Source organism: Salmo salar, chromosome 02 (assembly GCF_965601325.2).
Source record: "Salmo salar chromosome 02, fSalSal1, whole genome shotgun sequence".
NCBI classification, from domain to species: Eukaryota; Metazoa; Chordata; class Actinopteri; order Salmoniformes; family Salmonidae; genus Salmo; species Salmo salar.
The window spans coordinates 71,345,030-71,417,118 of record NC_138292.1 but is presented as its reverse complement, the minus strand read 5'-3'; the positions used below and the strand labels follow the sequence as shown (position 1 = coordinate 71,417,118).

The 72,089-nt window shown below is 44.1% G+C and overlaps 3 protein-coding genes across 4 annotated transcripts; all 3 read left to right on the top strand.

Moving 5' to 3' along the window:
* Nucleotides 1–21,033: 21,033 nt before the first annotated feature.
* On the top strand, nt 21,034–26,744 carry LOC106601699 (uncharacterized). The gene is made up of 4 exons (XM_082969412.1): nt 21,034–21,371; nt 21,535–21,744; nt 25,061–25,387; nt 26,491–26,744. The coding sequence occupies exons 1-4, from the start codon at nt 21,221–21,223 to the stop codon at nt 26,742–26,744; spliced, it is 942 nt and encodes a 313-aa protein (XP_082825538.1). The 5' UTR covers nt 21,034–21,220.
* Nucleotides 26,745–26,803: 59 nt separating this feature from the next.
* Nucleotides 26,804–42,631, top strand: LOC123725441 (B-cell receptor CD22-like). Its single transcript, XM_082966529.1, has 8 exons — nt 26,804–27,204; nt 37,601–37,852; nt 38,084–38,347; nt 40,051–40,314; nt 40,817–40,913; nt 41,008–41,047; nt 41,175–41,255; nt 41,358–42,631. The coding sequence occupies exons 1-8, from the start codon at nt 26,937–26,939 to the stop codon at nt 41,424–41,426; spliced, it is 1,335 nt and encodes a 444-aa protein (XP_082822655.1). The 5' UTR covers nt 26,804–26,936; the 3' UTR covers nt 41,427–42,631.
* Nucleotides 42,632–52,423: 9,792 nt separating this feature from the next.
* LOC145862429 (uncharacterized) lies at nt 52,424–56,942 on the top strand. 2 transcript variants are annotated; one of them, XR_014381888.1, is made up of 3 exons: nt 52,424–52,751; nt 53,808–54,050; nt 54,856–56,942. XR_014381888.1 is itself a non-coding variant. In XM_082966535.1 (2 exons), the coding sequence occupies exons 1-2, from the start codon at nt 52,552–52,554 to the stop codon at nt 53,989–53,991; spliced, it is 384 nt and encodes a 127-aa protein (XP_082822661.1). In that variant the 5' UTR covers nt 52,425–52,551; the 3' UTR covers nt 53,992–56,942. The 2 variants fall into 2 exon arrangements, 1 of the variants encoding a protein (XP_082822661.1); XM_082966535.1 differs by having other exon boundaries at nt 52,425–52,751; nt 53,808–56,942.
* Nucleotides 56,943–72,089: the final 15,147 nt, after the last annotated feature.

The following is a 72,089-nucleotide window of genomic DNA, read 5'->3' as shown; positions in this document are numbered from 1 at the left end:
AACTCTTCAATGGTGACCACTCCGTCATTGTTCTTGTCCATTTTCTGACAGAGTGAGACACAGAGTAAAGGATTAAAGGTACTTTAACTTTAAGGCTGAGTCCCAAATGGCAACCTATTCCCTGTAAAGTGCACTACTTTGGCATTTTTAATTGTGAGAGATAGTCATCGGGCCTACTCCTTACTAAATAGCTTGGTGAAGAATTTGTTTAGAAATCTGATCCTAGATCTGTAGTTATGTGTTACTTAGAAGAAGTTGTTGACATGCTCCTTGGTGGTGTCGTAATGCATACAGGGGTACGTACACGTTCCCATCTTATCATGGAGCGCATGATATCAGTCATCTCCTGGAATGCACACACACACCACAGGAAGTTGGGGAGAACAGACATGTGGTACTGACTGGAGCTTAATCAGTGGAATGGTATCAAATACATCAAACACATGGTCTCTAGGTGTTTGATGCCATTCCATTTCCTCCGTTCCGGCCATTATGATGAGCATGCACATGAACACACAGTCATACACATGCACACACATAGACACGCATGTTTATATGTGCCTTTGCTGATCATTTGTTAGCATGACCTGGCTAGCCTGCTAAATGTTTGTAGCTCACCGCTAATGATAATGCTAAGGCTACATGGGGGCTGTTCAGTCTGATGTTTGCTGAGTATTTGTTAACATGACCTAGCTAGCTTGCTAAATGTTTGTAGCCCACCACTAATGATAATGCTAAGGCTACATGGGGGCTGTTCAGTCTGATGTCTAGCCATAAATGTTCATTGATATGTGATTCAGGCACTGCAATATTATATTATGTTTAGCTTTTTAAATGTTTAGCTTTATAATGTTCAATTGAGAACATTATGTATTGTATTTGTGATGCAGTAGTGTGAATATCTTTCGGCCTAATTGTCTTGTATAGCATTGTGTGTGTAATTTTACATGGTTAATTCTATTTCCATGTATCTCTTTCCTCCTAGAAACCCTGTTGTATAAGAACCCAAAGTGAACCGGAGGGCCTTGTTGTGGTCACAATAAAACCCTTTGTCAGACGTCCCTGTGGTTCTTCACACATTCCTGAATCAGTACCTAGGGATTAGTAGAGGTCATCCAGAGGTCTTTCAGATCCTTGCAGTTTTTTACATGTATTAACAGCTGGAGCTCGTCTGAGCGCTTAGCTGACAATGCCGAGACCCGCTACGTACTTAATGCTGATTGGTTTAGGTTCTGTCCACTATAGTGCTGTCTGGTCAGAACATGGTGTTGAGGCCCGTCACTCTACTCTTGATGGTCACCACCACCACACATGCAGACACAGCTGTTACCATTTGAAGATGTTTTATATTATTGTGTGGTTATATTCTCTGGTCTCACACTTCAGTAAGGAACTGCACGTCAAAAGTCTGTCAGCAACACAACACTTCTTCTCAAGACTGAAGATGCCGTGCACTAACAAAAGGTGAGGGGAGGCGGTGTCCTGCAGCGCATCCAAGCACCCTGATTGGTTGGCTGAACAGCAGTGTGAAGGGTGATTGACAGCGCTGCAGGCCAATCAAGCACACGCACACAGTCATACCATGCCCATAGGGCTCTGGTCAAAGGTAGTGCACAATATATGGATTAGGGTGTCAGTGTAACAGAATGATAGTGGTATGTTGTACTACTACAGACATCAGTGTTTGTGTGATTAAATGTGACATTGTCAAGTAGCCAGTGTTGTGTTTCACAATTCTATCTGATGTATTGTCAGTTTGTTATGTTGTTATTAGTCCAACATTATTGAGGACATTATTATTAGGATGGTGCAGTAATGTTGAGATGCCAGTAGGGAGAGCTCTAGTCTAGAACACTGGAACCTTCAGTACCACTTTGATGCAGCTGATGAGGAGTGTACATTGAATGTGTTTGTAGAATAGAATGAATGACATCGTGGAACTGACCAAATGTCAGCAGCATAGCCCCCTGTGTCCCACTGCTGGCTTGTCTCTGAAGCTAAGTAGGGTTGGTCCTGGATGGGAGACCAGATGTTGCTGGAAGTGGTGTTGATGGGCCAGTAAGAGGCACTCTATCCTCTAGTTGTAAAAAATATATATTCCCAAAGGGTTGTGTTTGAGGATGTTCAGGGTGCTGTCATTCAGATGGGACATTAAATGGGCGTCCTGACTCTCTGTGGTCACTAAAGATCCCTTCGGCATTTATTGTAGGGTTATTAACCCTGGTGTCCTAGCATAATATGCCCCTCATGCCACCTAATCATTCCCAGCTTCTAATTGTCACTTTTAACTATTCCCCAGGTTATTGCTGTAAATAAGAATGTGTTCTCAGTCAACTTACCTGGGAAAATAATATATATATATATATATATATATATATATATATATATATATATATATATATATATATAGACCTTTGACCTGTTCCATGTAGACCTCAGAGGGTCAAGGCAACACATTCTAAGATATTATAAACATTCTAAATAGCAGGCTATAGTAAACACATTCTAAGATATTAGAAACATTCCAAATAGTAGACTATAGTAAACACATTCTAAGATATTATAAACATTCCAAATAGTAGGCTATAGTAAACACATTCTAAAATATTATGAACATTCCAAAAAGTAGGCTATAGTAAACACATTCTAAGATATTATAAACATTCTAAATAGTAGGCTATAGTAAACACACTGTTTCCATGATTTGAATTTGATTTAATAGGATCCCTAGAAGCAGACACCAATGGCGACAGCTAGTCTTACTTGGTTCAGACACCTAATATGATTATGTATGTAGTCAATGGAATAAAATAAAAATTGTCAAAGTCTTGGCCATTTAAAAATGTGTAGCACACTCAAATTAAGAAAGGCAACTAGATATGCAGTCTGTTGTACATTTTCTATTGAAATACAGTAACACCCCTTTCTGACTTGCTGTTCTGGTCCTCATGCATGTTAATGTCTTAAAGAGGAAGGAAAGGACAGTTCTGTATCAGCTACTTGTGTTCTGACTACTATACAGGGGCGAAAATCTGATATCAACTTTGGAGGGGACAATTACATGAAATTTTCTCAAGAGCAATTCCTGAGGGGGACACCAAAAGTAATGCTGTAACACATAGCCTACGTTGTAATATGGTAAATGTATATTGAGGAACCAAAGAAATAAGGTGTTTGCCTTACTCCTAACTACCGGTACCCAAAACTACACAACTAATCACAACAGCAATACCATTGCCTTTAACAAATCTTAGTTCAGTCACCAGTTTAAGTTGAGAGTGGGGGTATCCATGGCATTGCCAATTATGTTCCTATTTTACAAGTCAAAAAAATTTAGAACCTTTCATAATGTTGCCAAACAAAGACTCAACAAACTTACCTGAGACTCCCTGTCTCTGCATATCTGTCCCCAGCTCTGCTGTCTGTGTGCCATCTGTTGCCTGCTCTGCCTAATGACATCATTGTGAAACATTTCCATTAGTATTTCACTTCTTTCTCATGAACATTTTATCAACTAGTCTTTGAGATATTAGGCTACTAGGGTTCTTACTTTGCATTTTGGTATACTGAAAAATACTCTGATGTCCGTCTTTTTTCTGCCATTTTTCTACCTAGCTGGCTACACACACACACACTTTGTAACAGTGTAGGTTCCATCCCTCTCTTCGCCCCAACCCGGGCTCGAACCAGGGACCCTTGCACACATCAACAACTGACACCCCACGAAGCATCGTTACCCATCGCGCCACAAAAGCCGCGGCCCTTGCAACGCAAGGGGAAACCCTACTTCAAGTCTCAGAGCTAGTGACGTCACTGATTGAAATGCTATTAGCGCGCACCACCGCTAACTAACTAGCCATTTCACATCGGTTACACTCACCCCCCTTTTGACCTCCTCCTTTTCCGCTGCAACCAATGATCCGGGTCAACAGCATCAATGTAACAGTGAAGGTTCCGTCCCTCTCTTCGCCCCAACCCGGGCTCGAACTAGGGACCCTTGCACACATCAACAACTGACACCCCACGAAGCATCGTTACCCATCTTGCAACGCAAGGGGAAACCCTACTTCAAGTCTCAGAGCGTGTGACGTCACTGATTGAAATGCTATTAGCGCGCACCACCGCTAACTAACTAGCCATTTCACATCGGATACACACACACACACACACACACACACACACACACACACACACACACACACACAGTGTGCAGGTTATTTACAGTAGGAGATGGGCTTCTACCATCTTATCTTCTATCATTCTATATGGGCTTCGATCTAAAAGGTAGCTAGCAAATGTGAAACGGATTGCAGTGACAAGAGTTGACAGCTGTATGAGTTCACCATTTACACAACATATGCTGCAACCTTTTGTAATTTTAATCGTTTGTTTCATATTGGCTAGCTTCCAACAATAGCTGAATTTGCAAAGCTAGCGAGCACCAATTCCGTTTCAGTGGTGTTTGCTATAATCTTTGCTACCCGGGTTAAATAAAAGTGAAATAAAATAAATCAATAAAAGTTCCCTTGCGACAATTTAGCTTTTGCAACGAGACCATTAAATATATCTAAGACAATGGTAGAACAGAGTGTAGTTCTGTTCAGTTTGGACTTTGAAGCACTAATTTACAGTAGATACGAACCCTCTGTTACCTTGCCAACTAAGGAACTGGCAGTGGATCAAACCATTGTGAGGCAAAGGGTGGGGGGGTGCAATCTTTTGAAACTTAAAAACGAGCTATTAAGTGTCTATAATCAGCACAATTGCTTTCATTGCATATTAGTAATATTAATTAAATTACATAGTTATGTTTACAGTGATATATTGGGGGGGACAAATCATATTTTTCCCAGGATGGGGGGGTCGTGTCCCCCCCGTCCCCCCTGGGATTTCCGCCCCTGCTACTATAAATATGTATCAACCACAGAACTGACACTTACTAGCAGGTCCCACTCACTACCAGTCAGTTGACTCACTGTACAATACCTCTCCCCTTCAGTCTGTAAGTACTCTTGATATCTTGAAATAGGGTTTTTAGTTTTTAGCCGCAAGTCATGTACTGAAGGGTCCCAGACTTGGAGTGCTGATCTAGGATCAGGTCCTCCTGGTCCATATAATTATGATCTAAAAGGGGAAAACGAATCCTAGATCCTACTCTGAGACACTTTGTGAATATGGACACTGTCATATAATGATGATACAAAAGTAGTGTGTGACTTGCTGTTTAGCATCACAACTTGGGGATAGGAGCTATCATTCAAGCTGGTGGTAACTGCCTTGCTGAAGTTGGCACATTTTTCCACCTTGCCAGGTCGGGGATTTAAACCAGCAGTGTTTTTGTTCCCGGCCCAACATTCTTAACCTCTAGGCTACCTGCCGATACCGCTGACACATTCCATATTACCAAACTATTATGATGATGTTATTTACACACCATCCACTCAAGGCTGTGATGATGATGTGTTGTTATATCTGCATCCCAAATGACACCATATTCCCTATAGAGTGCACTACTTTTGACTAGAGCCCAACCTGCTGCCCCTGATGGTATGTACAGTTGAAGTCGGAAGTTTACATACACCTTAGCCAAATACATTTAAACTCAGTTTTTCTACAAAAAGCATAACAATTATTTTAAGAATTATAGATACATTACTCCTCTATGCACTCGATATGTCCGATTTTAAAATAGCTTTTCGGATGAAGCACATTTTGCAATATTCTAAGTACATAGCCCAGCCATCACGGCTAGCTATTTAGACACCCGGCAAGATTAGCCTTCACCATAATAACATTTCCTATAAGAAAAAATGTTCTTACCTTTCTTGTTCTTCGTCAGAATGCAGTCCCAGGACTTCTACTTCAATAACAAATGTAGGTTTGGTCCAAAATAATCCATCGTTATATCCGAATAGCGGCGTTTTGTTCGTGCGTTCTAGACACTATCAGAATGGTAATCCACGGTCGCGCGCATGGCGTGACAAAAAATGTCTAAATATTCCATTACCGTACTTCGAAGCATGTCAACCGCTGTTTAAAACCAATTTTTATGCCATTTATCTCGTAGAAAAGCGATAATATTCCGACCGGGAATCTGCAATAAACTAAACAGCCGAATTAAAATACTCCATGGGGGCTAATCGCGCACGCGCCTCATTCCATTGTCACCTAATGGGACACTTGAATAAGGCGATAATCTGTTTCAGCCTGAGGCTGCCTCGTCAACCTTCAGGATTTTCCCGCCTTCTGAGAGCCTATTGGAGCCCTGGGAATTGTCACGTTACAGCTAAGATCCTTACTCTTCAATAAACAGATGCAAGACGCACGACTCCTTGTCAAACAGGCCACTTCCTGCATGAAACCTTGTCAGGTTTTTGCCTGCCATAGGAGTTCTGTTATACTCACAGACACCATTCAAACAGTTTTAGAAACTTTAGGGTGTTTTCTATACAAACCTGAACAATAATATGCATATTCTAGCTTCTGAGTTGGTGTAGGAGGCAGTTAAAAATGGGCACATATTTTTTCCAAAATTCTCAATACTGCCCCCTAGCCCAAACAGGTTAAATTGTTTAACTTGGGTCAAACATTTTGGGTAGCCTTCCACAAGTTTCCCACAATAAGTTGGGTGAATTTTGGCCCATTCCTCCTGACAGAGCTGGTGTAACTGAGTCAGGTTTGTAGGCCTCCTTGCTTGCTCATGCTTTTTCAGTTCTGCCCACAAATGTTCTATGGGATTGAGGTCAGGACTTTGTGATGGCCACTCCAATACCTTGACTTTGTTGTCCTTAAGCCATTTTGCCACAACTTTGGAAGTATGCTTGGGGTCATTGTCCATTTGGAAGACCCATTTGCGACCAAGATTTAACTTCCTGACTGATGTCTTGAGATGTTGATTCAATATATCCACATAATTTTCCTCCCTAATGATGCCATCTATTTTGTGAAGTGCACCAGTCCCTCCTGCAGCAAAGCACCCCCACAACATGATGCTGCCACCCCCGTGTTTCAAAGTTGGGAAGGTGTTCTTCGGCTTGCAAGCTTCCCCCTTTTTCCTCCAAACATAACGATGGTCATTATGGCCAAACAGTTATATTTTTGTTTCATCAGACCAGAAGACATTTCTCCAAAAACTATGATCTTTGTCCCCATGTGCAGTTGCAAACTGTAGTCTGGCTTTTTTTATGGCGGTTTTGGAGCAGTGGCTTCTTCCTTGCTGAGCGGCCTTTCAGGTTATGTCGATATAGGACTCGTTTGTCTGTGGATATAGATACTTTTGTACCTGTTTCCTCCAGTATCTTCTCATGGTCCTTTGCTGTTGTTCTGGGATTGATTTGCACTTTTCGCACCAGAGTACGTTCATCGCTAGGAGACAGAATTGTGATACAGTGAAATAATCTGTCTGTAAACAATTGTTGGAAAAATTACTTGTGTCATGCACAAAGTAGATGTCCTAACCGACTTGCCGACTAGCTTTTGGTTCTGTTGTCCGATTGGAAATACGTTTGGTTCCAATGTACTTTTAGGACTATGCTTTTGGTTCCAATGTACTTTTGGGACTATGCTTTTGTTTCCGTTGTACTTTTGGGACTATGCTTTTGCTTCTGTTGTACTTTTGGGACTATGCTTTTGGTTCCATTGTACTTTTGGGACTATGCTTTTGGATCCATTGTACTTTTGGGACTATGCTATTGGTTCCATTGTACATTTGGGACTATGCATTTGGTTCCATTGTACTTTTGGGACTATGCTTTTGGTTCCATTGTACTTTTGGGACTGTTCTTTTGGACTATGCCATTGTACTTTTGGGACAATGTTTATTTAACCTTTATTTAACCAGGCAAGTCAATTATTAATAACAAAATATTATTTACAACGACGGCGAGGCTAAAGGCCTCCTGTGAGTATGGATACCCCTCCAAATAACAGTTTCAATCTAATTAACATAATAATCCAAATCGCCTAAAAATCTGTCCGTTCAAGATAGCGATATCAGTCCACCGCATCCGCCGATGTCGCACTTGCGCATCAGCGATGAAAGGTGGCAGAGCGAGAGCGATGTTTGTCAGACCATGAGACATCCCGAAAAACGAAAACATATGTACAAAAACATAATTAAAAATACATTTGACTAAAAGGACAACACAGACAGAAGACACTGGCAACAGCTCAAATACACCAGCAAACAAACAGGAGGTGTGTATAGTGTAAAACAACAGGCTTCCTTACATAAGGCAATGCAAACTAGTGTCATGTGGTGACAACTAGAAACAGCTACATGTCTCAACAACCTGTTCATCTATTTGTCCTTTGAACTCCTCCAGACACCAGGTCCTGGTGTTTTAGGTCGGCTTGGAGGGAATTCAAGATCAGGGGCTGAGTAATGAAAGGGACTATTACTATAAAACAAGATTTGAGATCTGAGCTTGTATTATGTGTTCTCATTTTGAGCTAGACGACTAGGTGTTCTTAAATGAATAAAAATGTACCAGTGTTTGAGCCTGTGTGTTGCTACTGATGTCCACCTGACAGCATTGTAGAGATCACAATGGTGAGTTAGACGTCTCTGCATGACACACAGAGTCAAGAGCCTTCAGTGGAGAGCTTGAGACTTGCACATAAATAGTAACACCATTGTCCAACACAGAGAGAAAAGTACAACGATTCAACTCCTTTCTGGCTGCAAAGGAAAAACAATCTTTATGCCGGTAATAAAACCCAATACGTTGTTATTGGTTCCATTGTACTTTTGGGACTATGCTATTGGTCCTATTGCATGTATTTTGAATGTGGCACACAACCATACGTGGCACACAACCATGAGTCAGCCTGGAACGTCACCAGTGTCCATGGGGTGTTCTAACATCCACACTAGACCACCTTAAATGAAAAAAGTAGTGTGCTGCTGTGGATATTGGAACAAGACCCATAACACCTTCCTAATATTGAGGAGTACAGAATGATTGTTTGAGAGCATCAATGTAAAAAGACAATCTGTCTGTATCCTCTCAGCATGTGGAGGACCTGCTTACTGTTTTATTATGTCAATCAGTTGTACTAATTAATAATAAAATACAGTTTTATCAAATCAGATGAAGTTTCATTATTAAATGTCATTTTTATCTGTATCTTTATCCGGTGCCACATGGCGTATATTTACGTTTCCCTCTGATTGGATTGTCTGAATTCTCTTGACATTGATGAAAGATGTGAATCCCTCTACCCTGGCAAAGACATAGACCATATCTAGGAAAATGATTTAGGCTTTGCTTGTTCCTCTCTGCCCCTGGCCCCTGTTCCTCTCTGCCCCTGTTCCTCTCTGCCCCTGGCCCCTGTTCCTCTCTGCCCCTGGCCCCTGTTCCTCTCTGCCCCTGTTCCTCTCTGCCCCTGGCCCCTGTTCCTCTCTGCCCCTGGCCCCTGTTCCTCTCTGCCCCTGTTCCTCTCTGCCCCTGGCCCCTGTTCCTCTCTGTCTGCGTCCCTTTTCTCCACCTTCCCGAAGTGTGCACTAACAATTAATCACCAATCACACACACAACACACACACACACACACACACACACACACACACACACACACACACACACACACACACACACACACACACACACACACACACACACACACACACACACACACACACACACACACACACATACATAGGCAGTGTTAACTGAGTTGTCTCATTTCAGGTGGAGAGTTCAGACCCTGTGAAGAGGAAGGGAGTCTCACTAACAGGTGACATTAACACACTTGTCTCAGAATGATTATTTCTATTCACTGAAATGACCCCAGTTTAGCACTGTATGTGTGTGTTTTCCTCCAGAGAAGGGTATTCAGTTGTTTACGCAGGGCCAGTATTCTCAGGCTGTGGACATGTTCTCTGAGGCTATCCACTGTAACCCCAAAGACCACAGGAACACAACACCTTAAAGCTTGACCTCTAACCTGTGACCCCAAACACCACAGGTACACAACACAAAATACCACTATACTCCCACCTGAAATTAGATTTGTGTAATCTTGTCCAAACTCTGTCTATCTCTCTGTATCGCTCTTTCTCTCTCTCTCTCTCTCTCTGGTTCTTTGGGAATAATTGATACAGCTATGCGTGTTTGGAGATCTACTCCTCTGACTTATCAGATGCTCAGAAGTCCATCCAGCTTACTCCTGATTGGCCAAAGTGATGATTCCACAAAGGGAGGGCACTAACAGGGTTGGAGGTCACTCTGAGCTATCTACTGTGAACATGCACAATGCTTTGTGTGTGTGTGTCTGTCTGTCAGAATTCTGACTCTCTCGCCATCTCTCTTCCTCCCCCCTCCCCTCTTATCTACAGCAGTATGGTGAGGCAGAGAGGGCCATGTAACAAAGTGGAGTCTCCTCAAAGGAGGAAGGGGAGGGCCATCCTCCTTAGTGAATTTCATTTAAAAAGTTATACTCTTTAGATAAAACTATGTAATCAAATCAATGATTAAAACACACTATTTTGCAATGAAGGTCTATAGTAGCATCAACAGCACTCTGTAGGGTAGCACCATGGTGTAGCTGGAGGACAGCTAGCTTCCGTCCTCTGGGTACATTGATTTCAATACAAAACCTAGGAGGCTCATGGTTCTCAACTCCTTCCACAGACTTACACATTAATTATGACAAGTTCCAGAGGATATCCTCCAACCTATCAGAGCTCTTGCAGAATGAACTGACATGTCCACCCAAACAAAGGATCAGAGAATTAATCTAGTACTGGAAGCATAAGCTACAGCTAGATAGCACTGCAGTGCATACAATGTGGTGAGTAGTTGACTCAAAGAAAGAGAAAAACAATAGTGGAACAGTTTTGAACAAACACATTTCTTCCAAAATGAAGGAGAAGCAAGATAGAGAGATTTCGTATTTTTTTTTTCACTTTCACTTACTTAGCCAGCAAATGCAGCTATCTAGTTTAGCCTACTCAAACACTCTGCTCAAACAGAGGGATGCTATGTTAGCTAGCTGGCTATGACTATCCCAAAAACACTGGAACTCTTCTAAGACAAGGTAAGCGTTTGGTTTTACAAATGTATTGCCATCGGGGCTCGCCTGTGTAAGTGCTAAACTGCTTACTGACTGTACACAGTAACGTTACTGCATGATTTTAGCGGGATTACTAAATCATTAGTTCTATTAGCTATTGTAGCGACCCGCACAGACAGCTGTGTGTTATGTGTTAGGCTATTAGTTGGTTGTGTTGTACTTACCAGTACCCAGTGTTCGCGGGGTCCGACATGCCAATCAACCTGCCAATCACGGGAATGCCTGGAATGTTCTGATGCCGGGCATACTGGTGGTTGGTGGAATGGCGTGGAGGGGGGTGTAGCATGGAAGTTAAGACCAGGTTTAGCCGCTGTTCTCTCTCTTACGTCTGGCCTTCACAAGAGAAGTTCATGGTTGTTTTATAGGGTATCCTTCGTTTATTTGGCGTGGGCTACGCCCAAGCAGTAATCTGTGTGAAGTTGGATTAATAAAACGTAAATTCGTTAACTCAATCCTCTGTCTGTACAATTGTTCCTTTATGATCTAGCCAGGTTATTACACTATGTTGACTATGATGTTACTTTAGCTAATATGGTGACAACGATATAGGGTGTGTGTAGTGGTTTGGCTTGGAAAGGTTTTCTCACCTCGTCACATACAGCTGATGTGTTGTGCATTGCTTCTATAACAATCTCCAATCTTCTGGGAAAGCGTTCCACTAGATGTTGGAACATTGCTACAAGCATTTCGCTACAGCATTTGGCTAACACCCGCAATAACATCTGCTAAACACGTGTATTTGACAAATACAATTTCATTTGATTTGATTGCTGTAGGGACTTACTTCCATTCAGCCACAAGAGCATTGGTGAGGTTGGGCACTGATGTTCAGCGATTAGGCCTTGCTTGCAGTCGGCGTTCCAATTCATTCCCAAAGGTTTTCGATGGGGTTGAGGTCTGGGCTCTGTGCAGGCCATTCAAGATCTTCCACACCGATCTCGACAAACCATTTCTGTATGGATCTTGCTTTGTACACGTGGGCATTGTCATGCTGAAACAGGAAAGTGTCTTTCCCAAACTGTTGCCACAAAGTTGGAAGCACAGAATCGTATAGAATATCATTGTATGCTGCAGTTAAGGTCTCCCTTCACTGCATTTACATTACATTTACGTCATTTAGCAGATGCTCTTATCCAGAGCGACTTACAAATTGGTGCATTCACCTTATGATATATCCAGTGGAACAACCACTTTACAATAGTACATCTATATCTTATTTTTTTTGTTTTGGGGGGGGGGGGGGGGGTTAGAAGGATTACTTTATCCTATCTCAGGTATTCCTTAAAGAGGTGGGGTTTCAGGTGTCTCCAGAAGGTGGTGATTGACTCCGCTGTCCTGGCATCGTGAGGGAGCTTGTTCCACCATTGGGGTGCCAGAGCAGCAAACAGTTTTGACTGGGCTGAGTGGAAACTGTGCTTCCGCAGAGGTAGGGAGGCGAGCAGGCCAGAGGTGGATGAACGCAGTGCCCTTCTTTGGGTGTAGGGACTGATCAGAGCCTGAAGGTACGGAGGTGCCGTTTCCCTCACAGCTCCGTAGGCAAGCACCATGGTCTTGTAGCAGATGCGAGCTTCAACTGGAAGCCAGTGGAGTGTGCGGAGGAGCGGGGTGACGTGAGAACTTGGGAAGGTTGAACACCAGACGGGCTTCGGCGTTCTGGATGAGTTGTAAGGGTTTAATGGCACAGGCAGGGAACTAAGGGATCTAGCCTAAACCATGAAAACCCAGACCATTATTTCTCCTCCACCAAACTTTACAGTTGGCACTGTGCATTAGGGCAGGTAGCGTTCTCCTGGCAACCGCCGAACCCAGATTCGTCCGTCTGACTGCCAGATGGTGAAGCGTGATTCATCACTCCAGAGAACGCGTTTCCACTGCTCCAGAGTCCAATAGCGGCGAGCTTTACACTTCTCCAGCCGAAGCTTGGCATTGCGCACATTGATCTTAAGAAATGAAAACCCATTTCATAAAGCTCCCGACGAACAGTTATTGTGCTGAAGTTGGTCTAGCCGCAGTTCGGAACTCGGTAGTGAGTGTTGCAGCCGAGGACAGACGATTTCTACACGCTACGCGATTCAGCGGAGCCCGTTCTGTGAGCTTGTGTGGTCTACCACTTCACGGCTAAGCCGTTGTTGTTCCTAGACGTTACCACTTCATAATAACAGCACTTACAGTTGACCAGGGCAGCTCTAGCAGGGCAGAAATTTGACGAACTGACTTGATAAACTGCTGTAAAGTTGGCCACGTTGTAAAGGTGCCACGTTGAAAGTCACTGAGCTCTTCAGTAAGGCCATTCTACTGCCAATGTTTATGGAGATTGCATGGATGTGTGCTCAATTTTATACATCTGTCAGCAACGGGTGTGGCTGAAATAACCTAATCCACTAATTTGAAGGTGTGTTCACTGTCTTTTGTATATATAGTGTATGTGTCCAAAAAAACAAAACATTTCCTGAGCTTTGTTATATCCCCTAGATATAGGACAGTCACTTCAAAACATTAGTCCTTATGATACATTTTTTCACTGTCTTTTTTTAACCCCTGGTCGGGCTCTGTCCCGTATGCGGGACGGACATCCAGCGAAAAATCCTATCGCCATTAGCATAACATGTTTGTTTTTTTTTAAATATAGGACTATGTTATATCGTTTTATAGATACAACTCTCCTGAATCGAACCACGTTGTCCGATTTCAAAAAGGCTTTACAGCAAAAAGCAAAACATTAGATTATGTTAGAGAAGTATATCGTAAAAGTAGCCACATAGCCATTTTCCGACCAACCACATGCATCACAAATAACCAAAAAACAGCTAAATGCAGCACTAACCTTTGACAATCTTCATCAGATGACACTCCTAGGACATCATGTTACACAATACATGCATTCTTTTGTTCGATAAAGTTCATATTTATATATAAAAACAGCATTTTACATCGGCACGTGACGTTGACTAACTATTTTCCCTCAAATGCATCCGGTGAAACAGCGCTACAATTTACTAAATTACTATTCGAAAACATTTTTAAAATGTAATATTGTCATTCTAAGATTTATAGATGAATATCTCTTGAAAGCACCTGTAATGCCAGATTTAAAAATAACTTTACTGGGTAATCACACTTTACGATAAAAGGGGATGCGATACTCAGAAAAATAGGCTTCCGTTACAGGTCAGCGCCATCTTGGAACAATCGCATATCAAATCTACTCTTGTATACTATTGTCAATAATCCCTTACCTTTGATTATCTTCATCAGAAAGCACTTCCAGGTATCCCAGGTCCACAACAAATGTATTTTCGTTCGAAAAAGTTAATCCTTTACGTCCCAATAGCTTGTTCTTGTTAACGCGTTGTGAAGGCTGCTCCAAAACTTCCGTCGGCTGCGGGACTCCTCTTTCAATAAAATGCATTTTTTTTAAATTTAGGTTCGTTCAAACATGTCAAACGTATAACATAAATCTTTAGGGCCTTTTTCAACCAGAGCTCCAATAAGATTCAAGGGGGACGATTGCATTGTCTTTCAAAACGTTTCGAAAGGGGAGGGTAGCCAGGGGCGCCGACGTCATAATGGTGATGGCCCTCCTCATGTGACCACTTTCCACAGTGTCTCATTCAGTCAGTTTTCACAGTAGGAGACTCAAACCACTTTGTAAAGACTGGGGACATCTAGTGGAAGCAATAGGAAGTTCTCAATGAACCATTGCTCACGGTATGATTTATAGGCAAAGTAATGAAGTTGAGTCCGCAATTCAGAATTCCACATCCTGTTACGATCGGTCTCGGGGTTTTGACTGCCATATGAGTTCTGTTATACTCAGAGACACCATTCAAACAGTTTTAGAAACTTTAGGGTGTTTTCTATCCACAAGTATTAATTATATGCATATCCTAGCTTCTGAGTTTGAGTAGGAGGCCGTTTAAAATGGGCACGAATTTCAAAAATCGCTGTAGCGCCCCCTATCCTAGGCGACCGTCAAGAGGTTAACCATTTATGAATGTGTTGTTCAATGCGTTTGTATTGTCTATAGCAGTAAAGGCCAAATTCAATATTTTATCAAATCATTTTTAAGTATACTATTTTAAAGGGGTACTATCATTCAAAATCAAATAGCTAAATGATACATGGTACGACCACCTTAAAACAATTCCATATGTCAGCTAGTAGAACCCTGTCACTGGTGTCGTAGGGTAGAGACCAAGATGCAGCGGGAAAATGTACACTCATCTTCTTTTTATTAGGTGAAGGAGGAAAACACATAACACGTATACAAAACAAAAACGAACTTGACAGTCTTGTCAGGCAAACAGCTAAACAAGAACAATCTCCCACAAAATCCCATGAAAAACAAACTCCTAATTATAGGACCCTCAGAGGAAACAATAACCAGCTGCCTCCAATTGAAGGTCCAACCCCAATAAACTAAACATAGAAATACAAAAGACTAGAGAGAACATAGAAATATACTAAACATAGAACAAAGACTAACAAACCCCGGACTAATAAATCAAATACCCCTCTACCTAAACACATACACAAAACACACCCTGAACCACATAAAACAAACACCCCCTGCCACGCCCTGACCAAAATACAATAACAAATAACCCCTATACTGGTCAGGACGTGACACTTAGCTATATGCATTAGTGAGCTGAAGACACCTCTTTCACACAAGCACACACTGGAAACTCAGAGCAGCTTGCCTTGGCCTTGGCATAATCTCAGATCACTGTTGTCTGTTGTTTCTAGCTAGCTAGCTAACTTTGAAAGCTAAAAGTTAGCTAACTAGCTAGCTCACTAGCTAACTATGGAGTCTTGCTGTAATTCAGCGGCAGCTTATCGTATTGTTCACAATCCAGTCCATTCAGAATAGCTGTGTGATGCACAAAAATGCTTCTTTATCACTGAATAACAGCAGCTTCATGTAGCTAACAAGCTAGCTGAGCTCACTAATTTACTCAATTCAAACGCCAGTTCAACATAAGTCCCAATAACACAGTATTGTTACATGCCTGCCTGGTTTATTCTATATTTTTTGCATTTTCAAGTGTTATTTTACCTTCTATTTTGTATATTTACATCGGACTAGTAGGGACATATGAAGCCAAAAATACCAAATATACCTTCAGTACCACTTTGTTGCAGCTGATGAGGAGTGATGGGAATGGGTCACATTTTGTCTCTCGTAAAACATGTAGGCCCACTCCTCAAATAAAGAAATGTAACTACAGTATTCTGACTTTAGCACATTTTCCATTTAGATACAGTAACATCCCTTATGTGACATGCTGTTTCTGCATGTTAATGCCCTGACTAGGCTACTTTTAAAATGTGTCAACCACAGAACTCACACTTAGGCTACGCCTGTTTCTACTAATACTTACAGTAGACTACTTGTTTCCACGCAGTGACAGTAAGTTGACTAACTGTTCAAGACCTCTCCTCTTCACGTCACTCTGTAAGTACACTTGACGAGATCTAGAAATATAGTTTTAGCTATGATGTATTTAGCCAAACATCAAATTACTTCCTGTATCTTTGTACTTGTTGATTTATATTGAACTGTGTTTTGGTTGTTACATCAGGGCCTGTATTCATAAAGTGTCTCAGACGGTCCATATCATTATGATCTAAAAGGCTAAACTGATCCCAGATCAGCTCTGCTACTCTGATACACTTTGTGAATACTGACCCTGGACTGTGGTTTCATGTGTTTAGTTTAGTTCAGTTTATTCAATTGCATGTTTAAAACATGATCAGTATAGTATGCCAGTAATACCCAGATCTCCATTCAATAGGGTCATGTTCACTGTCAAAGTATAACAGGGTCAAGTATAACTGTGTGTGTGTGTGTGTGTGTGAGTGTAAATGTATTTTTACATATTAATCTAATAGTGGTATGTACAGTCACGACCAAAATTATTGGGCCCCTGACAAATACTGAGCTATATTGTGTGCTACAAAAGATGGGATGTACGTTGTACATGTGGTTTCATATAAAGACTTGTGCTTGCTATTTTAAGAGCTCTGAGAGCAATAGATTGTGGAGACATTTTGAAAATGGCCCTAAAGTGTGTTTAGGAGTAGTATTAACATGAGACACAGTGATGGTCGGTTGTGTTTAGGAATAGTATTAACATGAGACACAGTGATGGTAGGTTGTGTTTAGGAGTAGTATTAACATGAGACACAGTGATGGTGGGTTGTGTTTAGGAGTAGTATAAACATGAGACAGAGTGATGGTAGGATGTGTTTAGGAGTAGTATTAATATGAGACACGGTGACTGTGGGTTGTGTTTAGGAGTAGTGTTAAATCAAATCAAATTTTATTTGTCACATGCACTGAATACAACAGGTGTAGTAGACCTTACAGTGAAAGGCTTACTTAAAAGCCCATAACCAACAACGCAGTTTAAGAAAATACTCCCCAAAAAGGAAGAGATAAGAATAACAAATAATCAAACCCACAAATGCTGAGGCTCCAGATACTCAACTAGTCTAAAGAAGGTGTGGTGGTTAATTTCTTTACTATCAAATAAGGAGAGACAAACTTATCACACCAGTCAGAGTTATACTTGAACTAAATCTTTTATAATAAGACCTTTGCAATAGCAATGACTTTCAATGATTCACCATTTCTCATGAACCGGAGAGTGACAACACAATGGTTACTGAGATCTTTTATAGCAAAGATCCACCCCCTAGTGGACATAACAAACCACAGATATTAGGAACAGTTCACAAAGTGAGACTTTATAAATGAGAAAGGAGTATCCCGTAGCCAGATAGCATTCACTATGAATTATCGTTCAGTTTGGCCCCTAAGACGAGGTTCTAATCTCGTTCCTGGTACTTTATACACCAACACATCCAATGGAATAACTCAATTGTCAACTCTAGATACTCCCATCTCAAGTTAAACCCCTTCTTGACCCAACTCCTGGACAAGCTCACTGAGGGGAGTGAGCCTCTAGGTCATACACTATCCCAGGATAAGTGCAACATCAGAGAGGACATCCAATGGTTCCAGACACTGCCATACACCTCCCCCCAATATGCCAAAGGAGGGAGTGACTTGCGAACAGACATTGTGGAGACAAGTAATTGGTTCCCAATTAATCACGCCATCCCTTCACATTGTTTAAGAACAGGTAAAGACACATTCACATATGAAGACAATGTTCCATCCTGTCCTCTTCCCTGTCTGATATTCTGCATAGCACCAGGGATATGTGAAAGACAAGCCTGACATCTCCCCTCTCTGGGCCCCAAGTGACTGAGCCCCAGCTGAGGGAAGAAGTGCAACTGTCAACACCAGAGTCCAAAGGGATACATTCTAATAACAAGTATATCACATAAGCATATTATGCAGATAAGACATCTTAATTATCTATGTTACCCAACTAATTCTGATTCATCTGCCACAAAGGCCAGTTTTATTGCTTCTTTAATCAGACAACAATTTTCAGCTGTGCTAACAAAGTTGCAAAAGGGTTTTCTAATGATCAATTAGCCTTTCAAAATGATAAACTTGGATTAGCTAACACAACGTGCCACTGGAACACAGGAGTGATGGTTGCTGATAATGGGCCTCTGTACGCCTATGTAGATATTCCATTAAAAATCAGCTGTTTCCAGCTACAATAGTCATTTACAACATTAACAATGTCTACACTGTATTTCTGATCAATTTGATGTTATTTTAATGGACAAAAAGGAGCTTTTCTTTAAAAACAAGGACATTTTAAGTGATCCAAAACTTTTGAACTGTAGTGTATATATGGAAGCAACTGTAGTGTATATATGGAAGCAAGCTACATTATACTATATACAGTTGAAGTCGGAAGTTTACATACACTTAGGTTGGAGTCATTAAAACTTGTTTTTCAACCAATCCACACATTTCTTCTTAACAAACTATAGTTTTGGCAAGTCGGTTAGGACATCTCCTTTGTGCATAACACAAGTAATTTTTCCAACAATTGTTTACAGACAGATTATTTCACTTATAATTCACTGTATCACAATTCCAGTGGGTCAGAGGTTTACATACACTAAGTTGACTGTGCCTTTAAACAGCTTGGAAAATTCCAGAAAATGCATCATGGCTTTAGAAGCTTCTGATAGGCTAATTGACATAATTTGAGTCAATTTGAGGTGTATCTGTGGACCTATTTCAAGACCTACCTTCAAACTCAGTGCCTCTTCGCTTGACATTATGGGAAAATCAAAAGAAATCAGCCAATACCTCAGGAAAAAATGGTAGACCTCCACAAGTCTGATTCATCCTTGGGAGCAATTTCCAAGCGCCAGAAGGTACCACGTTCATCTGTACAAACAATAGTACGCAAGTATAAACACCATGGGGATTTGTACATTGCTAGACATGACCACCTTGTTGACCTGATAGCCAGCGAGGTGAGACAAGTAGTCTCACCAACAGCAGACATGCATAAACATTCTTGTGTATGGGGAAGCTGGTTTAATGTTGATACAGCAGATATTGTTGTTGGGGGGGGACTGCTTAAATACCAGCCCCTCGTGGAGCTTGGACAGCCTGGGTGGAGGTGCTAGCTGGTGGTGCTGATATTTGGCAGTCTGAGCCACTCTCACAGGCTTGCAGTTTGTGGCCTCCAGATTGAGGACCTTACAAAATCTAGGACAAAGCAACTGGCTAGGTACTGCTCTGTTTCAGTTGTCGTGGGCAGTCTAGCTGTTTGGAGAAGGAGGTGCGTTCTGTACCCTTTAGTGCCATGCATACAGGGGCCTTCGAAATGTTTGGATGCTTTTTCTTTAAAATTAGATTTTTGTGGATTCAAATAAAGTATTTAAAATGTGTGTGTCACAGTGGATTAGCTGAGGGCCCTTCAGGACCAGACTGATAGGGAGTAGTGTTGACATCTATACTGTGTAGGATGTGTGTTTTAACTTTTCTACATCCATAACAACCAGCTCTCTAGACTTTGATACAGACTCCATGGGCCTTATGGGCCTTCACTACAGATGCTCTCTCTCTGTGTGTCTGTGTGTCTGTGTGTCTGTGTGTCTGTGTGTCTGTGTGTGTGTGTGTGTGTGTCATTGCTGTTTATCCTCACAGCTTGGGGATAGGAGATATCATTGAACCTGGTGGTCAGTCTTTAGGCTGCTGTACAGCTTGACGGACCGTAGAGGATTGAACATTTATCCTCCTATATTTGGGGTTCTGAGAATAAAACTGCTTCAGAACAATCAATGTAGAAATATGTGTTTACAGTAATACACTTCTGTTCAATAAGTTGTTGTTGTTGATGATGGGGATGATGATGATGATGATGATGATGGTGATGATCATGACTTTATTGAATTCATGAGGATATTATTTTTGCATCATACATCATGTCAGCCTAAACAGACAGACGTAGACAGAATTGCAACACGTGACACACATTACATACATAGTGCAATAGACTTACAAACAGACAGTCTTCACATAGACAACCATATAACACAACACAATATGAGCCTGGTTCATTTTCAGTAATGAGGCCCTGTACCCCATTTACAGTTTCTACTTCAATGTATCAGGTGGAGTTATTCACCAGCTATAGAGTGAGTTGTTGTTTATGTTTCTAAGACTGCAGGGTGGGAGATGCAACAATGGCCTTGAGAACAGCAGGAAGTGTGTTGGTGGTCTGTCTCTGGTCTGTGACAGGTATGTTATCATTCGTAATTGTATTATGGTAACCTTAGACATTTCTAAAAGCATACAGATCTTAATGGTATTCTGGTGGGTTCAGTGGTGTCGTCTGTTAGGAATCTCCAATTCACTTTCATAGCTGCATTTCACACCTCAATAAGTGTAGCTGTGGTTACCATTTACAGTTAACTCAGCAACTACAGATACAAAGTGTGGACAAACCCTACTGTTAGTGTAAGCCAATAGGTAATTCCCTTGTGTTGTGTGAATCTTTCAGTGGTACTGGGTCAGAATGGCTGGAGTGTGACTTACACCACTCAGAGTATCTGTACCTTGGAGGGGTCAACAGTGGAGCTGTCCTGCTCTTACACATATCCCAGTAGTTATACAGTCACAACAACCTTCTGGTTCACAAAAAATGATGCTGCGGGTCCTGTTAGTCTGAGTGATGACCCAGACTACAAAGGACGTATGACATACCGTAAGGATAAAGAGAATGGTCACACCCTGTCAATCACAGACCTGAGAGAGAGTGACTCAGCTACGTACAAATTCAGATTTACAGATAAGACTGGAAAATTGAGATATACTGGCAAACCTGGAGTCACTCTGTCTGTCACAGGTACAGTTACATTCAATATAGTTAAACTGTTGAATTCCATTTAGATCGGGAAAATTGTCTTGGTTTATATTTATGTCGGTATAACATAGTATTTCTTCCATCTTTGTATTAGAGTGATAAGTCAGTGATAAAGGGATTTACAGTGATATTGTTTTTTCTCCAGGTCTTCAGGTGAAGGTGACTGGATATCGGTATAAGACACTGACCTGTAGCACCACCTGTACTCTGACTGGTAACCCCACCTACATCTGGTACAAGAACGGACACAAAGTGAAGGAGGACTCTTCCAGCCTGTACTCAGACTACTTTAGTGATGCAGACAGTTACTCCTGTGCTGTAAAAGGCCATGAGGATCGCCGCACTCCTGCAGTGTGTAAGTGTGGACTTTTTTATCCAAAATGTATTTTAAGTTGTCAGATGATCATTATTTAATTTTCTGTGAATGTGATGTTCACTTCTGCTTTAGGTCCGTATGCTTTGCAACGTAGTGTTGAATGGGCTTCAAGATATATAACCAAATTCATGAAAATGCAGTCAATGAATGAATTTCCTTCTACAATATACTTTTCATTATGTTTTTGCACTTGTATACCATTGCACTACTTTTTTAATGAATGAAAAAAAGGAAAAATGAAAAAAACTACAAAGCTGAGGGAGTAGTCACATCCTTGTTACTTTCACAGCATATGATTTTGTCAGGTGTCAGTGTGCAGCGGTAGGACGGAGTCAGGCGCAGGACACAGAACTGAGTAAAAGACGTGCTTTACTCTAATAGAAACAACAATAATTTCCACGCAGGGAAAAACACACCAGCGCACAGAAGTCTAGAACACTAAACAAAGAACAAACACGCACAAAACCATGTGGGAACCAGAGGGTTAAATAGGGAATAAATTATAATGTAATGGAAACCAGGTGTGTACAATCAAGACAAAACAAATGGAAAAAGAAACGTAGATCGGTGGTAGCTAGAAAGCCGGTGACGTCGACCGCCGAAGGCCGCCCGAACAAGGAGAGGCACCAACTTCGGCGGAAGTCGTGATAGTACCCCTCCCTTGACGCGCGGCTCCAGCAGCGCGCCGATACAGGCCTCGGGGACGACCTGGAAGATAAGGCGCAGGGCGATCCGGGTGGAGACGGTGAAATTCCTGCAGTAAGGAAGGGTCCCGGATGTCCTCCACCGGCACCCAGCATCTCTCCTCCGGACTGTACCCCTCCCACTCCACGAGGTACTGAAGGTCCCTCGCCCGACGCCTTGAGTCCATGATGGCTTGTACAGTATACGCCGGGGCCCCCTCGGAGGAACCTCCCGCACCTCATACTGCTGGAGCGGACCAGCCACCACCGGACTGAGGAGAGACACATGGAACGAGGGGTTAATAGGGTAATCAGGGGGAAGCTATAACCTATAACATACCTCGTTCAGTCTCCTCAGGACTTTAAATGGCCCCACAAACAGCTTCCGGCAGGGCAGGTGAAGGGGCAGGTTTCGGGTCGAGAGCCAGACCCGGTACCCCAGTGCATACACCGGGGCCTCACTGCGGTGGTGGTCGGCGCTCGCCTTCTGTCTCCTGATGGCCCGTTGCAGGCGCACATGGGCAGCGTCCCCGGTCTCCTCCGAGCGCCGAAACCATTCATCCACTGCACGTGCCTCGATCTGGCTCTGATGCCACAGTGCCAGGACCGGCTGATAACCTAGTACACACTGAAACAGAGACAGGTTAGTGGAGGAGTGGCGGAGGGAGTTTTGGGCCATCTCTGCCCAGGGGATGAAAGCCGCCCAGTCCCCAGGGCCGGTCCTGGCAATAGAACCGCAGAAACCTGGTTAACTCTCTCCACCTGCCCATTACTCTCGGGGTGAAACCCTGAGGTCAGGCTGACCGAGACCCCCAGACGTTCCATGAATGCCCTCCAGACCCTCGATGTAAACTGGGGACCCCGATCAGACACTATATCCTCAGGCACCCCGTAGTGCCGGAAGACGTGTGTAAACAGGGCCTCCGCAGTCTGTAGAGCCGTAGGGCAAAGGAAGGAGATGGCAAGACTTAGAAAACCGATCCACAACGACCAGGATCGTGGTGTTTCCTTGTGACGGAGGGAGATCTGTCACGAAATCCACCGATAGGTGTGACCTCGGCCGTTGTGGAACAGGTAGGGGTTGTAATTTCCCTCTGGGTAGGTGTCTAGTTGCCTTGCACTGGGCGCACACCGAGCAGGAGGAAACATAAACCCTCACATCCTTAGCTAAAGTGGGCCACCAGTACTTTCCACTAATACATCGCACTGTCCGACCGATGCCAGGATGACCAGAGGAGGGTGACGTGTGGGCCCAACAGATCAATTGATCGCGGACATCAGACGGAACATACAGACGCCCAACTGGACACTGGGTGGGAGTGGGCTCCGTACATAACGCCCGCTCGATGTCCGCGTCAACCTCCCATACCACCGGCACCACCAGGCTTCGCCGGAAGTATGGGAGTGGGATCCGTGGACCGCTCCTCTGTGTCATACATCCGGGACAGTGCATCTGCCTTAGCGTTCTGGGAACCTGGTCTGTAGGATAGGGTGAAAACAAAACGGGTGAAAAACATAGCCCACCTTGCCTGGCAAGGGTTCAGTCTCCTCGCCGCCCGGATGTACTCCAGATTGCGGTGGTCAGTCCAAATGAGGAAAGGGTGTTTAGCCCCCTCAAGCCAATGCCTCCAGGCCTTCAGAGTCTTGACAACAGCCAACAGCTCCCGGTCCCCCACATCATAGTTTCGCTCCGCCGGGCTGAGCTTCTTCGAAAAGAAAGCACAGGGACAGAGCTTTGGTGGCGTACCCGAACGCTGAGACAGCACAGCTCCTATCCCAGCCTCGGACACGTCCACCTCTACCATGAATGCCAAGGAGGGATCAGGATGAGCCAGCACGGGAGCCGAGTTAAACAGAGCCTTCAGGTGACCAAAAGCCCTGTCCGCCCCAGCTGACCACTGCAGTCGCACCGGTGCCCCCTTCAGCAAGATCGGTGGTAGCTAGAAAGCCAGTGACGTTGATCGCCGAACACCGCCCGAAAAAGGAGAGGCACCAACTTCGGCGGAAGTCGTGACAGATTTTAACTGGTGAAAACTAGTTTTCCTACTTAATTAACAGTGTTGACTTCTTTTAGTTTATTTTTTGAGATGGGATCACCTCGTTAGTCAGTATGTGTTACACATGTGCTCACTTGTCCATCTGGTTAGTGGGAAGGTGTTTCACCTGTGCTGGCCCAGGTGATATTTAAGAGTGGCTGGGCCGATGATGAAGTTTGTTTAAGAAATGTGGAGAGTCAACACCTTTACTTGATTCTCCCTTACTGATTTCTGGAAAAACAATTCTTTATCTTCCCTGCTTTTGTTTTGCTCCACTTTTTGGTTTGCTTCCTGTCTTCACGTTTGGTGTAGGTTTTTACTTTTTTCTTATCGGGCAAATATTGTGGGCGCTCATGTCTCTGGTTCCAGTTGTTGTTGCTAGTCAACTTTCAATGGACACCCTTATGAGTTTCTTTCACAACCTTTCCTAGAAACCGGTCTCATTTTGGTCTTTGTTAGTGACTCTTTGGTATTTCCCCGTTCTGTTTGAGTGACATTTGGTTTTCTTGCAGGTGAACATAACAACATAAGTGTATTGGTAATATAAAGGTCTTCTATTGTCTTTTTGTCTTTCAGGTCAGAACTGTTGGAGTGTGACTTACACCCATCAGAGTATCTGTGCCTTGAAGGGGTCAACAGTGGACATATCCTGCTCTTACACATGTCCCAGTTATCATGAGATCAAACAAGCTTTCTGGTTTACTAAATGGTCTGGAATGGATCCTGAAGATCTGAACTCAGTGCCAGGGTATGAGGGTCATATAGAGTACCTTGGGGATAAGGAGAGTGACTGTACCCTGAGAATCACAGACCTGAGATTGAGTGACTCTGCTGGGTACAGGTTCAGATTGATAACATCCGTAGAAAAGTTTCATGGCTCACCTGTCTCCCTGACTGTCACAGGTAATCTGTCACTAATCTCGCATCTATTACTGTAATTACCTTATTAAGGGCAGTCATACAGACACAGTAGTGGTATGTGATACCAAATATACTGTTTCACATAAGAGGACATACTGGACACTGAACAAAAATATAAATGCAACATGTAATGTTTGTTTCATGAAATGATATAAAAGATCCCAGAAATGTTCGATATGTACAAAAAATGTACATCTCTCAAATGATGTGCACTAATTTGTTTACATCCCTGTTTGTGAGAATTTCTCCTTTGCCAAGATAACCCATCCACTTGACAGGTGTGGCATATTATGAATCTGATTAAACAGCATTATTATTACACAGGTGTACCTTGTGCTGGGGACAATAAAAGGCCACTATAAATTGTGCAGTTCTGTCACACAAGACAATGCCACAGATGTCTCAAGTTTTGAGGGAGTGTGCAATTGGCATGCTGACTGCAGTAATGTCAACCAGAGCTGTTACCAGATAAATTAATGTTCATTTATCTACCGTAAGCCGCATTTTAGAGAATTTGGCAGTACGTCCAACTGGCCTCACAACCGCAGACCACGTGTATGGCCACAATCAACAGCCTGATCAACTCTATGTGAATGAGATGTATCATGCTGCATGAGGCACATACGCTTTTTGTTCATATGGATCATTTCTGGGATTTATTTCAGCTCATGAAACATGGAACCAACACTTTACATGTTGTGTTTATATATTTTTTTCGGTGTAGTTGAAACAGAGACCCGACAGAGAGAATGACTGTCATTATTGTCTCTATAATAGTTTATTCAGATCCAGGAGGGCAGTATAACACGGAGTTACTCTGTCACAGGTAATACCGTGTTAAATACTAGATCAAGATTCGATACAAATGTGCCTCATCAATCTACGGACTAACGTAATTTGAATTCAAACAAAATGAATAGTCTAGTTATTGTAGGCTAGTTCAACACATCTTGATTTGTGTTTATTCAGTATTAGGGTCAGGGTGATAATCTGTACAGACTGTAATAGGAATGGCTTGCATCATTTCTTCAGAAGAGAACTCAGTAAATTCATACAGTATTTTCATGTGATGTATTTCTCTCCAGATCTTCTGGTAAAGATTACAACTTCACTGTTTTCAAGATGGGTGACCCTGAACTGTGGCACGTGTACTCTGACTGACAACCCCACCTACATCTGGTATAGGAACGGATACAAAGTAAAGGAGGACACATCCAGCCTGTACTCAGACTACATTAGTGATGCAGACAGTTACTCCTGTGCTGTAAAAGGGCATGAGAATCTCACCTCTCCAGCAGTGTGTGAGTGCAGATTCAACTACAGTATTCCTCCTCATTAGGCTATATTCATTCATGTTGGTGAATTACACATCTGAAACACTCATCACACAAAGATCTGAAAAGAATACAGAAAACACTATATTGTCATGTTATTGTTAAAGGTGTTCGTGGTCAGAACTGTTGGAGTGTGACTTACCCCCATCAGGGAGTCTGTGCCTTGAAGGGGTCATCAGTGGATATATCCTCCACGTATGACAGTGGTTATGATACGATCACATCATCATCACTGGTTTAGTCCTAAAAGGAGTGACAGCTGGAAAGATGAGTTGATCCCTGAGGACCTAAACACAGACCCAGGGTATGCAGGTCGTGTGGAGTATGCTGGAGAGGAGAGAGGTCACGCCACCCTGAGAATCACAGATCTGAGAGAGGAGGACTCTGCTGAGTACAAGTTCATTTTCAACACAGAATCCTCAGGATGGGGATACAGCTTCCCTGGAACAACTCTGACTGTCACAGGTAACAGTGAACTCACAACCTACAGGTGAATGTGACTCCTGTCTGGTGTCGTGTCTTTGGCATCATTAAAACTGAAGACCTATTTATCAAATAACTCTCTGTAATTATTATTACGCAATTAAACTGATTAATCATGTAACTGTAATTAATTTGGAAGTCGGGGCACCAAGGAAAATATTCAGATTACAAAGTTATAATTTTCCTCAAATAACTTTCAGATATTTTAATATCTGATCAATTAGTCTTCAAATTAATGAATTATTATTTACGTCACGTTAGTCTCATTCCAAACGTCGTAAATTGTTGGTTATCTGCAGGAACCCAGTCTTCACTGAGTCATCCATACATCAATTGTCTTAAAATCTTTTATTTACTAACTAGGTAATTCACAGAAATGCATAACAAACAGTAGATATGTTTACAAGGAAATGATAGGAGAATGTGCCCTAGTGGGCTAAACCGGCATGGTGGCTTGTTAGATGAAAGGGGAGTGGGGGGGTCAACTGAGGAGACACTACAGAGTTGAATATTAAAACAATTCAAATGCTAATCCTTTCCACATGAACGCTCACTCATTCGGGAACAATTGCAATCAATATATATATTTACGCTCAGTGTGTCGTCGGGATCTCTGTTGAAAAGTTTATTTCTGTTGGAGAGTCTGTCCGCCCTCTCTCTCTCTCTCTCTCTCTCTCTCTCTCTCTCTGTCGTGGTTAGAATGGATAGTTCAGAGTAACATTCATTCATGTCGTTATAGAATAGCTGTTTCGGCGGTTGTCGGTCTTCGTGTTCAATGATACAGAATTCCTAGCTGCAGACTAGTAATTAATATCAAAGACTTGTTCTTATTCTGTCAGTATCATTAGTCTAAGAGTTTAACCACGTGGTATGGTTAAAAGTTCATCGAGAAATGCATGGTCTCAAACCTTGGCCCTCTCGTTATCAAGGTAAGCTGGTCTCCTCTCAAACCTTGGCCCTCTCGTTATCGAGGTAAGCTGGTCTGGAGATAGAAAACCTCGGTGGGGGTTTTATTCGGAACATCAAAAAGGCTGTCTCATGACGCCAGGTCCTGTCTGTGCCCCTGGGGGCGGGCCAAGGACTTAGTGAAACTTTAAACAGAAATCCAATTCTCTCACATTAACCTCTCTAGGCTTGGCGGGACGAATTCGTCCCACCTACGTAACAGCCACTGCTATCCTGTGGCGCGATTTTCAAAACCTTAAAAATCCTATTACTTCAATTTCTCAAACATATGACTATTTTACAGCCATTTAACCTGTTAGGGCTAGGGGGCAGCATTGACACGGCTGGATAAAAAACATACCCGATTTAATCTGGTTACCACTCCTACTCAGTAACTAGAATATGCATATACTTATTACATATGGATAGAAAACACCCTAAATTTTCTAAAACTGTTTGAATGGTGTCTGTGAGTATAACAGAACTCAAATGGCAGGTCAAAACCTGAGAGATTCCTTTACAGGAAGTGGCCTGTCTGACCATTTCTGGAACTTCTTTGCCATCTCTATCATTTACTAAGGATCTCTGCTCTAACGTGACACTTCCCACGTCGTCCATAGGCTCTCATAGCCCGGGAAAAAAGAGAATGTCGTCATTCCAGCCCCAGGCTGAAACACATTATCGCCTTTCTCAAGTGGCCCATCAAGAGACACTAGCTTATGCGCGTGACCCCGACCGCCCCCGCCTTTGGGATTTTTTCCTCTGTTTGCCGAAAAGGAGATTCCCTGTCGGAATTTTATCGCTTTTCTACGAGAAAAATGACGTAAAAATTGATTTTAAACAGCGGTTGACATGCTTCGACGTACGGCAATGGAATACTTTGAATTTTATTGTCAGGAATTGCGCCAAGCGCGCGACACTTCTTTACTATTTCGGATAGTGTCTGGAACGCACGAACAAAACGCCGCTATTCGGATATAACGATGGATTATTTTGGACCAAACCAACATTTGTTATTGAAGTAGACGTCCTGGGTGTGCATTCTGACGAAGACAACAAAAGGTAATGACATTTTTATAATAGTAAATATGATTATGGTGAGTGCTAAACTTGCCGGGTGTCTAAATAGCAAGCCCGTGATGCCTGGGCTATGTACTTAGAATATTGCAAAATGTGCTTTCACCAAAAAGCTATTTTAAAATCGGACATATCGAGTGCATAGAGGAGGTCTGTATCTATAATTCTTAAAATAATTGTTATGCTTTTTGTGAACGTTTATCGTGAGTAATTTAGTAAAATGTTAGCGAATTCCCCGTAAGTTTGCGGGGGGTATGCTAGTTCTGAACGTCACATGCTAATGTAAAAAGCTGGTTTTTGATATAAATATGAACTTGATTGAACAAAACATGCATGTATTGTGTAACATAATGTCCTAGGGTTGTCATCTGATGAAGATCATCAAAGGTGAGTGCTGCATTTAGCTGTCTTCTGGGTTTTGGTGACATTATATGCTGGCTTGAAAAATGGGTGTCTGATTATTTCTGGCTTGGTACTCTGCTGACATAATCTAATGTTTTGCTTTCGTTGTAAAGCCTTTTTGAAATCGGACAGTGTGGTTAGATTAACGAGAGTCTTATCTTTAAATGGCTGTAAAATAGTCATATGTTTGAGAAATTGAAGTAATAGGATTTTGAAGATTTTGAAAATCGCGCCACAGGCTGGCAGTGGATGTTACGTAGGTGGGACGAATTCGTCCCGCCGGTCCCATAGAGGTTAAAGACAAGACTCTCGTTAATCTAACCACACTGTCCGATTTCAAAAAGGCTTTACAACGAAAGCAAAACATTAGATTATGTCAGCAGAGTACCAAGCCAGAAATAATCAGACACCCATTTTTCAAGCCAGCATATAATGTCACCAAAACCCAGAAGACAGCTAAATGCAGCACTCACCTTTGATGATCTTCATCAGATGACAACCCTAGGACATTATGTTATACAATACATGCATGTTTTGTTCAATCAAGTTCATATTTATATCAAAAACCAGCTTTTTACATTAGCATGTGACGTTCAGAACTAGCATACCCCCCGCAAACTTCCGGGGAATTCGCTAACATTTTACTAAATTACTCACGATAAACGTTAACAAAAAGCATAACAATTATTTTAAGAATTATAGATACAGACCTCCTCTATGCACTCGATATGTCCGATTTTAAAATAGCTTTTTGGTGAAAGCACATTTTGCAATATTCTAAGTACATAGCCCAGGCATCACGGGCTCGCTATTTAGACACCCGGCAAGTTTAGCACTCACCATAATCATATTTACTATTCTAAAAGTTTCATTACCTTTTGTTGTCTTCGTCAGAATACACACCCAGGACTGCTACTTCAATAACAAATGTTGGTTTGGTCCAAAATAATCCATCGTTATATCCGAATAGCGGCGTTTTGTTCGTGCGTTCCAGACACTATCCGAAATAGTAAAGAAGTGTCACGCGCATGGCGCAATTCGTGACAATAAAATTCTAAGTATTCCATTACCGTACTTCGAAGCATGTCAACCGCTGTTTAAAATCAATTTTTACGACATTTTTCTCGTAGAAAAGCGATAATATTCCGACAGGGAATCTCCTTTTCGGCAAACAGAGGAAAAAATCCCAAAGGCGGGGGCGGTCGGGGTCACGCGCATAAGCCAGTGTCTCTTGATCGGCCACTTGAGAAAGGCGATAATGTGTTTCAGCCTGGGGCTGGAATGACGACATTCTGTTTTTTCCCGGGCTCTGAGCGCCTATGGACGACGTGGGAAGTGTCACGTTAGAGCAGAGATCCTTAGTAAATGATAGAGATGGAAAAGAAGTTCAACAAATGGTCAGACAGGCCACTTCCTGTAAAGGAATCTCTCAGGTTTTGACCTGCCATTTGAGTTCTGTTATACTCACAGACACCATTCAAACAGTTTTAGAAAATTTAGTGTGTTTTCTATCCATATGTAATAAGTATATGCATATTCTAGTTACTGGGTAGGAGTGGTAACCAGATTAAATCGGGTATGTTTTTTATCCAGCCGTGTCAATGCTGCCCCCTAGCCCTAACAGGTTAACATCATTACATAGCATCCCATCATCTCACAAATAGCTTCATCCTTATTCATTCATTTTATACAACCTTTAGATGTAAGTCTCATATCTGAGACTCTTCTATAAATATGGTTATGGTAATGTGGCAGTATTGTCTCATGAGTTTCACAAAATTGTACCAAATAGACCAGTTCGTAGCTGGATTCTTCACTGATCTTTTATACCTTCTCCAGAACATAAATGTCATTCAGTTCTCCAGTTCTGTGAGGTGGAAGAAATTCCTTTGTCCTCTCTATGAAAACTCACTCCCTCTCTATACTGTGGCCATGAGGGTCTCCTCATAGGAATTTACAACCTCTTCTGACCACAGCAGCCTGGGTGTGGGAGACAGAGGTGACGCACCCCTCCCAGGGATGGCATGGAAGAACAGCAGGAAGCCAGTGACTCAGCCCCTGTAATAGGGGTAGAGGCAGAGAATCCCAGTGGAAAGAGGGGAAACCGACCAGGCAGAGACAGCAAGGGCGGTTCGTTGCTCCAGCCTTTCCGTTCACTTTCACACCCCTGGGCCAGACTACACTTAATCATAGGACCTACTGAAGAGATGTGTCTTCAGTAAAGACTTAAAGGTTGAGACTGAGTCTGCGTCTCTCACATGGGTAGGCAGACTATTCCATAAAAATGAAGCTCTATAGGAGAAAGCCCTGCCTCCAGCTGTTTGCTTAGAAATTCTAGGAACAATTAGGAGGCCCGCGTCTTGTGACCGTAGCGTACGTGTAGGTATGTACGGCAGGACCAAATCACAAAGATACGTAGGAGCAAGCCCATGTAATGCTTTGTAGGTTAGCAGTAAAACCTTGAAATCAGCCCTTGCCTTAACAGGAAGCCAGTGTAGGGAGGCTAGCACTGGAGTAATATGATCAACATTTTTGGTTCTAGTCAGGATTCTAGCAGCCATGTTTAGCACTAACTGAAGTTTATTTAGTGCTTTATCCGGGTAGCCGGAAAGTAGAGCATTGCAGTAGTCCAACCTAGAAGTAACAAAGGCATGTATTCATTTTTCTGCGTCCTTTTTGGCCAGAAAGTTTCTGATTTTTGCAATGTTACGTAGATGGAAAAAAGCTGTCCTTGAAACAGTCTTGATATGTTCTTCAAAAGAGAGATCAGGGTCCAAAGTAACGCCGAGGTCCTTCACAGTTTTATTTGAGACAACTGTACAACCATCCAGATTAACCTGTTATGGCTAGGGGGCAGTATTTTCACGGCTGGATAAAAAACATACCTGATTTAATCTGGTTACCACTCCTACCCAGTAACTAGAATATGCATATACTTATTACATATGGATAGAAAACACCCTAAAGTTTCTAAAACTGTTTGAATGGTGTCTGTGAGTATAACAGAACTCATTTGGCAGGCAAAAACCTGACAAGGTTTCAGGCAGGAAGTGGCCTGTCTGACAAGGTGTCGTTCTTCTTGTCTCTGTTTATTGAAGAGTGAGGATCTTAGCTGTCCCGTGACACTTCCTACGGCTGCCATAGGGTCTCAGAAGGCGGTAAAAAGCTGAATCGTGGCTTTGCAGGCTCTGGCTGAAAAAAAGTAGCGCGTTTGGGTAGTGGCTGGTTACAGTTCTGTGAGACTCAGGCTCGTGCCCGCGTCGACCGAAAGCTTTGTTTACTTTCCTCAGTTTAGCTAAAAGGAGATTCCCGGTCGGAATATTATCGCTTTTTTACGAGGAAAATGGCATAAAAATGGATTTTAAACAGCGGTTGACATGCTTCGAAGTACGGTAATGGAATATTTAGATTTTTTTTGTCACGAATTGCGCCATGCGCGCGACCCTGATTTACCATTTCGGATAGTGTCTGGGACGCACGAACAAAACGCCGCTATTCGGATATAACGATGGATTATTTTGGACCAAACCAACATTTGTTATTGAAGTAGCAGTCCTGGGAGTGCATTCTGACGAAGACAACAAAAGGTAATGAAACTTTTATAATAGTAAAGCTGATATTGGTGAGTGCTAAACTTGCCGGGTGTCTAAATAGCTAGCCCGTGATGCCTGGGCTATGTACTTAGAATATTGCAAAATGTGCTTTCACCAAAAAGCTATTTTAAAATCGGACATATCGAGTGCATAGAGGAGGTCTGTATCTATAATTCTTAAAATAATTGTTATGCTTTTTGTGAACGTTTATCGTGAGTAATTTAGTAAAATGTTAGCGAATTCCCCGGAAGTTTGCGGGGGGTATGCTAGTTCTGAACGTCACATGCTAATGTAAAAAGCTGGTTTTTGATATAAATATGAACTTGATTGAGCAAAACATGCATGGATTGTATAACATAATGTCCTAGGGTTGTCATCTGATGAAGATCATCAAAGGTTAGTGCTGCATTTAGCTGTCTTCTGGGTTTTTGTGACATTATATGCTAGCTTGAAAAATGGGTGTCTGATTATTTCTGGCTTGGTACTCTGCTGACATAATCTAATGTTTTGCTTTCGTTGTAAAGCCTTTTTGAAATCGGACAGTGTGGTTAGATAAAGGAGAGTCTTATCTTTAAAATGCTGTGAAATAGTCATATGTTTGAAAAATTGAAGTTTTTGTAATTTAGAGGAGTTTGTATTTCGCGCCACGCCCATCATTGGATATTGGAGCAGGTGTTCCACTAGCGGAACGTCTAGATGTAAGAGGTTAATTGTCAGATTCAACAGAAGATCTCTTTGTTTCTTGTGACCTAGAACAAGCATCTCTGTTTTGTCCGAGTGTAAAAGTAGAAAGTTTGCAGCCATCCACTTCCTTATGTCTGAGACACAGGCTTCTAGCGAGGGCAATTTTGGGGCTTCACCATGTTTCATTGAAATGTACAGCTGTGTGTCATCCGCATAGCAGTGAAATTTAACATAATGTTTTCGAATGACATCCCCAAGAGGTAAAATATGTAGTGAAAACAATAGTGGTCCTAAAACGGAACATTGAGGAACACCGAAATTTACAGTTGATTTGTCAGAGGACAAACCATTCACAGAGAAACTGATATCTTTCCGACAGATAAGATCTAAACCAGGCCAGAACTTGTCCATGTAGACCAATTTGGGTTTCCAATCTCTCCAAAAGAATGTGGTGATCGATGGTATCAAAAGCAGCACTAAGATCTAGGAGCACGAGGACAGATGCAGAGCCTCGGTCTGACGTCATTAAAAGGTCATTTACCACCTTCACAAGTGCAGTCTCAGTGCTATGATGGGGTCTAAAACCAGACTGAAGCGTTTCGTATACATTGTTTGTCTTCAGGAAGGCAGTGAGTTGCTGCCCAACAGCTTTTTCAAAATTTGAGAGGAATGGAAGATTCGATATAGGCCGATAGTTTTTTTTATAATTTCTGGGTCAAGATTTGGCTTTTTCAAGAGCGGCTTTATTACTGCCACTTTTAGTGAGTTTGGTACACATCCGGTGGATCGAGAGCCGTTTATTATGTTCAACATAGGAGGGCCAAGCACAGAAAGCAGCTCTTTCAGTAGTTTAGTTGGAATAGGGTCCAGTATGCAGCTTGAAAGTTTAGAGGCCATGATTATTTTCATCATTGTGTCAAGAGATATAGTACTAAAACCCTTTAGTGTCTCCCTTGATCCTGGGTCCTGGCAGGGTTGTGCAGATTCAGGACAACTGAGCTTTGGTGGAATACGCAGATTTAAAGAGGAGTCCGTAATTTGCTTTCTAATGATCATGTTCTTTTCCTCAAAGAAGTTCATGAATTCATTACTGCTGAAGTGAGAGCCATCCTCTCTTGGGGAATGCTGCTTTTTAGTTAACTTTGCGACAGTATCAAAAAGACATTTCGGATTGTTCTTATTTTCCTCAATTAAGTTGGAAAAATAGGATGATCGAGCAGCAGTGAGGGCTCTTCGATACTGCACGGCACTTTCTTTTCAAGCTAGTCGGAAGACTTACAGTTTGGTGTGGCGCCATTTCCGTTCCAATTTTCTGGAAGCTTGCTTCAGAGCTCGTGTATTTTCTGTATACCAGGGAGCTAGGTTCTTATGACAAATGTTTTTAGTTTTTAGGGGTGCAACTGCATCTAGGGTATTGCGCAAGGTTAAATTGAGTTCCTCGGTTAGGTGGTTAACTGATTTTTGTCCTCTGATGTCCTTGGGCAGGCACAGGGAGTCTGGAAGGGCATCAAGGAATCTTTGGGTTGTCTGAGAATTTATAGCACGACTTGTAATGCTTCTTGGTTGGGGTCTGAGCAGATTATTTCTTGCGATTGCAAACGTAATAAAATGGTGGTCCGATAGTCCAGGATTATGAGGAAAAACATTTAGATCCACAACATTTATTCCATGGGACAAAACTAGGTCCAGAGTATGACTGTGGCAGTGAGTAGGTCCAGAGACATGTTGGACAAAACCCGCTGAGTCGATGATGGCTCCGAAAGCCTTTTGGAGTGGGTCTGTGGACTTTTCCATGTGAATATTAAAGTCACCAAAAATTTGAATATTATCTGCGATGACTACAAGGTCCGATAGGAATTCAGGGAACTCAGTGAGGAAGGCGGCATATGGCCCAGGAGGCCTGTAAACAGTAGCTATAAAAAGTGATTGAATAGGCTGCATAGATTTCATGACTAGAAGCTCAAAAGACGAAAACGTCGTTTTTTTTGGGTAAATTGAAATTTGCTATCGTAAATGTTAGCAACACCTCCGCCTTTGCGGGATGTGCGGGGGATATGGTCACTAGTGTAACCAGGGGGTGAGGCCTCATTTAACACAGTAAATTCATCAGGCTTAAGCCATGTTTCAGTCAGGCCAATCACATCAAGATTATGATCAGTGATTAGTTCATTGACTATAACTGCCTTTGAAGTGAGGGATCAAACATTAAGTAGCCCTATTTTGAGATGTGAGGTATCACGATCTCTTTCAATAATGACAAGAATGGAGGAGGTCTTTATTCTACTGAGATTGCTAAGGCGAACACCGCCATCTTTAATTTTGCCCAACCTAGGTCAAGGCACAGACACGGTCTCAATGGGGATAGCTGAGCTGACTACACTGACTGTGCTAGTGGCAGACTCCACTAAGCTGGCAGGCTGGCTAACAGCCTGCTGCCTGGCCTGCACCCTATCTCATTGTGGAGCTAGAGGAGTTAGAGCCCTGTCTATGTTCGTAGATAAGATGAGAGCACCCCTCCAGCTAGGATGGAGTCCGTCACTCCTCAACAGGCCAGGCTTGGTCCTGTTTGTGGGTGAGTCCCAGAAAGAGGGCCAATTATCTACAAATTCTATCTTTTGGGAGGGGCAGAAAACCGTTTTCAACCAGCGATTGAGTTGTGAGACTCTGCTGTAGAGCTCATCACTCCCCCTAACTGGAAGGGGCCAGAGACAATTACTTGATGCCGACACATCTTTCTAGCTGATTTACACGCTGAAGCTATGTTGCGCTTGGTGACCTCTGACTGTTTCATCCTAACATCGTTGGTGCCGACGTGGATAACAATATCTCTATACTCTCTACACTCGCCAGTTTTAGCTTTAGCCAGCACCGTCTTTAGATTAGCCTTAACGTCGGTAGCTCTGCCCCCTGGTAAACAGTGTATGATCGCTGGATGATTCGTTTTAAGTCTAATACTGCGGGTAATGGAGTCGCCAATGACTAGGGTTTTCAATTTGTCAGAGCTAATGGTGAGAGGCTTCGGCGTCTCAGACCCCATAACGGGAGAAGCAGAGACCAGAGAAGTCTCGGCCTCTGACTCCGACCCGCTTAATGGGGAGAATTGGTTGAAAGTTTCTGTCGGCTGAATAAGCGACACCGGTTGAGCATTCGTACAGCGTTTCCCTCCAGAAGCCATGAGAAAGTTGTCCGGCTGCGGGGACCGTGCGAGGGGGTTTATACTAACGTTACTATCTGTACTTACTGGTGGCAGAGACGCTGTTTCATCCTTTCCTACACTGAAATTACCCTTGCCTAACGATTGCGTCTGAAGCTGGGCTTGCAGCACAGCTATCCTCGCCGTAAGGCGATCGTTCTCCTGTATATTTTAAGTACAACAACTGCAATTAGAAGGCATCATGTTAATGTTACTTAGCTTCGGCTGTTTGAAGTCCTGACGAACCATGTCCAGATAAAACCTCCAGGGTGAAAAAGTTGAATGAAAAAAGTTGAGTGAGGGAAAAGCTAAAAATATACGGTAATGAAAAAGTAAAAACCATGAAGTAGTCAGGTAGCAAAGTAAGATTGACAACAAAACGCACAGACCCCAACCACAATACGAACCATCTGCGTAGGAAAGTCTTTGTTTATTGTAATAGAGATCAGGTGAGTCAGGGTTTTAATTATGTTTTTTATTCCAGGTCTTCAGGTGCGGATTAAGGATCCAACCAACATCATAGAGGGAAAGTGTCTTTGTCTGTTCTGTGAGTCCATATGCTTTCTGCAGGACAACCTCTCTTACATCTGGTACAAGAACAGACAACGTCTGATCGGTCATGAGACTAAGTACCTGTACCTAAAGCCAGTCAGCAGTGAGGATACAGGCAGATACTCCTGTGCTGTAGCAAACCATGAGGATCTCCACTCTCCTGAAGAGACTCTCACTGTCACATGTGAGTATGTGGGATATAATTCTAGAGCTATACACTGAGTATACAAAACATTAAGAACACCTGCTTTTTCCATGACATAGACCAGATGTCCACAACTGGCGGCCCACAGGCCGAATTTGGTTTACGGGTGGTTTTATTTGGCCCCCCACAAGTTTTCTGAGCAAGGTAAGAGCACACATTGTTGCATTATACTATGTGTACTCTTACCTTTTCTGTCATCCTCTTTACCAGATGGCCAAAGGAACACCTCGGTGTCAATCAGTCCTTCTGGTGAAATAGTGGAGGGCAGTTCAGTGACTCTGACCTGCAGCAGTGATGCCAACCCACCTGTGGACAAATACACCTGGTACAAGAAGAATGTAACCTCACCAAAAGCATCAGGACAGAGTTACAGCATCACTAACATCAGCTCTGAGGACAGTGGAGAATATTACTGTGAGGCCCAGAATGAAGTTGGAGCAAAAATATCAAAGCTTATTCCTGTAAATGTTTTGTGTAAGTATAGCATATCATCTCATTGTTTTACTTTATTTTACTTTATACAGTGGGGTAAAAAAGTATTTGATCCCCTGCAGATTTTGTACGTTTGCCCACTTACAAAGAAATTATCAGTCTAGAATTTGAATGGTAGGTTAATTTGAACAGTGAGAGACAGAATAACAAAAAACAAATCCAGAAAAACGCATGTCAAGAATTGTATAAATTGATTTGCATTTTAATGAGGGAAATAAGTATTTGACCCCTCTGCAAAACATGACTTAGTACTTGGTGACAAAACCCTTGTTGGCAATCACAGAGGTCAGACGTTTCTTGTAGTTGGCCACCAGGTTTGCACACATCTCAGGAGGGATTTTGTCCCACTCCTCTTTGCAGATCTTCTCCAAGTCATTAAGGTTTCGAGGCTGACGTTTGGTAACTCGAACCTTCAGCTCCCTCCACAGATTGTCTGTGGGATTAAGGTCTGGAGACTGGCTAGGCCACTCCAGGACCTTAATGTGCTTCTTCATTAGCCACTCCTTTGTTGCCTTGGCCGTGTGTTTTGGGTCATTGTCATGCTGGAATACCCATCCACGATCCATTTTCAATGCCCTGGCTGAGGAAAGGATGTTCTCACCCAAGATTTGACAGTACATTGCCCGGTAAAATGATGCGGTGAAGTTGTCCTGTCCCCTTAGCAGAAAAACACCCCCAAAGCATAATGTTTCCACCTCCATGTTTGACGGTGGAGATGGTGTTCTTGGGGTCATAGGCAGCATTCCTCCTCCTCCAAACACGGCAAGTTGAGTTGATGCCAAAGAGCTCCATTTTGGTCTCATCTGACCACAACACTTTCACCCAGTTGTCCTCTGAATCATTCAGATGTTCATTGGAAAACTTCTGATGAGCATGTATATGTATTCTTGAGCAGGGGGACCTTGCGGGCGCTGCAAAATTTCAGTGTTTCACGGCGTAGTGTGTTACCAATTGTTTTCTTGGTGACTATGGTCCCAGCTGCCTTGAGATCATTGACAAGATCCTACCGTGTAGTTCTGGGCTGATTCCTCATCGTTCTCATGATCATTGCAACTCCACGAGCTGAGATCTTGCATGGAGCCCCAGGCCGAGGGATATTGACAGTTCTTTTGAGTTTCTTCCATTTGCGAATAATCGCACCAAATGTTGTCACCTTCTCACCAAGCCGCTTGGCGATGGTCTTGTAGCCCATTCCAGTCTTGTGTAGGTCTACAATCTTGTCCCTGACATCCTTAGAGCTCTTTGGTCTTGGCCATGGTGGAGAGTTTGGAATCTGATTGATTGCTTCTGTGGACAGGTGTCTTTTATACAGGTAACAAACTGAGATTGGGAGCACTCCCTTTAAGAGTGTGCTCCTAATCTCAGCTCGTTACCTGTATAAAAGACACCTGGGAGCCAGAAATCTTTCTGATTGAGAGGGGGTCACATACTTATTTCCCTCATTAAAATGCTAATCAATTCATAACATCTTTGACATGCATTTTACTCAATATGTTTTGTTGTTGTTCTGTCTCTCATTGTTCAAATAAACCTACCATTAAAATTATAGACTGATCATTTCTTTGTCAGTGGGCAAACATACAAAATCAGCAGGGGATCAAATACTTTTTTCCCCACTGTATGTGATTTGACAGATATATTTTCTGAACTCAAAAGGAAAGTATTGTGACACACTTATCTATCAGATAAACCAAAGACCACCTCAATATCAGTCAGACCCTCTGGTGAAATAGTGGAGGGCAGTTCAGTGACTCTGACCTGCAGCAGTGATGCCAACCCACCTGTGGAAAAATACACCTGGTACAAGAAGAATGTAACCTCACCAAAAGCATCAGGACATAGTTACAGCATCACTAACATCAAGTCTGAGGACAGAGGAGAATACTACTGTGAGGCTGAAAATAAATATGGACGTTTCAACTCTTCTTCTGTGTTTGTGGACGTTCAGTGTAAGTACACCTAATCTTCATCTATTCATTGATTATCACACAGGTCAACAACAATAATTAATAGTTAGCAATGTTAGACACTTATCATACCATATGTCATAGAATTAAATAAATATTGTTTCATTTTGTTATTCCCTGGTTTCCCCTATGTCTCCACCATGTATTTATTAACTCATGATACTGCAGCAGTGTTTCCCTGGTTTCCTCTATGTCATCTCTCCACCATTATAATCTCATGACCCTGCAGCAGTGTTTCCCTGGTTTCCTCTATGTCATATCTCCATCATGCATTTATAAACTCATGATACTGCAGCAGTGTTTCCCTGGTTTCCTCTATGTCATCTCTTCACCATGCATTTATAATCTCAAGATCCTGCAGCAGTGTTTCTCTGGTTTCTTCTATGTCATCTCTCCACCATGCATTTATAATCTCATGATACTACAGCAGTGTTTCCCTGGTTTCCTCTATGTCATCTCTCCACCATGCATTTATAATCTCAAGATCCTGCAGCAGTGTTTCCCTGGTTTCCTGTGGTGGGGGTGGGGGCTGTCCTGACTGCTGGAGCTCTTCTAGTCACAATCTACTGCTATATGAAGAGGTGAGCCAGCCATCTACATATACTGTATTAGTAACATATCAACTTCCACTAGAGGTCAGTAGAGAGCAGAACTCACTCTGTCCCTCCATTACAGGAGATCCACAGGAGGAAGTAATACCACAGCAGACACACAGGTAATAATGTCAAAAACCTAAGTTATTTCAATCCCAATACCACTGACATAAACAGTAAGTGAATGGATTCATGTATTTGTGTTTTATGCAGTATTGAGTGTTTGTGTTTCTGTGTCTCTGTCCACAGAGTGTCCATCCTGATGCTAACAGTGAGACGTACACAGCTCTGAACATGAAGACCAGGTCACCAGAGTATGACACTCTGGCAGTAAGTCTCTTATAATGCAGTGTGTGTGTTTGTGTGTCCTTGTACATAAAAATGTTAGAGGGGCTTGTTTGTAAAGTTCTCATTCAATGTGTCTTCTTTCAGAATGTGAGGGGACTCCCCAATGACACAGCCCCTCAGATAGATACTGAGCTCTCCGATTATGAAAAATGAAAAGAACCACCACAGAACCTGGACTGAAGACAACCACCACAGAACCTGGACTGAAGAGATCCACAACAGAACCTGGACTGAAGAGAACCACCATAGAACCTGGACTGAAGAGCAACAGCATCAAACCAAAGCTAGGTCTCACAATACTATTCTCTTACTATGATATTGCTTTCTAATCTAGAAGGTTTAAGACAATGAGCTTTAACTTTTGAGTAAATGATGGAATTTAGATTGTTCTCCTAATGATAAATACAGTATGTGCGCTACCGTTCAAAAGTTTGGGGTCACTTAAAATGTACTTGTTTTTGAAAGAAAAGCAAAAAATGTTGTCCATTAAAATAGCATCAATTTGATCAGAAATACAGTGTAGACATTGTTAATGTTGTAAATTACTATTGTAGCTGGAAATGGCAGATGTTTTATGGAATATCTACGTAGGCGTACAGAGGCCCATTATCAGCAACCATCACTCCTGTGTTCCAATGGCACGTTGTGTTAGCTAATCCAAGTTTATCATTTTACAAGGCTAATTAATCATTAGAAAACCATATTGCAATTATGTTAGCACAGCTGAAAACTGTTGTTCTGATTAAAGAAGCAATAAAACTGGCCTTCTTTAGACTAGCTGAGTATCTGGAGCATCAGCATTTGTGGGTTCGATTACAGGCTCAAAATTTCAATTTATCTGTTTACTGTCTATAGATTGTATTGCTTATCTTTTTTTATGAGATTTTGCCAATTTCAGATTTTTATAACATATAACGTTTTGGCTTGTCTTAGTGATACAAAAAGGAATAATATTGACAAGAGCTTTTAAATATTTTTAGCTCTGGAGTTGCTCCTGATGTGTTTAAAGATGTTTTACTTTGTATTGCTGTCAGATATTATTGGGCATTTTATATTTTATATTATGTAATACCATATTGTTCAGTGTCATGATATTATCAAATTATTAATTATTATGTATTTTAGAAACATTGAATACATGTTGTAAATAAGCTCAAAGATGGACAACAAATAAATTGAATATTTTGTTAATTTACATTGAATAATAACTATCCATTCAGCTCATTTCTTGTATTTCTGCCTATTGGACACATGATGGTGCCATTGAACCACATAACCATGAGTGGCTAGGCACACACAGACACACAGACTAGCACGCACGCACACACGCACGCACATCACACACACACATCACACACACACATGTCTAGACCTTGCCAGATTCGTGTGGTACGGGTATGTTGCTCCCTAGACTACTGCAGGAGTACTCTAATGTAAGTTGTCAAACAGATTTCCTAGGTGGTAAAGATCCGGATGGACTATTTCTACTTTGATCTCATTTCTTGTATTTCTTTGGGAATGGTTTGTACTCCTAATGGTGTCTGGAGCTCTACCCCTCTGCCCTATCAGACGCTCAGAAGTCCATCCAGCTCGCCCCTGATTGGCTAAAGGGATACTTCCTCAAGGGGAGTGCACTGATGGGGTTAAAGGTCAGTGTCTGAGCTCTCTACTGTGAAAGTGGAAATTGCTGACAGTGTGTGTGTCTCTGTCGGTGAAATCTGACTCTCAATCTCTTTTCCCTCATCTTATCTCCCCCTGTCTTCCCCCCTGCTCTCTCTCTCTCGCTTCACCTCCCCTCTCTCCCCCATCCTCTCTCCCTCCCCTCTACCTCCTCCCACCCCCCTTCCTCCCATCCCTCCCATCTTCTCTCTCCAGCTGTATGGTGAGGCAGAAAGGGCCATGGATCAGTAGTTAAAGCCGGATCAGGACTGAGATGAGTCCTTCACTGAGGTCTTCAACTGCAAGGTCCTGGAGATCACAGTGAGGGGAGACAGGTCAGGCTCCAGCGTAATGGAGCTGGTGGTAGTAGAGTTGGATAACTCAGTGTGTCTGAAGCTGAGGTTTGGTTTTCTGTCTCTCTCTCTCTTTCTCCTGTAGGATCTGGGTTTTGAGGAGGTGCAGAGATTGTTGCTGCTGGAGAAGTTTACCACGGTGCATGCTGCTCTCGGCTCCCCTCTCAGGACTCCAGTGGTGGACCCCTCCTCCCCTCAGGACTCCAGTGGTGGACCCCTCCTCCCCTCAGGACTCCAGTGGTGGACCCCTCCTCCCCTCGGGACTCCAGTGGCGGAGCTCTCCTCCCCTCGGGACTCCAGTGGCGGAGCTCTCCTCCCCTCGGGACTCCAGTGGCGGAGCTCTCCTCCCCTCGGGACTCCAGTGGCGGAGCTCTCCTCCCCTCGGGACTCCAGTGGCGGAGCTCTCCTCCCCTCGGGACTCCAGTGGCGGAGCTCTCCTCCCCTCGGGACTCCAGTGGCGGAGCTCTCCTCCCCTCGGGACTCCAGTGGCGGAGCTCTCCTCCCCTCGGGACTCCAGTGGCGGAGCTCTCCTCCCCTCGGGACTCCAGCGGCGGAGCTCTCCTCCCCTCGGGACTCCAGCGGCGGAGCTCTCCTCCCCTCGGGACCCCAGCGGCGGACCTCTCCTCCCCTCGGGACTCCAGCGGCGGACCTCTCCTCCCCTCGGGACTCCAGCGGCGGTCCTCTCCTCCCCTCGGGACTCCAGCGGCGGACCTCTCCTCCTCTCGGGACTCCAGCGGTGGACCTCTCCTCCTCTCGGGACTCCAGCGGTGGACCTCTCCTCCTCTCGGGACTCCAGCGGTGGACCTCTCCTCCTCTCGGGACTCCAGCGGTGGACCTCTCCTCCTCTCGGGACTCCAGCGGTGGACCTCTCCTCCTCTCGGGACTCCAGCGGTGGACCTCTCCTCCTCTCGGGACTCCAGCGGTGGACCTCTCCTCCCCTCGGGACTCCAGCGGTGGACCTCTCCTCCTCTCGGGACTCCAGCGGTGGACCTCTCCTCCCCTCGGGACTCCAGCGGTGGACCTCTCCTCCCCTCGGGACTCCAGCGGTGGACCTCTCCTCCCCTCGGGACTCCAGCGGTGGACCTCTCCTCCCCTCGGGACTCCAGCGGTGGACCTCTCCTCCCCTCGGGACTCCAGCGGTGGACCTCTCCTCCCCTCGGGACTCCAGCGGTGGACCTCTCCTCCCCTCGGGACTCCAGCGGTGGACCTCTCCTCCCCTCGGGACTCCAGCGGTGGACCTCTCCTCCCCTCGGGACTCCAGCGGTGGACCTCTCCTCCCCTCGGGACTCCAGCGGTGTGTATGTTTAACTCTGGGTGTCATACTTGGGTTGTTAGTGAGACTCTAGACCATGTTATCCCACTGAGCTAAAGTCTAGGCATTAGCTCCAGGAGCTAACATGAATCTCCAGGTCTAAGACAAGGTTAGCTCATCATTACAGACCGGCTTAGTTCACTGAAATCACACCGAGTCTGTTGGGTTATTCCACATCTAAATTATACATAATTTAACGTGAGTGTATATATACCTACAGTTATAGGTTCTATAGACTGTCCAGAATAGCACCCTATTCCTACATAGTGCACTACTTTCAACCAGAGCCTCATGGTCTTGGTCAAACAGTGCACTGTGTTGGGGATAGGGTGCCATTTCGGTCACATTCATAATGTTGGGTTGTTATAAGGTTGCTGTAATGGATTTATTCTGACCATGGTCCCCTCCCTTCCTCTCATCCTCAGGTCCCTCTCTCTGGATGGGGAACGTCACCATGGACCTCACTGAGAAACACATATTGGTGGTGGGTTGTGTTTAGGAGTAGTATTAACATGAGACACAGTGACAGTGGGTTGAAATGCTGACTAACGGGTCCTTTTCCAACAATGCAGAGTAAAATAATATAAATAGTGACACAAGGAATAAATACACAGTGATTAACGAATAACAATAACATGTCTGTTTAACAGTATCGAGTCGATGTGCAGGGATATGAGGTAATACATGTAGCTATGTACATACATATAAGGGAAAGGGGGATACCTAGTCAGTTGCACCACTGACGGCATTCAACTGTAATGTGTCTTCTACTTTTAACTCAACCCTTCTGAATCAGATAAGACAAATGGACATAATCTGTGCATGGGATTCAGTTGTTGTTGGGGGTTAATTACCTTGCTCAATGGCAGAACAGATGATTTTTCCAATTTGCCGGTTTGGGGATCCAAACCAGCAACCTTTACAGAACCAACACTCTTAAACGCTTGGCTACCTACTGCCCCATAGGTAGGGGTAAAGTGACTAGGCATCAGGATAGATAATAGACTAAGCTGTAGCAACAGCATATGTGGTGAGTTTGAAAGTGTGAGAGTGTGTGTGTGAGAGTGTGTGTGTGTGTGGCGTCAGTATGCATGTGTGCGCATGTTATGTGTGTGTCGGCGTATGTCTGACTGTATCACACAGTTGTCAGGAACAGCTAGTGCTCTCATGCATGGTTCAGTGTTGCTTGCATCGAAGCGAGCATATAATTAAGTTACTGTAGCTCGTCTAGTAGGCTTGTGTCTCTGGGCAGCTCGCAGCTGGGTTACCCTTTATAATCCGCGATAGTTTGCAAGCCATGCCATGTCCGTCGAGCTTCAGAGCAAGTGTTGTAGAATTAGACCTTAGTCCAGTATTGATGCTTTGCCAGTTTGATTGCTCATTGGAGGTCATAGCGATATTTCTTACAAGTGTCCAGATTAGTGTCCCGGTCCTTGAAGGCGGCAGCTCTAGCCTTTAGCTCTGTGCAGATGTTGCCTGTAATCCATGGCTTCTGGTTGGGGTATGTACATAGATTACTGTTGGGACAATGTCGGCGATGTACTTATTAAGGTCATTGGTGATATTGATTTTAAGGGAATTTGTAGAACTGATAATTATGATGGAGTTAAAGTTCTTATACACAATTGATCATTTGAACCAATGATAGGACTAAAAGGGCAAAGCCTTAGACTAAGTGTAGGCTTCCTTAAGTCTATTTTCCTAGAACAATAAGGGTAAAATAATTTTTCTTGGTGGAGTAAATCAGATTAGTCATTTTGATCTGATTATAGGATTTGAAAATATTTTGACCAGTAGCAGGGGTATTTTTTACATTATCTAGATAAGTTTATTTTTCCTTAGGAAGTCAGCTGTTGTTGAATTCAGTGTAAGAGATTTAACACAACAAGGCTGTTCAATTGATATACTAGTATTACTATATTTTGTTGTGAATAAGTTTAATAATGGTAGACTTATGTCAACAGGACAGGGATATATGACATCTGTAGGTGATCCAGGATTATTGAGGGTATCGAGATAAATTTAAGTAGATATGCAAAATCTAGACAGGTTGATTTTTCTAAAGTTCAGGAGTGCAACCAAGGAGACAATGAGACATTTAGTCAATATTTGGAAACAACCATATTATGAGAAAAAGCTGGAGACAGATAGAAGGGCAGACAGAGACATCCTCCCCTGCACTGCTGAAACCTTGAGGGTTGGGGAGTAGCAGGAAGAAAGGAGGGGGGCCAGCAGGAGTAGATAGGAAGAGAATTTGGTTCACTTAGCTCTAGGATATTAATTCATGGAGAGACTATCGGCTCCATTGGCAGGGATATATTTTAGTTTTGATTTTAAGTTGATGTTTGGTAAATTCGCTAGGAGGAGATTAGTATCATTTTGTTGAAAGTAATTGTTACCCTAACTAAAAGGGCTTAGTTGGTTGCAGGTGTTTGACACTGAACCATTGCCCAGACACTATTCTGCACAGTAGGCCGAAATAGTAGCATTGACTAGAACCGGTGAAACAAGAAAGGAGAGAAAAGTTACTATTTACACAGACAAGCACATAGACATTTAAAACCATACAAAGTAGCAGAGATCAATCTTAAAGAAGATAAAACACTTGACAGAGAATTGTTACAGAATAGCCGAGGATGAAGGCCCCAGAGAGAATTGGACATGTGGAAAATGAAAGGGGGCATCCTACAAGAGAAGGTCTGACAGAAGGATAATTTACTTATCCTACCAAAGACATTGTATGGATACGCAGCAATATTGATACATAGGCTAAGCAATGTATCAAGGGGAGGGAAGTATAGTAGAGTAGTTAGGAAAGAGTGATGGCCTAGAGGATAATTACTTAAACAAATTTTTTTTTGTAAAATATCCATTCCAACAGTTGTAAATTGACCTTATTGAGATATTCCGAATTAAGGGGAAGAAGGGGTGTTTAACAATAATAGATAAGTATAGCAAATGGGAAGAATGGGACGTTCCCAACTTGGTGGACATGATTATGGTAGCTAAAATATTAAGTCAAGATATTATCCCTAGAGTTGGTTTAGCAGGAGCCATCTCTTTAAATGATGGATGACAGTTTAGCTAATCAGGTAGAGCCTATAGAATGCCAGAGTTAGAGATACCAGAACAGATAGACATAGAAGTTTAAGAAATACTAGCAGAACACATGAGAAAACTGTTTGTTAACCAAACCCGTATGTCCAAGATTTTGTGTCCAACAGGTGAATTACAGGAGAAGGTGATTCACTCAGTACAACCAGGAGACTCGGTGTGGATCCAGTCCCTGAGGAGAAAAGACAGGAAGCAGCCCCGTTGGGAAGGCCCATACCAGGTTCTGTTAAACCACTGCCTTTGCCATTAGAAAAGCTGAAAGAGTCACTTGGGTCCACGTTACCCACTGCAAGGAGGTATGTACACATATGAACCCTGCTGATCACACACAGAGTTAAGAGAAGAACCGATACCAACAGGGTCCGGGGGTTACCTCCTTAACGAAGATTTCCTATCCCGACCGTTCATCACCGTGTGTGCTCCTAGAGGTGTGAGTATGGGGTGGTACCTAGCAGAGAGACTAAGGGCAGGAGAGGGTTGGCGGTTTTTGGGAAGAGTAGAGACTCTGAGCTGCATCATAGTTTTGGTAACCTTTCTGATACATTCAGATCCACCACCTTCCGGTACTAATCATAGGATACCGTTGTCATTGAGAAGAAGTAGAAGATAAACTATACAATACACTGATGAGTGACATACAGAATAAGGAATCAAAGAAGATCAAGATGTAGAATTTAAGGTAAACATTAAACAATTTCCTGGGGAAGCAGACAACTTTACAGGAATTGGGGTTGGCCAGATTGAAGTACTCAGCCAACCCACCTCGGTTCACCTAAATTCCGGATGAATACCAGTGTTATAGATACAAGAATGGCACCGAGAACTAAGATGATTTTAATGGCTGAAAGTAATCGTTAATGTGACTAACTTAGGTTTGAGAGATGAATAGAACATTCTTAACCTCACAGCACCTATAACTGATGAAGGGTGGGCTAGTACCAGTAAAGGACGCATACGACAGAAATTACCACAAAGGGTGGTTAGGAACTTGCGCCCTGGGGTAATTGGTCCAACCAGTTCGAGTTAGTCATCAGAGGCCAGTTATAGGAGGCTAAAGTAGGGACAGGAGGAGTTTTGACCAGGATGGGAGTAGCTTTGTCTAGAGGGAAGCTATTGGCATCCTCAGGGAAGTTCCAGATGAATACAAAGCTATGAATCAAATATGTGAAGGCTTTAACACTACATTATTTTGGTGGTTGACAATAAATAGAAATGTGGATTGGATTAATGACATCTTTTATAATCAACAGAGATTCATGAATGAAAACGGGGATGCAGTAAAGAGGTTCTCTGACCAATTATCTGCCACCTCCCTCATGACCTGGTAAAATAGACTGACTCTCGATATGTTACTGGCAGAAGAGGGCAGTGTAGGTAGAATGATTAGGTTCATTGCTACACGTACATTCCTGATAACACATCCCATGTTTGGGAAATGGAAAAGTGTTGTAAGAACTGTATTATGGGCTGCTTTCACCTGTATGAGTGTGTTTGTGTTGTGTGGTTGTTGTCTCGTCCCATGTGTGAGAGGTTTAATCACCAGGACTCTAGAGAGATCGATGACGCAGCAGATGGTGAGATATGGACCAATTCCGAACTCCGATCAGTGGGAGGACGAACACAGGCCTCCAGGCCAGGAAGATGGCTCCGTTTCTTTTAATCACGAGGAGCCAATGTTTGATGAAACAATTTTCAATGTTTGATTGAATTTTCAACGTTTTGATAGACTGTTCCTTTAATGAAAATTATGATGAAAATCCTGAATCGAAGTGTCATAATTGGAAATAGGCCTAGGACTGTCATTGATGGGTATAGGAGGAATATTCATGTATGGGTTTTGTTTAATCTTTGTATCACAATTGTGTTTACTCATAGTGTGTGATTATTGTATTTCCATATAGCGTGTGATTTCATGATTATTGTATTTCCATATAGCGTGTGATTTCATGATTATTGTATTTCCATATAGCGTGTGATTATTAGTGATTACTTATAGCATGTGATCATCATGGTGAATTATTGAATCATTTAAGGGTGGAATTGATAAGAGAATGATCTAATAAATGTAAATGAATCAATAAACCATGATGAATTATTAGTCATACAGCAGGTTTAATGAATAATCAATGTAATGATCAATGTAGGGATCGATTGGTCTGATTAGTTCCGGAAAGTCCAGGAACCACTGGAGCGGGAAAGAAATGTGTGTATGCAATTAGTATAGCTACAGAAGCAGATGGTCAAGGGAGTAAAACTTCAGAGAGTTCCTAACCTTGAAGGAAAGGAACAGGCTGAGCCAGAAGGTGATAAACAGTGTGAGAAGTTTATGGGGGTTGCAGGTCACCATCGGATTGTGTGTAAATGCATGTGCGTAAGTTAGCAAGAACTATATAATGACTGTTTTGTTATCCTGATGGCAGAACGTTCTCTGAATAAAGCTACAGAAACCTTTTGCAGAAAGCTGAGTCCTTGCCTAATTATTTTAACCCATTGTCTTACAAACCTTGGGCATTAGTCAAGGCGAATTGATTATTGATTATTATCATCAAGATATAAAATTCCTTTAACAGTCCCTTCACCCTGAGAATCTCAGGTCTGAGAGAGGAGGACTCAGCTGAGTATCGCTTCACTTTTAAAACTCATAACTTTGAATGGGGTCATAGTTTCCCAGGACCAACTCTGACTGTCACAGGTAATATTACCCTGTATTTTACAATAGTATATCATAATGAATTACAGGAGCAAATAAATGAACCATCCTGTTAACACAGAGGTGTATGTGGTTTTATACATATTGTTTCAGGTCTGCAGGTGAAGGTGACTCCTGCTGCAGAGGGACAGAAGACACTGACCTGTAGCACCACCTGTACTCTGACTGACAACCCCACCTACAGCTGGTACAAGAACGGTCACAATGTACAAGATAACCCCTCCCCCATGTACTCCATCAGCAGTGAGGATGAAGACAGCTACTACTGTGCTGTAAAAGGCCACAATGGTCTCAGCTCTCCTGCAGTGTGTGAGTACAGTGCAGGACAATAGCAAGTATCATGCACTCAGGAAAAATAGACATGCCTTACTTTATCAATTATTTTAGAACAAAAATATATTTTTTTACTAATTGTTAATATTACTTTGACAAAATGTTTGGTATTTTACATCAGATAAACCAAAGAACACCTCAGTGTCAGTCAGGCCCTCTGGTGAAATAGTGGAGGGCAGTTCAGTGACTCTGACCTGCAGCAGTGATGCCAACCCACCTGTGCAGAGTTACACCTGGTGGTACAAGAAGAATGGAGGTGGCTATCAGAGTATGACAGGACCACAGCAGGTCTTCAATCAAATCCAGTCATCTGACAGTGGAGAGTACTACTGTGAGGCCCAGAATGAGATGGGGACAGACAGGTCTAGGACCATAAACATGGATGTGAAGTGTGAGTAAAGTACAGCTCAGTGTTTGAATGATAAGGTTGCAAAACAATTATAATTAAATGAATTAGTCCTAAAGCATAACATTTCCAAACGTGTATATGTTAAAATGTTGTGTATGTTAAGAGTTTTAGATAGTTCTCTGACTTAAGAGATAATTTATTTTTGACATGACATGTCATTTGCAAATATACTACGGTCATAAATATACTACTGTCCTATCGGTTGGACAAATTCTCCTTTACCAGATAAACCAAAGACCACCTCAGTGTCAGTCAGTCCCTCTGGTGAAATAGTGGAGGGCAGTTCAGTGACTCTGACCTGCAGCAGTGATGCCAACCCACCTGTGGACAAATACACCTGGTACAAGAAGAATGGAGCTTCACTGACAGGATCTGAAAAGACATACAATTTCACAACCATCAGCTCTGTGGACAGAGGAGAATACTACTGTGAGGCTGAGAATAAATATGGACGTGTCAACTCTTCTTCTGTGTCTGTGGACGTTCAGTGTTAGTTCACCTAACCTCATCTTTTGATCAGAGGATCACATTTAAATTCATATTTCAATCACAAGTAAAACATTATTTAAAACACTGTTGTTACATATTGTCCACCTGATGGCCCAAAGAACACCTCAGTGTCAGTCAGTCCCTCTGGTGACATAGTGGAGGGCAGTTCAGTGACTCTGACCTGCAGCAGTGATGCCAACCCTCCTGTGGACAAATACATCTGGTACTTTCAGAATAAGACTTTTCTAAATGGATTTGGACAGATGTACAACATAAGTAACTTCAAGTCTAAGGACAATGGACATTACCACTGTGAGGCCTGGAATGGAAGAGGATCTAGGAACGCTACAGCTCTGATGATCATTTTACCAGGTGAACTTTCATCTTCAATACTTCAATACAAAATTATGTTTCAAACTGATATTAACAATTACACTTTGGCTTATCATACTTTATTTTATAATTATATATACATTGAGATTAGATCAGTTAACAAATATTGTACTATTGTACTCATATCATCCATATTTTAATTTAGGGAAACGAACATCAGTTGTGACTGCAGCTGTAGGAATCATAGTGGTTGTTCTGGTTCTCATCCTCTCTCTCTCTGGCTTCATGTGGTTCAGGTGAGTGATTCTTTTAAAGATTATTTCACTCTAACACTTTTTTAATTAACTTAATTTGTTCATTGATTCATTCAATAATAAATAAATGAATGTGCAAACCAGGAAGAATGCCTCCAAATCCACCTCTGACACAAGAGACACATCAGAGAATGTACAGGTCTGTTATAATCAGATTATTTGTATTGCTTTGTGGAACATTTCTACTCATTATGTTGTCTGTCCTCTTCCCATCAGGGAGACTCTAGTCCCGTGTATGAAAACGTCTCAAGCATGGCCATGACCTCTACTGCAACACAGACAGCAGCCACCGTCATCCAGGATGACGTTCACTATGCCAGCGTCCACTTCTCTCACTTCAAAAACCAGGAAGTGCCTCTGTACTCCACCGTCCAGCTGCCTCAACCCCAGAAACAGGAAGAGGATGTCCAGTACGATGCTGTGAAATTCAACTGCCCCAGTAATGCCAACCGGTGAGCATATCCTCTCATTAAAATAACAGTCATTTCTAGAGCATTGTGAATACACCACATTGAAGGAGAAGTTGGCTTTTTTACAACCAAATTTCTATTTTGTATCTAAATGCCATGTTATAGAAAGGTCCAGGCACCTTTTTTTGTGATTTCACTTGTTTTAGAGAAACTTACCCCAACCAGCAATTCACTTCCTCATCCTCGTTGTGCAGTACGGAGGCTCTGAAAAAACATGAACAACTGCTTCAAAAACACCCAAATACGTCCTTTTAGAAACAGAATGCTCTCAGTATAGTGATGCAGGTCTTTAGATGTAACAGTTGTACACATGAAGTTGTCATTCCAAACTTTATCCACAACGTTATATTCCATTTTGTGTGACTCGTGCTGTTTCCCCGTCCAACTGTTCTATTCTCTGTGTAGCCTGCTGCTAGAACGGACGAGAGGCATCGTTCAAGTCTCAACAACATGGAACATAACGTTGCGGATTAAGTTCAGAATGACACAATTTCATGTATACAACATCTAAAGACATGCATAACTATAGACTACTTAGAGCTTTTTAGTTTCTAAAAGGATGTTTTGGGGTGTTTTTGGAGCGCACTGACTGAACAACGAGGATGAGGAAGTGAATTGCTGGTTGGGGATAGTTTCTCAAAAAAGTGTGAATTCGCCCCCCAAAAATCTGGACCCTCCTATAACATTCCAGTTACATATGTTTTTAGATTTGGTTGTAAACAAGCTATATTCTTGATTACAGCTCATTCATATGCTGCTGCTTATTGGACGAGAAGACCATGATGTCATTAATAAGTGAAAGAGGTGACCCCTAGTGGCCACTAGTGATGTCATTTCCTTACAAACCCAACAATATAATGAGAGAGTGGTGGTTTTGAGGAACTGTTCTGTGTTCCAAATGGAACCCTATTCCCTATTTAGTGCACTACTTTTCACCAGAGCCATTGAGGCCTTGGTCAAAGTAATGCACTATAAAGAGTATATGAAAGTTTTTGGGGGATGCAGGTTCTGATTTAATTTCTGTTTCTCTCTCTTCAGACCCACGGCAGCACAAGCAGCTGAGGAGGACTCCTCTGAAATCTATAGTAGAGTCAACAAACCCAGAAGACCTGAACACAACATACCCAGAAGACCTGAACACAACAAAGCAAGAAGACCTGAACACAACAAACCAGAACCAAGAAGAACTGAACACAACAAACCCAGAACCAAGATGACCTGAACACAAACCCAGAACCAAGAAGACCTTGTATATCTGGACCTGTATATTCAAACTAAGTGGTATAATGAAGCAATAAGGTCAGAGGGGGTGTGGTATATTGGCCAATATACTGTACCATGGCTAATGACTGGTCTTCTGCACAATGCAGAGTGCCTGGATACAGCCATTAACCGTGGTATATTGACCATATACTACAAACTCGAGGGCCTTATTGCTATTATAAACTGGTTACCAACATAAATAGAAATGTAAACAAGTATTTGTGTCATACCAGTGGTATATTGTCTGATATACAGTACATACGGCTGAAATGCTTATTCAGCCAATCAGCATCCAGGACCCAAACTACCTGGTTTAAATTAGTATCCAATAATATACAGTGCATTCGGAAAGTATTCAGACCCTGTCACGGATGTCGTAAGGAGGAGCGGACCAAAATGCATCTTGTGTGTCGTTCCACATTTTATTTACACTGTGAAACTATGCAATACATAAATAAACTGAATGACAAAAACAACAAACCGTGATGCAGAGGTGAAACATACACTGACTCAAAACCCAGGTGAAAAAAAACCATACTTAAGTATGATCTCCAATTAGAGACAACGAGGACCAGGTGCCTCTAATTGGAGATCATCCCAAACAAAACCCCAACATAGAAATACAAAACTAGAACCTGAACATAGAAAAAAAACTGTCATGCCCTGACCTATTCTATGGTCAGGACGTGACAGTACCCCCCCCCCCCAAAAAAACCACAACAAACGAAAAAAGAAAAAAAGGGAGGGCAGGGTGGGTAACTATTGTCTATGGCGGCTCTGGTGCAGTACACATAACCTTTTCATCCTGCGGATCCTCCCACAGAGGCGGCGGCTCCGGTTCGGGGCGTAACCCCTGCTCCGCCTGCTGATCCCTCTGCTTCTGTGCCACTGGACCGCGGATCGTCGCCAGAGGAACCGGACTGCAGATCATCGCAGGAGGCTCTGTACTGCGGATCGTCGCCGGAGGCTCTGTGCTGCGGGCCATCGCCAGAGACTCCAGGCTGCGTGCCATCGCCGGAGACTCCGGGCTGCGGGCCATCGCCGGAGGGTCCGGACTGGGGAACGTCGCCGGAGGTTCCGGATTGGGGAACGTCGCCGGAGGTTCCGGATTGGGGAACGTCGCCGGAGGTTCCGGGACTGTAGGCCGTCTCAGGAGGTTCCGGACTGTAGGCCGTCTCAGGAGGTTCCGGACTGGGGACCGTCTCAGGAGGTTCCGGACTGGGGGACCGTCTCAGGAGGTTCCGGACTGGGGACCGTCTCAGGAGGTTCCGGACTGGGGACCGTCTCAGGAGGTTCCGGACTGGGGACCGTCTCAGGAGGTTCCGGACTGGGGACCGTCTCAGGAGGTTCCGGACCGGGGACCGCCGCTATAGGCTTCATGCCATGGATCATCACTGCAGGCTCCACGCAATCGATCACCACTGGAGGCTCCAGGCCATGGATCATCCCTACAGGCTTCTTGCCATGGATTATCCCTACAGGCTCCGGGCCATGGATTATCCCTACAGGCTCCGGGCCATGGATCATCCATACAGGCTTCGTGCCATGGATCATCACTGGAGGCTTCGGACCATGGATCATCACTGGAGGCTTCTTACGTGGAGCCGGAACAGGTCTCACCAGAATGGGGAACGTCGCTGGAGGCTCCGGACTGGGGGACGTCGCCCGAAGCTCTGGACTGGGAACTGTCGCCGGATGCTCTGGACTGGGAAGACACACTGGAGGCCTGATGCGTGGGGCTGGCACAGGTGGAGCAAGACTGGTAACACGCACCTCAGGGCGAGTGCGAGGAGCAGGAACAGGACACGCCGGACTGGGCAGGCGCACTAGAGACCTGATGCGTGGGGCTGGCACAGGTGGCGCCAGACTGGTTACACGCACCTCACGGTAAGCACGAGGAGTTGGCTCAGGTCTCCAACCTGACTCTGCCAATCTCCCCGTGTACCCCCCCAAAAAATTGGGGGGGGGGCTGCCTCTCGTGCTTCCCTTGTTGCCGTGCTCTCGCTGCCTCCACCTGTTCCCATGGGAGGTGCTTTTCTCCTGCCCCTAAATCCTCCAAAGCCCTGGATATACTCCTCCTTATCTCCTCAATAGTCCACTGGTCCTTTGGTGGTGGGAGATTCTGTCACGGATGTCGTAAGGAGGAGCGGACCAAAATGCAGCGTGTGTGTTGTTCCACATTTTATTTACACTGTGAAACTATGCAATACATAAATAAACTGAATGACAAAAATAACAAACCGTGACACAGAGGTGAAACATACACTGACTCAAAGATAATCTCCCACAAAACCCAGGTGGGAAAAAAAACCTACTTAAGTATGATCTCCAATTAGAGACAATGAGGACCAGCTGCCTCTAATTGGAGATCATCCCAAACAAAACCCCAACATAGAAAACAAAACTAGAACCTGAACATAGAAAATAAAACCTGTCACGCCCTGACCTACTCTACCATAGAAAATAACATCTTTCTATGGTCAGGACGTGACAGACCCCTTGACTATTTCCACATTTTACAGCCTTATTCTAAAATGGATTCAATAGTTTTTTCCCTCATCAATCTACAAACAATAACCCATAATGACAAAGCAAAAACAGGTTAATAGAAAGGTTTGCAAATTGATTAAAAATACTAAACTGAAGTATCACATTACATAAGTATTCAGACCCTTTACTCAGTACTTTGTTAAAGCACCATTGGCACCGAGTCTTTCTTGGGTATCATGCTACAAGCTTAACATTTTTGTTTAATTGTTTTTATGAAAAGGTATAGCACAATTTTGCCAAAAAATTCAGGAAGTAGTTCTGCTTGATGCAATGTTTCTTATTACTTTAATCAAAACATTACTAATGTGTGAAGTGTAAACAAATCATAAACGTTTCAGATTAAACTTCATTGTCATTGTTTTCACCTTGTTATAACAGTATCTTCAGTGGAGAGAAAATGAAAAGCTTTCAAAATGACATCATCTTGTACTGTACAGTAAATACAATAACTACAAATTAGGCATTTACAATGGTTTGTATAGCAATAGTGGTTTATTCACCTTTGTCATTATCATCATGTCAGTACAAAATATACACAGACACATTCAGAAGGAGCAATGTCCAGCACCTAGACACACAAGCAGGTTCATTAAAAATTATTCATTGTCTTTTTTTCTTTTTTTAGTCCAATACTCTTAAAACCAGTCAGCTGAAGACACCTCTTTCACACAAACACACAATGGCAGTTCAGACTCAGAGCAGCTTGCCCTCACTAGCCAACTATGGGGTCTAGCTGTAATTCAGCAGCAACGCACCGTATAGTTCACAATCCACTTTGTTCAGAGCAGCTGTGTGACGCACAAAAATGCCAGTTTATGGAAGTCATATCACTTGATTGTCAGAGGTAACAGAATTAACTTCTAGCTGGCTAGCTAGCAGTTTCACTGAACAACATCTGTTTCATGTAGCTAGCAAGCCAGCTGAGATAGCTAGTTCACTGAATTCATATGCCAGTCCCATGTCAACGCTTAATAACACAGTATCTTTACATGCGTGGTTTATTTTCAAATGTTATTTGACATTTTATTTTGTGTATTTTCATTGGTCTCTTTATCCTCTGCCATCTTCTGTTTGAATCCTCCGCTGGTATCCCCTGACTCTGCCCACTTCTTCCCCGAAGTAGACCTTGTGAGCGTCGTAGACAGTCCATATAATAATGATCTAAAAGGCTAAACTGATCCTAGATCAGCTCTCCTACTCTACTTAGAGACACTGTGTGAATATGGACCCTGGACTGTTTTAATGTATCAGGTGGAGTTATTCACCAGCTATAGAGTGAGTTGTTGTTTATGTTTCTAAGACTGCAGGGTGGGAGATGCAACAATGGACTTGAGAACAGCAGGAAGTGTGTTGGTGGTCTTTCTCTGGTCTGTAGCAGGTATGGTCTCATTCATAACTGTTTTAGTAATGTTATCTTAATGTTATTCTGGTGTGTTCAGTGACATCGTCTGTTAGGGATCTCTGCTTTTCTGGAATAGTTGTCTTTCACACCTCACTGAGTGATGCTTAGGCCTTTTCTGTGGTTTCCATTCACACTCAGCCAGTAGAGTGCGGCAACAAAGTGTGGACAAACGCTGTTAGTGTGAGAAAATGGGTCTGTAATGTATAATTACTATAATGTGTGATTGTGTTGTAGTGTTACTGGTCAGGATGGAGGGAGTGTGACATACACCACTCAGAGTATCTGTACCTTGAAGGGGTCAACGGTGGAGCTGTCCTGCTCTTACACATATTTACATTTACATTTATGTCATTTAGCAGACGCTCTTATCCAGAGCGACTTACAAATTGGTGCATGCACCTTATCACATATCCCAGTGGTACAGCCACATCAACCTTCTGGTTCACTAAAAATGATGCTAAGGGGAATCCTGTGACTCTGAGTGATGAACCAGACTACACAGGTCATGTGACGTACCATAGCGACAAGAAGAATGGCCACACCCTGACAATCACAGACCTGAGAGAGAGGGACTCAGCTACGTACAAGTTCAGATTTATAACAGATCAGACTGGAGGGAGATATTATATACTGGTGATCCTGGAGTCTCTCTGTCTGTCACAGGTACAGTAACATTCTATATACTGGTGATCCTGGAGTCTCTCTGTCTGTCACAGGTACAGTAACATTCTATATACTGGTGATCCTGGAGTCACTGTCTGTAACAGGTACAGTAACATTCTATATACTGGTGATCCTGGAGTCTCTCTGTCTGTCACAGGTACAGTAACATTCTATATACTGGTGATCCTGGAGTCTCTCTGTCTGTCACAGGTACAGTTACATTCAATAAAGCTAAACTGTTGAATTCCATTTAGTTCAGGATAAATGTATTCGTTTGTATTTATGTCTATATAACATAGGATTTCTTCCGTCTGTGTATCAGAGTGATAAGTCAGTGATAAAGGGATTTACAGTGATATTGTTTTTTAGTCACACTTTATTTGGATAATCTGGATAGATGCTCTACAGGTGGTCATGATATCAACAAACTACCTGTTGATAAGTAACTTCTTATTTTTCAACTCTTTCTACTATTTTCACTGTTACCTTGACTTGATGAACACAGAAAGTAGAAGTGAGAGAGAATGCTATAGAGCAGTGTGTAAAGTGCTCATACTGTGTTTCCTGTGTCGCTGTCTCTCAGAGTATGAGGGACTCCCACAGTGACACGTTCACATCTCTTCAGAAAGACGGTCAGCCCTCCGTGTATCAGACCATCCAGGGGAGAAAACCACCACAGAACCTGGACTGATAGAACCACCACAGAACCTGGACTGATAGAACCCCCACAGAACCTGGACTAAAGAGAACCATCACAGAACATGGACTGAAGAGAACCACCACAGAACCTGGAGGGAAGAGAACTACCGCAGAACCTGGAGAGAAGAGAACCACCACAGAACCTAGACTGAAGAGAACCACCACAGAACCTGGACTAAAGAGAACCATCACAGAACATGGACTGAAGAGAACCACCACAGAACATGGACTGAGAGAACCACCGCAGAACCTGGACTAAAGAGAACCATCACAAAACATGGACTGAAGAAAACCACCACAGAACCTGGACTAAAGAGAACCATCACAGAACATGGACTGAAGAGAACCACCACAGAACATGGACTGAAGAGAACCATCACAGAACATGGACTGAAGAGAACCACCACAGAACATGGACTGAAGAGCTATGGCACCAAACCAAAGCTAGACCTTACACTGTCACGAGCGGGTAGAACTGTTTTAAAGTGAGTCAAGCGCAGGAGACTGAGGTCCGTTGGAACAAACTTGATTTAATAAATCCAAAGGCAAAATCCATATACGGCTAGGAGCACAACAGCCCGGCAACCCTACTGCCTATACAATAAGTCGTAACCCAAAAAATATAACAACACACGTAACAAAGAACAATCCTGCACAAATCCTAACTAAACACAGACAGACTAAATACCCCCCCACTAATGACAAACACGAAACAGGTGCAATCAAAAAACAGACATAACTAACAGACACTGAAACACAGATCGGTGGCAGCTAGTAGGCCGGCGACGACGAACGCCGAGCACCGCCCGACCGAGGAGAGGCGCCACCTTCTGTGGACGTTGTGACAGTACCCCTCCCCTGATGCGCGGGTCCCGCAGCGCGCCGACTCCGGCCTCGGGGACGACCCGGAGGGCGAGGCGCCGGGTGATCCGGGCGGAGGCTGTGGAAAATCCGCAACATGGCTGGATCCAGAATGTCCCTCGCCGGGACCCAGCACCTCTCCTCCGGACCGTACCCCTCCCAGTCCACGAGGTACTGCAGGCCCCCCACCCGACGTCGGGAGTCCAAGATGGCCCGGACTGTATACGCCGGGGCCCCTCCGATGTCCGGGGGGGACGGGGGGGGCCTCCCGCACCTCAGCGTCCTGCAGCGGACCAGCTACCACCGGCCTGAGGAGAGACACATGAAACGAGGGGTTAATACGGTAATATGTAGGAAGTTGTAACCTATAACACACCTCGTTTATTCTCCTCAGGACTTTGAATGGCCCCACAAATCGCGGACCCAGCTTCCGGCAGGGCAGGCGGAGGGGCAGGTTCCGGGTCGAGAGCCAGACTCTATCCCCTGGGTTAACCTGTTGGGTCTAGGGGGCAGCATTTGCACGTCTGGATAAAAAAAATGTACCCGATTTAATCTGGTTACTAATCCTACCCAGTAACTAGAATATGCATATACTTATTATATATGGATAGAAAACACTCTAAAGTTTCCAAAACTGTTTGAATGGTGTCTGTGAGTATAACAGAACTCATTTGGCAGGCAAAACCCTGAGACATTTTCTGACAGGAAGTGGATACCTGATGTGTTGTATTGATTTTAAACCTATCCCATTGAAAAACACAGGGGTTTAGGAATATTTTGGCACTTCCTATTGCTTCCACTAGATGTCACCAGCCTTTACAAAGTGTTTTGAGTCTTCTGGAGGGAGATCTGACCGAACAAGAGCCATGGAACGGTGATGTCCCATTAGACACCTGGCGCGCTACTTCATGTTGGGTACCCTCGTTCCAATACGTTATAAAAGGCCATGCATTCGTCCACCTTGAATATTATTAATGTTCTGGTTAAAAAAGGCCCTAATGATTTATGCTATACAACGTTTGACATGTTTGAACGAACGGAAATATATTTTTTCCCCTCGTTCATGACGAGAAGTCCGGCTGGCTTACATCATGTGCTAACGAGACGGAGATTTTTGGACATAAATGATGAGCTTTTTTGAACAAAACTACATTCGTTATGGACCTGTGATACCTGGAAGTGACATCTGATGAAGAGAATCAAAGGTAATGGATTATTTACATAGTATTTTCGATTTTTAGATCTCCCCAACATGACGTCTAGTCTGTATCGCAACGCGTATTTTTCTGGGCACAGTGCTCAGATTATTGCAAAGTGTGATTTCCCAGTAAGGTTATTTTTAAATCTGGCAAGTTGATTGCGTTCAAAAGATGTAAATCTATAATTCTTTAAATGACAATATAATATTTTACCAATGTTTTCTAATTTTAATTATTTAATTTGTGACGCTGACTTGACTGCCGGTTATTGGAGGGAAACGATTTCCTCAACATCAATGCCATAGTAAAACGCTGTTTTTGTATATAAATATGAACTTGATAGAACTAAAAATGCATGCATTGTCTAACATAATGTCCTAGGAGTGTCATCTGATGGAGATTGTAAAAGGTTAGTGTATCATTTTAGCTGGTTTTATGGTTTTGGTGACCCTGTCTTTGACTTGACAAAACATTACACACAACTCTTGTAAATGTACTGTCCTAACATACTCTAAATTTATGCTTTCGCCGTAAAACCTTTTTGAAATCGTAAAACGTGGTTAGATTAAGGAGATGTTTATCTTTCAAATGGTGTAACATAGTTGTATTTTTGAAAAATTTGAATTTTGACATTTATTTGGATTCAAATTTGCCGCTCTTGAAATGCACCTGCTGTTGATGGAGTGCACCACAGGTGGCACGCTAGCGTCCCACCTAGCCCCAAGAGGTTAAACACAGGGGCCTCATTGCGGTGGCGGTCAGCGCTCTCCTTGTGTCGTTCTCCAGCCCTCTTTATACACTCCTGGACAGCATTCCAGGTCTCCCTAGAGCGCTGGACCCATTCCTCCACCGCAGGAGCCTCTGTCTGGCACTGTTGCCATGGCACCAGGACCGGCTGATAACCCAACACGACCTGGAAGGGTGACAGGTTAGTAGAGGTGTGGCGCTGAGAGTTCTGGGCCATCTCGGCCCAGGGCACGAACCGCGCCCACTCCCCTGGCCGGTCCTGGCAATACGACCGCAGAAACCTGCCTACATCCTGGTTAATGCGCTCTACCTGCCCATTACTCTCGGGGTGGAAACCCGAGGTCAGGCTGACCGAGACCCCAGCCTCTCCATAAACAACCTCCATACCCTGGACGTAAACTGGGGACCCCGATCAGATACGATGTCCTCGGGCACCCCGTAGTGCCGGAAGACGTGGGTGAATAGGGACTCCACGGTCTGTAGGGCCGTAGGAAGACCGGGCAATGGAAGCAGACGGCAGGACTTTGAGAACCGATCCACAACAACCAGGATCGTCGTGTTCCCCTGACATGGCGGGAGATCCATTAGGAAATCCACCGAGAGGTGAGACCAAGGCCGCTGTGGAACAGGGAGGGGCAGTAATTTCCTTCGAGGTAGGTGCCTAGGAGCCTTGCACTGGGCGCACACCGAACAGGAAGAGACATAGTGTCTTACATCCTCAACCAGGGTGGGCCACCAGTACTTCCCCTTCAGGCCTCGCACTGTCCGTTCCACCCCAGGGTGACCCGAGGAGGGTAGAGTGTGGGCCCATCGGATCAAGATATCGCGAACACCCAGCGGAACGAACTTCAGACCCGCGGGACATTGAGGTGGAGTGGGTTCTGACCGACTCGCCCGCTCGATGTCCGCATCCACCTCCCATACCACCGGTGCCACCAGACAGGAAGCAGGGAGTATGGGAGTGGGATCGATGGTCCGCTCCTCGGTGTCGTAGAGATGCGACAGTGCGTCGGCCTTCCGGTTCCGAGAACCCGGAATGTACGAAAGGGTAAACTGAAACCTCATAAAGAACATGGCCCACCTGGCTTGATGAGGATTAAGTCTCCTCGCTGCCCAGATGTACTCCAGGTTACGGTGGTCGGTCCAGATGAGAAAAGGGTGACGTGCCCCCTCAAGCCAATGTCTCCACACTGTCAAAGCCCTGACCACGGTAACAACTCCCTGTCCCCCACATCATAGTTGCGCTCTGCCGGGCTCAGCTTCTTAGAAAAGAATGCGCAGGGGCGGAGCTTCGGAGGAACGCCCGAACGCTGCGAAAGAACAGCTCCTACCCCAGCCTCGGACGCGTCCACCTCCACTATGAATGGCAAAGAGGGATCCGGATGCGCCAGCACCGGAGCGTCGGTAAACAGAACCTTCAGACGACGGAAGGCTCTGTCCGCCTCTGCCGACCACCGCAATCGCACCGGACCCCCCTTCATCAGTGAGGTAATGGGAGCTGCCACCTGACCAAAACCCCGGATAAACCTCCGGTAATAATTGGCGAACCCCAAGAACCGCTGCACCTCCTTCACCGTGGTAGGGGTCGGCCAATTACGCACAGCCGTAACGCGGTCTTCTTCCATCACCACCCCTGTGGTGGAAATGCGATATCCCAGAAAAGAGACGGCTTGTTTGGAGAACTCACATTTCTCAGCCTTGACGTATAGGTTATGCTCCAGCAGCCGCCCAAGCACTTTATGCACCAGAGCTACATGCGTGGCGCGTGTGGCGGAGTAGATCAAGATGTCATCGATGTACACCACCACACCCTGTCCGAGCATGTCTCTGAGAACCTCGTCCACAAAGGATTGGAAGACGGCGGGAGCAGTTTTTAACCCATACGGCATGACGAGGTACTCATAATGGCCAGATGTGGTACTAAATGCGGATTTCCACTCGTCTCCATCTTGGATACGCACCAGGTTATACGCACTCCTGAGATCTAGTTTGGTGAAGAAGCGCGCCCCGTTAAATGACTCCATGGCCGTAGCAATGAGAGGTATTGAGTAACTGAACCCCACTGTGATAGAATTTAGACCTCTATAGTCAATGCACGGGCGCAGGCCTCCTCCCTTCTTCACAAAAAAGAAACTCGAGGAGACGGGTGATTTAGCTGGCCGAATGTATCCCTGTCTCAAGGACTCAGTGACGTATGTCTCCATAGCCACTGTCTCCTCCTGCGACAGAGGATACACGTGACTTTTAGGAAGGGCCGCGCCAGCCTGGAGGTTTATCACACAATCCCCCTGTCGATGGGGTGGTAATTGAGTCGCCTTCGTTTTACTGAAGGCGATAGCCAAATCGGCATATTCAGAGGGATTGTGTACAGTAGAGACTTGGTCTGGACTCTCCACCGTGGTTGCACCGATGGAAACTCCTATACACCTACCTGAGCTCTCCCTCGACCACCCCTTAAGAGCCCTCTGCCCCCATGAAATCTGAGGGTTGTGAGAGGCTAGCCAGGGAAGTCCCAGCACCACCGGAAATGCCGGGGAATCAATAAGGAACAGGCTGATACGTTCCTCATGACCCCCCTGCGTCACCATGACCAGTGGCACTGTTACCTCCCTCACTTGGCCAGACCCTAGTGGTCAACTATCTAAAGCGTGCACGGAGAAGGGTTGGTCCAGTTTAACCAGGGGAATCCCTAACTTATCAGCAACCCCACGGTCCATAAAACTCCCAGCTGCGCCTGAATCGACTAGTGCCTTATACTGGGAGTGAGGGGAAAACTCAGGGAAAAAAACAGAGACGTACATGTGGTCGACAGGGGGCTCTGGGTGTGTCTGGTGCTGACTCACCTGGGGGGTCGAAGTGGTGCTCTGCCTGCCATCTGAATTCCCGGGAGAACCTCTCCAGCACCGGTCCGCAGTGTGTCCTCTAGACAACAGTGGGTGCAGGAGAGGCCCCCCCTCCGGTCCTCCTAGCAGCAGTCCCTCCTAGCTCCATGGGCGTTGGAGCAGGAGGGATGGGAGGTGGAATGAGTAGGCCCCGATCGGAACGTCCCCGGGCAGCCAGCAGGTTGTCCAGCCTGATGGACAAATCCATCAACTGGTCCAGGGTGGTGGTATGGTCCCGACAAGCCAGCTCCCGGCAGACGTCCTCACGTAAACTACACCTGTAGTGGTCAATCAGGGCCCGTCTCCTGCCTCAGATGGAATAATCGCTCGCCCGCCGCCTTGCCCTCCGGGGGATGATCGAATACCGCCCGGAAGTGGCGAGCGAACTCTGGGTAGTTGTCCTTAGCTGAGTCTGGGCCCTCCCAGATGGCGTTGGCCCATTCCAGAGCTCTACCCGTGAGGCACGAGACGAGGACGCTCACCCTCTCTTCATCGGAGGGAGAGGGCCGGACGGTCGCCAGGTATAGGTCCAACTGGAGCAAAAACCCCTTGCACCCAGCGGCCGTCCCATCGAACTCCCTGGGAGCCATGATCCGGATCCCGCCTGTACTGGGTCCGGTGGGTGTCGGTAGGGGCGCCGGGTGATGACTTGCTCCTGGTGGGGGTGAAGGAGCGACTCGCTCCCAGCTCTCCAAACGGGCCAGCACCTGGTCCATGGCCGTGCCCAGTCGGTGGAGGAGGCTGGCATGTTGGGAGACTTGTTCCTCCATTGACGGTGTTTCTGTCCCTGCTGACTCCATAACGTGGTGCGGGATTCTGTCACGAGCGGGTAGAACTGTTTTAGGGTGAGTCAAGCGCAGGAGACTGAGGTCCGTTGGAACAAACTTGATTTAATAAATCCAAAGGCAAAATCCATATACGGCTGGGAGCACAACAAAAAGACTAAAAGAAGCTCCGCTCAAAAGGGTAGACGGGGCGCAGCCCGGCAACCCTACTGCCTATACAATAAGTCGTAACCCAAAAAATATAACACCACACGTAACAAAGAACAATCCCGCACGAATCCTAACTAAACACAGACAGACTAAATACCCCCCCACTAATGACAAACACGAAACAGGTGCAATCAAAAAACAGACATAACTAACAGATACTGAAACACAGATCGGTGGCAGCTAGTAGGCCGGCGACGACGAACGCCGAGCACCGCCCGACCGAGGAGAGGCGCCAACTTCTGTGGACGTTGTGACAAACACCTCTATTCTCTTGCTAATATAGTGTTATAATATCTAGAAGGTTCACCCAAATTACAAAATTACACATTGGTTTGCTTACCCTTTTAGCAGTCTATGAACATGGGGTGACAGCAGTCCATGCATTGGTTTAGTTTCCCCTGGCACTGTTTCAACTTGCTAACTTTTTAGCATCCGTGGCACAAATCCCATTCGTCATGTGACTGATATGTGGCATTTCTCGCACATAATGTCGAAATCATTGAAAGTATAAAATGCGTTGTGAAGCTCAACAAAGTCACATAGATGATTTGAACATGATGTGAGAATGTTAATATGTGAAATCTTAATATCAGTCCCAGGATTTTTGTTACAAATGCTATAATGTTATGTAAATGTGGGAGTGTTCGACATTGCAGCCAACTTTATAGGCGAGTCAAGATCTACAAATCACCTTGCATGATGAATAACTACTCAATATTATTTATAGATCATTCAGTCAGTCACAATTTACCCATGATACATCACAGTTTTGATGCTCTCGAACACTGTCTGTGTGACTGTGGAAGGAAGCCCTCTCTTCATAAGCTTCTTGGTCCCTGACATAAAGTTGGATAGAAGGTACATCTTGGCATCTTTGTCATGATGCCTTCTGTGATAGAATGAGCAGCGCCATTGAGGGCTATTTCCATTTTAAAGTAGTTAATGTCTTCTTCTTCAACTTCCATAAGTTTAATAACAGTCGGTATACCAACTGAAAGGGTGTATTCAATGGCTTTAGTAATGCTAAAACAGGCTTTGAAGCAAGTACGCCCTCTATTCAACTCTATTGTCCCTGACTGCTTCAAAGTCGTCAACCACAGACTTCAAACCTCACACTCAGTGTCTATTTACATAGACTTCCAGTAAGTTAACTTACAACACATCTCCCCTTCACTCTGTAAGTATGCTTGACGATATCTTAAAATATGTATATTTTATCATTTGTTACTAATCATGAACTTCTGTATCCTGTTTTGTGCATGGCGATGCTATTGTAATGTATGCTGTTTTGTTTTTCTGTTATGTACAGTATGCTCTGTAGATGTATTTCTGCATATTAATCAGATACAGTATTGTACATGGGGTTTCACATATAATACTTTTGCATTCTATTTTAAGGACTCTGAAAGCAATAGATTGTTGTGGAGAATTGTTTCAAAATGGCCTAAAGTTAGAGTGAGAGTGAGGGTAATAGTGATTGGGTGGATTACATTTACATTTAAGTCATTTAGCAGACGCTCTTATCCAGAGCGACTTACAAATTGGTGCTAGAAGGATTACTTTATCCTATCCTAGGTATTCCTTAAAGAGGTGGGGTTTCAGGTGTCCCCGGAAGGTGGTGATTGACTCCGCTGTCCTGGCGTCGTGAGGTATAGGCGTGCCAGAGCAGCGAACAGTTTTGACTGGGCTGAGCGGGAACTGTGCTTCCTCAGAGGTAGGGGGGCCAGCAGGCCAGAGGTGGATGAGCGCAGTGCCCTCGTTTGGGTGTAGGGACTGATCAGAGCCTGAAGGTACGGAGGTGCCGTTTCCCTCACGGCTCCGTAGGCAAGCACCATGGTCTTGTAGCGGATGCGAGCTTCAACTGGAAGCCAGTGGAGAGAGTGGAGGAGCGGGGTGACGTGAGAGATCATGGGAAGGTTGAACACCAGACGGGCTGCGGCGTTCTGGATGAGTTGTAGGGGTTTAATGGCACAGGCAGGGAGCCCAGCCAACAGCGAGTTGCAGTAATCCAGAAGGGAGATGACAAGTGCCTGGATTAGGACCTGCGCCGCTTCCTGTGTGAGGCAGGGTCGTACTCTGCGAATGTTGTAGAGCATGAACCTACAGGATCGGGTCACCGCCTTGATGTTAGTGGAGAACGACAGGGTGTTGTCCAGGGTCAGCCAAGGTTCTTAGCACTCTGGGAGGAGGACACAATGGAGTTGTCAACCGTGATGGCGAGATCATGGAACGGCAGTCCTTCCCCAGGAGGAAAAGCAGCTCCGTCTTGCCGAGGTTCAGCTTGAGGTGGTGATCCGTCATCCACACTGATATGTCTGCCAGACATGCAGAGATGCGATTCGCCACCTGGTTATCAGAAGGGGGAAAGGAGAAGATTAATTGTGTGTCGTCTGCATAGCAATGATAGGAGAGACCATGTGAGGATACGACAGAGCCAAGTGACTTGGTGTATAGCGAGAATAGGAGAGGGCCTAGAACAGAGCCCTGGGGGACACCAGTGGTGAGAGCACGTGGTGCGGAGACAGATTCTCGCCACGCCACCTGGTAGGAGCGACCTGTCAGGTAGGATGCAATCCAAGCGTGGGCCGCGCTGGAGATGCCCAACTCGGAGAGGGTGGAGAGGAGGATCTGGTGGTTCACAGTATCAAAGGCAGCAGATAGGTCTAGAAGTATGAGAGCAGAGGAGAGAGAGTTAGCTTTAGCAGTGCGGAGAGCCTCCGTGACACAGAGAAGAGCAGTCTCAGTTGAATGACCAGTCTTGAAACCTGACTGATTTGGATCAAGAAGGTCATTCTGAGAGAGATAGCAAGAGAGCTGGCCAAGGACGGCACGTTCAAGAGTTTTGGAGAGAAAAGAAAGAAGCGATACTGGTCTGTAGTTGTTGACATTGGAGGGATCGAGTGTAGGTTTTTTCAGAAGGGGTACAACTCTCGCTCTCTTGAAGACGGAAGGGACGTAGCCAGCGGTGAAGGATGAGTTGATGAGCGAGGTGAGGTAAGGGAGAAGGTCTCCGGAAATGGTCTGGAGAAGAGAGGAGGGGATAGGGTCAAGCGGGCAGGTTGTTGGGCGGCCGGCCGTCACAAGACGTGAGATTTCATCTGGAGAGAAAGGGGAGAAAGAGGTCAAAGCACAGGGTAGGGCAGTGTGAGCAGGACCAGTGGTGTCGTTTGACTTAACAAACGAGGATCGGATGTCATCGACCTTCTTTTCAAAATGGTTGACGAAGTCATCCGCAGAGAGGGAGGAGGGGGGGGAGGGGGAGGAGGATTCAGGAGGGAGGAGAAGGTGGCAAAGAGCTTCCTAGGGTTAGAGGCAGATGCTTGGAATTTAGAGTGGTAGAAAGTGGCTTTAGCAGCAGAAACAGAAGAGGAAAATGTAGAGAGGAGGGAGTGAAAGGATGCCAGGTCCGCAGGGAGGCGAGTTTTCCTCCATTGCCGCTCGGCTGCCCGGAGCCCTGTTCTGTGAGCTCGCAATGAGTCGTCGAGCCACGGAGCAGGAGGGGAGGACCGAGCCGGCCTGGAGGATAGGGGACATAGAGAGTCAAAGGATGCAGAATGGGAGGAGAGGAGGGTTGAGGAGGCAGAATCAGGAGATAGGTTGGAGAAGGTTTGAGCAGAGGGAAGAGATGATAGGATGGAAGAGGAGAGAGTAGCGGGAGAGAGAGAGCGAAGGTTGCGACGGCGCAATACCATCCGAGTAGGGGCAGAGTGAGAAGTGTTGGAGGAGAGCGAGAGGGAAAAGGATACAAGGTAGTGGTCGGAGACTTGGAGGGGAGTTGCAATGAGGTTAGTGGAAGAGCAGCATCTAGTAAAGATGAGGTCAAGCGTATTGGCTGCCTTGTGAGTAGGGGGGAAGGTGAGAGGGTGAGGTCAAAAGAGGAGAGGAGTGGAAAGAAGGAGGCAGAGAGGAATGAGTCAAAGGTAGACGTGTGGAGGTTAACCTCTATGGGCTAGGTGGGACGCAAGCGTCCCACCCGTGGTGCACTCCATCAACAGCAGGTGCATTTCAAGAGCGGCAAATTTGAATCCAAATAAATGTCAAAATTCAAATTTTTCAAACATACAACTATTTTACACCCTTTGAAAGATAAACATCTCCTTAATCTAACCACGTTTTACGATTTCAAAAAGGTTTTACGGCGAAAGCATAAATTTAGAGTATGTTAGGACAGTACATTTACAAGAGTTGTGTGTAATGTTTTGTCAATTCAAAGACAGGGTCACCAAAACCATAAAACCAGCTAAAATGATGCACTAACCTTTTACAATCTCCATCAGATGACACTCCTAGGACATTATGTTAGACAATGCATGCATTTTTAGTTCTATCAAGTTCATATTTATATCCAAAAACAGCGTTTTACTATGGCATTGATGTTGAGGAAATCGTTTCCCTCCAATAACCAGCAGTCAAGTCAGCATCACAAATTAAATAATTAAAATGAGAAAACATTGGTAAAATATTATATTGTCATTTAAAGAATTATAGATTTACATCTCTTGAACGCAATCAACTTGCAAGATTTAAAAATAACCTTACTGGGAAATCACACTTTGCATTAATCTGAGCACTGCGCCCAGAAAAATACGCGTTGCGATACAGACTAGTCGTCATGTTGGGGAGATCTAAAATCGAAAATACTATGTAAATAATCCATTACCTTTGATTCTCTTCATCAGATGTCACTTCCAGGTATCACATGTCCATAACGAATGTAGTTTTGTTCAAAAAAGCTCATCATTTATGTCCAAAAATCTCCGTCTTGTTAGCACATGATCTAAGCCCGCCGGACTTCACTTCATGAACGAGGGGAAAAAATACATTTACGTTCGTTCAAACATGTCAAACGTTGTATAGCATAAATCATTAGGGCCTTTTTTAACCAGAACATGAATAATATTCAAGGTGGACGAATGCATACTCTTTTATAACGTATTGGAACGAGGGTACCCAACATGAACTCGCGCGCCAGGTGTCTAATGGGCCATCATCGTTCCATGGCTCTTGTTCGGTCAGATCTCCCTCCAGAAGACTCAAAACACTTTGTAAAGGCTGGTGACATCTAGTGGAAGCAATAGGAAGTGCCAAAATATTCCTCAGCCCCTGTGTTTTTCAATGGCATAGGTTTAAAGGTAATACAACACATCAGGTATCCACTTCCTGTCAGAAAATGTCTCAGGGTTTTGCCTGCCAAATGAGTTCTGTTATACTCACAGACACCATTCAAACAGTTTTAGAAACTTTAGAGTGTTTTCTATCCATATATAATAAGTATATGCATATTCTAGTTACTGGGTAGGATTAGTAACCAGATTAAATCGGGTACATTTTTTTTATCCAGCCGTGCAAATACTGCCCCCTAGCCCTAACAGGTTAAAGTCACCCAGAACTGTGAGAGGTGAGCCATCCTCAGGAAAGGAACTTATCAAGGCGTCAAGCTCATTGATGAACTCTCCAAGGGAACCTGGAGGGCAATAAATGATAAGGATGTTAAGCTTGAAAGGGCTGGTAACTGTGACAGCATGGAATTCAAAGGAGGCGATAGACAGATGGGTCAGGGGAGAAAGAGAGAATGTCCACTTGGGAGAGATGAGGATTCCAGTGCCACCACCCCGCTGGACAGATGCTCTCGGGGTATGCGAGAACACGTGGGCAGACGAGGAGAGAGCAGTAGGAGTAGCAGTGTTATCTGTGGTAATCCATGTTTCCGTCAGCGCCAAGAAGTCGAGGGACTGGAGGGTAGCATAGGCTACCTTGTTGGCCGCAGACCGGCAGTTCCAGAGGCTGCCGGAGACCTGGAACTCCACGTGGGTCGTGCGCGCTGGGACCACCAGGTTAGAGTGGCAGCGGCCACGCGGTGTGAAGCGTTTGTGTGGCCTGTGCAGAGGGGAGAGAACAGGGATAGACAGACACATAGTTGACAGGCTACAGAGGAGGCTACGCTAATGCAAAGGAGATTGGAATGACAAGTTGACTACACGTCTCGAATGTTCAGAAAGTTAAGCTTACGTTGCAAAAATCTTATTGACTAAAATGACTAAAATGATACAGTACTGCTG

Bases quoted from the DNA above. Each gene is read 5' to 3' on its own strand.
- LOC106601699 (XM_082969412.1), top strand. From the start codon at position 21,221: ATGACATACCGTAAGGATAAAGAGAATGGTCACACCCTGTCAATCACA. The intron at 21,372-21,534 runs GTACAGTTACAT...TTTTTTCTCCAG, and splicing joins AGTCACTCTGTCTGTCACAG to GTCTTCAGGTGAAGGTGACT. The intron at 21,745-25,060 runs GTAAGTGTGGAC...TTTGTCTTTCAG, and splicing joins TCGCCGCACTCCTGCAGTGT to GTCAGAACTGTTGGAGTGTG.
- LOC145862429 (XM_082966535.1), top strand. From the start codon at position 52,552: ATGGCCATGACCTCTACTGCAACACAGACAGCAGCCACCGTCATCCAG. The intron at 52,752-53,807 runs GTGAGCATATCC...CTCTCTCTTCAG, and splicing joins TGCCCCAGTAATGCCAACCG to ACCCACGGCAGCACAAGCAG.
- LOC123725441 (XM_082966529.1), top strand. From the start codon at position 26,937: ATGACAGTGGTTATGATACGATCACATCATCATCACTGGTTTAGTCCT. The intron at 37,853-38,083 runs GTGAGTATGTGG...CCTCTTTACCAG, and splicing joins AGAGACTCTCACTGTCACAT to ATGGCCAAAGGAACACCTCG. The intron at 38,348-40,050 runs GTAAGTATAGCA...CTTATCTATCAG, and splicing joins TATTCCTGTAAATGTTTTGT to ATAAACCAAAGACCACCTCA.